At 46.8% G+C, this 72,089-nt stretch overlaps 3 protein-coding genes across 3 annotated transcripts in view; 1 reads left to right on the top strand and 2 right to left on the bottom strand.

Moving 5' to 3' along the window:
- The window catches only part of LOC142290675 (L-aminoadipate-semialdehyde dehydrogenase-phosphopantetheinyl transferase-like), a 26,237-nt gene extending 4,329 nt beyond the window's left edge, over positions 1–21,908 (top strand). The window contains exons 2-6 of the mRNA XM_075334662.1: positions 5,142–5,367; positions 10,738–10,859; positions 12,297–12,455; positions 19,699–19,776; positions 21,092–21,908. Of these exons, the coding sequence (XP_075190777.1) occupies positions 5,142–5,367; positions 10,738–10,859; positions 12,297–12,455; positions 19,699–19,776; positions 21,092–21,247 (741 nt within the window). The 3' untranslated portion in view covers positions 21,248–21,908. The remainder of the gene's footprint in view (positions 1–5,141; positions 5,368–10,737; positions 10,860–12,296; positions 12,456–19,698; positions 19,777–21,091) is intronic.
- Positions 21,909–47,658: 25,750 nt separating this feature from the next.
- On the bottom strand, positions 47,659–52,149 carry LOC142290674 (uncharacterized). Its single transcript, XM_075334661.1, has 8 exons — positions 52,025–52,149; positions 51,580–51,711; positions 51,128–51,259; positions 50,690–50,821; positions 50,234–50,365; positions 49,790–49,912; positions 49,146–49,269; positions 47,659–47,998 (listed from the first exon to the last, which is right to left on the bottom strand). The coding sequence occupies exons 1-7, from the start codon at positions 52,122–52,124 to the stop codon at positions 49,151–49,153; spliced, it is 870 nt and encodes a 289-aa protein (XP_075190776.1). The 5' UTR covers positions 52,125–52,149; the 3' UTR covers positions 47,659–47,998; positions 49,146–49,150.
- Positions 52,150–52,404: 255 nt separating this feature from the next.
- Positions 52,405–59,919, bottom strand: LOC142290002 (uncharacterized). Its single transcript, XM_075333953.1, has 8 exons — positions 59,814–59,919; positions 55,516–55,732; positions 54,290–54,354; positions 53,803–53,931; positions 53,358–53,489; positions 52,906–53,037; positions 52,481–52,612; positions 52,405–52,418 (listed from the first exon to the last, which is right to left on the bottom strand). The coding sequence occupies exons 1-8, from the start codon at positions 59,917–59,919 to the stop codon at positions 52,405–52,407; spliced, it is 927 nt and encodes a 308-aa protein (XP_075190068.1).
- Between the last annotated feature and the right edge of the window lie 12,170 nt (positions 59,920–72,089).

Here is a 72,089-nt window from a genome sequence, read left to right as displayed (position 1 = left end):
CGGCAAGGCAGGAGAGACCGTGATAGCTACAATATCGGGCACCAAAATGGTAAAAGCACATTTAAAGGTATACATTGCAGTGAAGGGCCATATAAGAAGGCACAGATTGAGATTTATTTCTCTTACCTAAAGTGCGAGTGCAGGGTAGCGAGAATCTCGGTGTGCCTGGGGTGCCAGTCAGCCCACGTACTATCCCCTTAGTAGATGAATTCCCTAGAGAGCGCCCAGGATCTCCATCCGACGCGCGTTTCGCGAATAAACGTAGCTTTTTCAAGGTGGGGAGCCTAAGTGGTGAGCTCAGAGTCAGGGGTCCCTTTAAAAAGCCCTCCTATAATGACTTTATATGAGACAGGTGTGCGGGTCAGACCTGCTGAGGCCGGAAATGACGTATTTAGTGCATTGTAAAGGAGTTCAGTGCGGTGGTCAGGGACAAGTTTCCCTGGTAACCGCCGCACCGGAAGTCCTAATAAAGATCGGAAAATCCGGCCACCAACCCCGGAAATGGCCGGTTTTGGGTACATAATATAAATCAAAGACATGGCGATTGTAGTAGTTAAAGGGAGATATATCCCCCTAGTATCCGCTGCACCGGAAGTCGTCATTCATTAAGAGGTCGCAGCCTCTTCTATATTCCCGGTGCAATTATGTCAAGTGACAGCAGACTCAGCCAATAGCCACGAGAACGCTCCCTCGACATTTTCGGAAAGTTCATAATAGTAATCCCTCTGGCTTAAAGGTACGGGGAATCGATGTTGTACGCGGCGGGTCCCATGGTGGTGACCTAAAGAAGCGGCTCGCCCAGGTTGAGGCCAGGTGGATTACTATTTTGGACACCTTAGTCCCTAAGGGACTCAACGAAAACATTAGTTTCGTGTCCTTTCTATAGCATGTGTTTCGACTCATCCTCGTGTCTCCTCTTCGAGTTATTCCTCTTTTTATATTATATGTTGTTTTATTTTTCATTATTTTATTGCATCCCTCTCTGTTATTACTACCGTGAGTGAGTTTTTGGCTCATTGGTGGTGATCCCAGACTAGTGGTCCCCTTCTCTAGAGAGCTAATTTTTTCCTCCTCTTTTATACTAGTTATTTACTGGTGCGGTCTGGTTTTGTGACCTGTGAAACCCTATCCTATGAATTAGATGAAGACATCTGACTTAGCTGTATTGCAGTTTGAAGACCCGGATGAAGATTCCTGTGCTTTTTATGGAACATATATTGACTTTTATTTGTATGTATGTATGTATATATGTGTTATACTATATGTGCTTTACATAGTGATCTTACATCCTGGTGCTTCTAGTTATGGGTACATCCCCTACTGCCCATTTGAGGGCCTCCCCTTTCATTATGCCCCGGGTTCCCCAAGTGGCTTTATCTCCGGTATCTTGGTCATGAAACTATTACTTGACTGTTGCATGATAGTATGGCGGCCTGTGATGTGACGTTCTGGCCTTGTGCTTCTGCGTGAGACTGTGCGGCTAGGTGCTCTTGCTCTGTTTCCGGGGTTACGCGTCCCCTGGATCAGGCAGGAGCGCCGGCTTCAGAGTACACGTAGGATGGGGGCGTGTAGTTATGCACGCCCCTTTCCCAGCCTGGCCCTGAGTGGCGGGGTGTGGTTAGGGGGGTTGATGCATCCCCTGGACCACGTGGGGCTCTCAGGCTTGTTTGTCTATCACAATGCACAGACGTCACACCTTACCTTGGCGGCCATTGGCAGAGACATCCGCCACTCGACATAACTGCACTGATCACATAGGATAGGCTAAGGTCTTAGAATGAATGACGACTTCCGGTGCAATGTATTATGGTACATAGACATCACGCCACATTCTCGTGGCTATTAGCTGAGTCTGCTGTCACTTGACATAATTGCACCGGGAATATAGAAGAGGCTGCGACCTCTTAATGAATGACGACTTCCGGTGGCAGCGGATACTAGGGGGATATATCTCCCTTTAACTACTACAATCGCCATGTCTTTGATTTATATTATGTACCCAAAACCGGCCATTTCCGGGGTTGGTGGCCGGATTTTCCGATCTTTATTAGGACTTCCGGTGCGGCGGTTACCAGGGAAACTTGTCCCTGACCACCGCACTGAACTCCTTTACAATGCACTAAATACGTAATTTCCGGCCTCAGCAGGTCTGACCGCACACCTGTCTCATATGAGGTCATTATAGGAGGGCTTTTTAAAGGGACCCCTGACTCTGAGGTCACCACTTAGGCTCCCCACCTTGAAAAAGCTACGTTTATCCGCGAAACGCGCGTCGGATGGAGATCCTGGGCGCTCTCTAGGGAATTCATCTACTAAGGGGATAGTACGTGGGCTGACTGGCACCCCAGGCACACCGAGATTCTCGCTACCCTGCACTCGCACTTTAGGTAAGAGAAATCTCAATCTGTGCCTTCTTATATGGCCCTTCACTGCAATGTATACCTTTTTAAATGTGCTTTTACCATTTTGGTGCCCGATATTGTAGCCATCACGGTCTCTCCCTGCCTTGCCGGAGATTCCTTCATGACTCATCTGCACTACGTGTCCCACTAGCCCCTACCCTACATCTCTACGGCTTCTCTTAGTCCTGATAGTATTTTTGGCTAGTTCTTACCTACCTTAAGTCCAATAAATATTGGTCAGACTCCTATGCATTATTATGGACTGTAATAATTTCACATGATTAAGGGACTATTGTAAATGCATCCCTATTGGTTTGGTAGTATACTCTGCTTTTAATCACTCCTTGTTTTGTCTGTCTTAAAGTATGGATTTTGCACTTTACTCTTTTTTTCTCCTGTGTTTTATTAGTACTTTGAGTAGTGCTGACACCCTCCCCGCCTCATACCGGCCGGTTTGGTGTTTATATTTATGGCTCTAAGTTTGAGACATGTGTTGTTAATAAGTGCTAAGCATCTCTGGGAACTCCTTCAAGACTGTTGGAAAACCATTTCCGGTGACTACCTCTTGAAGCTCATCAAGAGAATGCCAAGAGTGTGCAAAGCAGTAATCAAAGCAAAAGGTGGCTACTGTGAAGAACCTAGAATATAAGACATATTTTCAGTTGTTTCACACTTTAAGTATTTCATTCCACATGTGTTAATTCATAGTTTTGATGCCTTCATTGTGAATCTACAATTTTTAAAGTCATGAAAATAAAGAAAACTCTTTGAGAAAAGTGTGTCCAAACGTTTGGTCTGTAGTGTGTGTGTATATGTGTGTATAATATTTAATATATATTATACACACATCTAATAAAGCTGAATGTGTGTGTATGTCCGGGATTGGCATCTGCACCGTCGCAGCTACAGCCACAACATTTTGCACACTCACACTTCTGGACCCCGAGAGCATCATAGGCTATGTTTTGAGGGGAAATTTTAACCCCGCTTTTTACAGTTATTCACCAAAAAACCTGCCTCCATTAAAGCGAATGGAGCTGGGAGCCACAGTGCAGCCAGAACTTCAGAGGAATGCGCAGCCATGCCCTTATATGGAATGTTGGCGTGTCACAATGCAGCCAGGGAAAGAGACAGACACAGACAGGGTAAGAAACAGACATAGACAGGGTAAGAGACAGACACAAAGAGACAGAGACAGGTTAAGAGACAGACAGGTAAAGAGACAGACACAGGGGAAGAGAGGGAAAGAGACAGACAGACAAAGAGAGACAGAGATATATACAGAGGGGGAGACAGACAGAGAATGGGAGAGAAACAGAGAGACAGTTACTGTCCCGGGCAGCGCCGGGTGCTATCTTGTGAGGTGAAATTTTAACCCCGCGCATTCCAATTTACCAATCAATTTTGCCCCTATCTACATAATGGGGAAAAAGTGAAACGAAAAGTGTTGGGGGCAAATTGACAGCTGCCAGATGTGAACAAGAGGGACTTAAAGAATGAGAGCGATGGCGCCAAAGAGTATATACCGTACAGTTACTAAGGTGGGGCCCCGTCATGGGATACTCCCCACACTCGGGGATATGAACACACACACAAAATGCGCCACACACTACCACGTGCTTGAACACATATACCACCCTCAGCACACATCTCACCACAAATACACCAACCTCACCACATAATCGCCCTAAAACACACACAAGTCTGGTATTATCCTTCAAAAATTAAAATTGATTAATAAGCAGCCAAACTACAAGAACAACAAATGTACCACATAGGAAATACGGCAGCTGTCAGTCACATGACCTGTCTATTATGTGTATGTGTGAGCTAATATATACGGTCAGGGGGAGGGCTTTCTGTTGCCTGGAGATTTATCAGGCTGCCAATAGCAACCAATCACAGCTTTGCTTCTATTTTGCTACAGTAAATTAATCTGAGCTCTGATTGGTTAATATAGGCAACAAAGGACATTCTCAGTATAACAAAGCTTGTGTGAGGTCATAGGATGTTAAATCTGTATGGAATGTCTGTGGTGTTGAAATATATGTTGTGAAATGCTTCTATTAGCTTAGTTTTTGCCTTTTAATAATTACATTTATATCTATTTGTTTTGTGGGTTTTTATGTGCAGAATAAATTTTTGTTAATACATTCTGTTTTGTTAACAGCAGTTATTAACCCGGGCGAAGCCGTGTAGTACAGCTAGTGTGTGTGTGTGTGTGTGTGTGTGTGTGTGTGTGTATATGTATGTATGTATATATATATTATATATGTATGTATGTATGTGTGTATATATATATATATATATATATATATATATATATATATATATATATATATATATACACTCTGAATGCCTCAGTATTTCTGAGAACATATAGGTAGAAGATCCGACCCACAGAGAGAGACGTGACTAGTCCAACAGCGCAACATACGGCTAATTCCAGATGATTGACAGGTCCCTCACTATGTGCACATGAGTTCTGTCAGTCACCTACAGGAGTGCTGGGACAAGCCGGCCGGGGCACAGATTCGGCTGGAAGATTTCAAAGAACATATATGTGTGCAGTCATGCGACTGATTCATAACCTAAAGATTCCCGCTCTTAGTGCTGATGTCTCCTGTCCTGTACCCTCGGGCCGGAGCTGATGATTTCTTAGTGTGAAGCTTCCTATCTTCTGCTCACTAACATTACAAGTTCTCGGTACAGAACGCGGTCTCCTTTTCTGTTTTTCAGGCCGGACGTCTTCTGATCAGAAAGTTGATTGCAGAGAAGCTTCAGATCCCCTGGGATAAGATAGTGCTGGACAGGACGGCGAAAGGGAAGCCATTCCTGGTCAGCGGGGCTCCTCCGCACCTCACAAACTTTAGCTTCAATGTCTCCCATCAGGGCCATTACGCCGTTCTGGCTGCGGAGACCGAGCTCCAGGTTGGAGTTGACATCATGAAAACTGACCGACCAGGTACGGATGTGGTTTTCATATCGCGGCTCTGGAAAACACTTTGGGATATGTGATGACTTATAGATTGTGGAGTCCGAGTGATCGGCACAACAGGGAACTGCTATCCCTATTAGGATGGAGGGCAGACGCACGCCCCATTCAGTCTCTGTAGCTTCCAGCGGATGGTCAGCTTCTGCCCTGCGGTCCGTCATAGGGAGAAACAGGCCCCATTCTGGTAACTGACAACCAATGTAGATATGAGATTATTATATACAATCAATTGTGCTCCTCTGCCGTCATCACAATGGGCACAGCTTTGAGGTTGACATTTCACGATTCCACAAGTATCTGCGTATTCTTGTAATGAATCTCTGATGTAACTTTGCAAATCACCGACACTTTGTGGTTTTCATTTCTAATTTTTGTCCTTGAGCGTTCCCCAAAAGAAGAAATCCACTGGAGTAAAGTCAGGAGAACGCGCTGCCAGTCCACGTCTGAGCAAGTGCTTTATCGAAATACTCCCGGACTGGTCTGGAATAATGTGGGGAGGCCCCATCTTGTTGGAAATAAAGGTCATGTGTAGGGATGTGCGAACCCGAACCGTAAAGTTTGGGGTTTGTACTGGACACCGGCTTTTCAGGGCAAGCTTAAATACCCTTGATGAGTGAGATCTGGGTTTTGTGTAGGAATGGCTGAGCCCTGCAATGCCCCGCTCAGGAGTGATGATATTGATGTATCTGTTAGCTCAGCTCCTTCGCAGGTGGATTATTATTATTACAGTGGAACCTCGGTTAACGAGTAACCCAGTTAGCGAGTATTTCGCTATACGAGCAAAGCTTGCTGTAAATTTGTAAGTCAGTTTATGAGCAAGCTTTGCTGAACGAGCAAAATACCGCACACACTTCCGGTTCCGTACATCCACCGCACTCTGACCCGCTCTTGCAGTCCGCACAAACAAACCTGCACACACATTATGCTCACCTTACCTTCCGTTCCCTCGCCGGCCTCATGGTTCTTGTAGTTCGCCGGTACAGGATGTGTATCGGGTAACCATCGCGACGAGGGAGGAACTTTCTCTGGCAGCGGAAGATCCTCCCTCGTCGCGATGCATACCCGATACACATCCTGTACTGGCAAATTGTAAGATCCATGAGGCCGGAGAGGGAACGTAAGGTAAGGTGTGTGTGTGTGTGTGTGTGTGTGTGTGTGTGTGTTGGCACAATAGGGGACCAGGATGGGACATTTAACAAGTTGTGGAATGAATTGTCTGCATTGCAATGATTTCCTATGGGAAATCTTGCTTTGCTGAACAAGTTACTTGGTTTACAAGCACCCTCCCAGAACGGATTATTCTCGTTAACCAAGGTTCCACTGTATTATTATTAGCTGTTCTTATTGTCCGATGTGAAATATTCCTGATTCTATCAGCAGAAATGACTGTAGGTTAATACTGAGGTCTGAATAATGGATTGTGCCAGTGGATATTCCTGCATTAAAGTGTCTTTTGAATTGTGATGTGTTGGGGTTTATTTGCTGTTGCCTTACCTCAGATGACCACTGGGTGGCGCTGTTGCCTTACCTCAGATGACCACTGGGTGGCGCTGTTGCTCCTTCTCTGGAGCTGTTTGATTTATTTTCTGCTGCAAGAGATTTTAGCAAATCGAGAAAGCAAAGCTTCATTAGTGATAATAAAATCTGAGCAGACGAGGGACTCCAACAGGGAAAACTACATGTCATACAATGATATAACACAGTGTATAGGTGTATGAGGCCGTACTTAGAAACGCTGCCACAGTCTAGAGAGAAACGTATTAAAGGGAACCTGTCATCAGATTTGGGTCCTATAAGCTGCGGCCACCACCAATGAGCTCTTCTATACAGCATTCTAACATACTGTATATAAGAGCCCAGGCCGCTGTGTAGAACATAAAAATCACTTTAATACTCCACTTAAGGGGTGGTGCAGTGCAGACTGGTCAGATGGGTGTCTCTGTTCTCCGGTACCGGCACCTCCTCTTTTGACCATCTTTGTCCTCCTTCTGAAGCCTGGGTGCATGACGTGTCCTACGTCATCCACACTCGCCGGCATTGAGGTCCTGCGCAGCACCCTGAGCAGGGCAGATCAAAGTATTGTAGTGCTCCTGCGCGGGATCGGCGAGTGTGTATGATGCAGGACACGTCATGCACCCAGGCGTCAGAAGGAGGACGAAGATGGTCAAAAGAGGAGGCGCCGGCACCGGTGAACGGAGACACTCATATGACCAAACTCCACCGCTTACCGTTTAGGTAAGTATTATAAAGTGTTTATGTGCTACACCGCGGCCCGAGCTCTTATATATAGTATTCTGGAATGCTGTATATAAGAGCCCACTGGTGGTGGCCGCAGCTTATAGGCCCCAAATCTGCTGACAGGTTCCCTTTTAAAAAGCCAATGGGGACTAGTCCAGGAGGCCGGTCCCTGGCTGCTCCTGCCCGTCCCACTATCTTAGATCGTCAGGTCTCTTCCCATTTGTGTGTATAAGTAGAGGAAGAGTTCAGACAGTCTGGGGGAGAGAGCTGAGAAGGTGACGGGGACCGACCTCCCATCGGGTTCCCCAGACTCCCTTCCTTGTCCCGACATTTCAAAATATATTTTCTCAAACAATGCAGCATTTCAGAGCAGGGCGAGGATCACATTAATACAGTAAATTCTGAGCTCTGTTGGAATACCTGAATATAGTATTCCAGACAAAACCCCAACAGATCCTTGATGGAGCCATTAATTTAAAAGGAACCAATGGAATCCACTGTGGGCACCGTGTGGCCTCTGTCCTGGAAGCCACACATCCAAGCCCTCATCACCTCCTGCCGCCTCCAACTCAAAAATATTTCCTTGATTCGTACATTCCTTTCCCAAGAAGCTGCAAAAACCCTAGTGCATGCCCTTACTATCTCCCACCTGGATTATTGCAACCTCCTGCTCTGTGGTCTCCCTTCTAACAGTCTGCCACCCCTACAATCTATCCTAAACTAGGCTGGCCGACTAATCCACCTGTCTCCCCGCTACTCCCCAAAACAAGAACGCCGCGGAGACACCATCACATGTTTCTCAATGCTGGCAGGAAACTAGCCAGGCCTTTCACCAGGAAGGAACAACCACGGGAAGGGCAGCCTCCAGTCAAGGAGACCACCTATGCCAAACATGTTATCCACAGACAGCTGTTTCGGAGTATTTGCCCCTCATAAGTGTGGAGTAGGAAACTGGCTAGTGGGAGCAATGCCTAGTAGAAGACTACATAGGTAAGGATGGTTGACCTTGGGGAGATCCACATCCAACACTGCGAAGACCCCATCACGTGTTTCTCAACGCAGTGATTCTAGAACAAGGCCCCCTGCGAAAATATGCAAAACAAGAAAGCCGTGGAGACACCATCACATGTTTCTCAACGCTGGCAGGAAACTAGCCAGGTCTTTCACCGGGAAAGAACCCCGCTACTCCCCAACATCTCCTCTATGCCAATCCCTTCACTGGCTCCCCATTGCCCAACGACTCTAGTTCAAAACCCTAACCATGACCTACAAAGCCATCCATAACCTGTCTCCTCCATACATCTGTGACCTAGTCTCCCGGTACCTACCTGCACGTAACCTCCGATCCTCACAAGATCTCCTTTACTCCCCTCTCCTCTCCTCTTCCCACCACCGCATGCAAGATTTCTCCCGTGCCTCCCCCATACTCTGGAGCGCTCTACCCCAACATATCAGACTCTCGCCTACCTTGACAAGCTTCAAAAGGAATCTGAACCTAAAACAATAATGCTTCTGCCAGTGTCTGGTCCACGCTGCTCATGGTTCAGGCGGCAGGAGTTTGCGCTACTTCACTCTTTTGGAGACCGTCACATTTTTTGCTTATTGAGCACAGTATGTGAAATCTCTGTAGAGCAACTGACCATTTCTTTTGAGACTTCTCATGCCCGCGACTTTTACCTCTCCCTCCTGACACTGACTAACACAACAGATTTCACATACTGTGCTCCGAAAGCAACAAATGTGGATATCTATAATGAAGTGACCCAGCACAAAACCGAAAAGAGCAGCAGAACTCAAGGATGTTTTTTTTTTGTTTTGTTTTTGTCTAGCAAGTCACAGGTTTTCTTTAAAGGGAATCTGTCACCGATCTTTTGCTGTTTAATCAGCATAATGTGCAGGCAGAGACCCTGATTACTGCGATGTATCACTTATTAGGCTATGTGCTGTAGTTCAATACAATCAGTGTTTTATCAGCAGGAGAGTATTACTGCCTGACTACATTTCTCATGCACACCAGTCTGGCTAATATGTGTAACCCCACCTCCACCACTGATTAGCAGCTTTCTGATAATTCACAGTGTACACATGATGCAAGGCTATCAGGTATTGTTATTCTAGGTGGTTCAGAAGTCTTAAGCGGGCTTTACACTCTACGAGATTCCTACAGTGATCTCGTTGGTGTCACGGATTTTGTGACGCACATCCGGTCGCTGTATCGATCTCGCTGTGTGTGACTCCTAGGAGCGATTTTGGATCGTTGCAAAAACGTCCAAAATCGCTCCTTGTTGACATGGGGGTCCTTTCTCAATTATCGCTGCTGTCGCGTGGGTGAAGTTGTTCCTCGTCCCTGCGGCAGCACACATCGCTACGTGTGACGCCGCAGGAACGAGGAACCTCTCCTTACCTGCCACACGCCAGCAATGAGGAAGGAAGAAGGTGGGCGGGATGTTCGTCCCGCTCATCTCCGCTTTGATTGGGCAGCCGCTTAGTGACGTCGCTGTGACGCCGAGCGAACCGCCCCCTTAGAAAGGAGGGGGTTCGCCGGTCACAGTGACGTCGCCGAGCAGGTAAGTATGTGTGACGCTGCCGTAGCGATAATGTTCTCTACGGCAGCGATCTTCACATATCGCCATAACGATAGGGGCGGGTGCTTTCACGCTCGCCATTGCTAGCATCGGCTAGCGATGTCGCAGTGTGTAAAGCCACCCTTAGCTCTGCTACATCTGCAGCAAGCAGCCCAGTAAGTGATACAACGCTTTAATCGGGATCTTTTACCCTATCAAAAACTTGTAGTAGGATTTTCCTACCCCATCTGAGAGCATCATGATGTGCGGGCGGAGACCTTGATTCCACCGATGTGTGATTTATTGGGCTGCTTGCTGCAGCTTTGATTAAAACTTGTTTTCTGTGCTGCAGATATACTAGTTCTCTGAATACTGAGCTCTCTATAACCCCGCCCACACCACTGATTGGCAGCTTTCTGTGTACATTATGTTTTCCGCTCCCAAGTAGTTGATTACAACAAGGTTACGTTTACTTGTTAAAAGTGAGACCTATAATATTTAGTCACCACCATTTATATTTATGTTTGCCATCTTTCAGGCAGCGGCTCCACAGAAGAGTTCTTTCGTATCATGCACCGCCAGTTCACGGAAAGAGAGTGGCGCTCCATCAACAGTATGGGAAGTGATTGGGCGCAGCTCGACATGTTCTACCGCCACTGGGTAAATCATGGCTGCACAATATACAAAATGCCAAAGTGATCGGCGGTGCTCCACTGTAGCGGTGGTGCATGGGGGGGGGTAAATAGTGCAAGATCGGAGAAGTCCCCGCACTCACGGAAGGTGAATCCTTACAGCTCACTCACATCAGCCTATAAATCCGATAATAAAAGATATTGCACGCGGACCAATGTCATTCACTGAGGCAGATCAGATCTGTGGTTATTTTTTACATTTTACAACTGATTAATAGGACACCGGTCATGGAGTTCCCCTCTAAATTCCAATTATTTATGTATTGTCATCAATATATTATCACTGTACATTAGTTATAGTCAGGGGCGCACAGGCTGCAGATTTCCTAGAGGTCAAGGATTAGAATACAAAAGATGCTGACTAATAAAATGTCTTCACACTCAGCAGCATACGGCGTGTGTGTATGTGTATATGTGTATGTATATATATGTGTGTGTGTGTGTGTATATATATATATATATATAACTAGCTGTAGTACCCGGGATAGTAACTGTCTCTCTCCCAGTCTCTGTCAGTGTGTCGCTGTCTGTCTGTCTCTTTGTCTGTCTGTGTCTATGTCTCTGTCTGACTATTTCTAGCTCTGTCTGTATTTGTATCAGTTTATCTGTCTCCATCTCTGTGTCTGTCTCTATGTGTCTGTCTGTCTTGGTCTGTCTCTTTGCCCGGGCTGTCTTTTTCTGTCTCTCTATCCATCTCTCCACTGACATCCTATGACCTCATGCATAAGCTTCAACTAACAGTTTATTTTGATCTATAGCAACCACTGACAGTTGCTATTAATAACCTATAGCTCCCACCTCCATTCAGTTTAATGGCGGCAGGATTTTAGAGACTTAACTGTAAAGCACGAGGTTAAATTTTCTGTCAAAACATAGTCTACGACACTCCCTGGCTCACATGGGGCGTCTGTGCAAAATTTCGTGATTGTAAATGCGACGGTGCGGATTCCTTTAGCGGACGTACGTACATACATACACTGAGCTATATATATTAGATAGATATACATACATATACATGAGTGCAGGGAATGTAAAGAACTGGTCCCCTCCTGTACAGACCTGTAACGCAAATACAGACAGTTATAATGTCTGGATCCAGTGAGGTCTAACCCCCTTAAATGCCGCAGTCTGTGGGATCAGTGCAGCTAGAGGGGAAATCGGGCAATCACAGCTGTAGATCCTTATCGGGAGTAATAAAATAATAAAATAAGATAAGTAAGATATCAGTCTGCTTTTTATATTTTGCTGATACAACTACATGCATTATTCATCTCTGGAAAATGTATAAGGCTGAATGCACATAATGGAGGGATCCTGATCTGATTAGGACTATGGTGAATAATACATAGATCTCTACGGTTATACCACAGTCAGTCATGGCTTATGTGGGTGTTTGTGATTTCAGGCACTGAAGGAAAGCTTTATAAAAGCCATCGGGGTCGGCCTCGGCTTTAACCTGCAAAGAATTGAATTTGAGGTGTCGCCCGTCCATATGGAGCCGGGAAAGGTTTATACAGAGACCAAGATGTGGCTCGATGATGAGGATGAAAACTGGGTCTTCGAGGTAAGAGTACATTGTGTCAGAATTACCGTATTTTTTTCTTTTATAAAACGCACCCCAAATATAGAGAAAAAAAGGTAAAAAGTAAAGATATGGGGTCCGTCTTATAATCCGGTAGTGTCTCCCAGGGGGGAAATGGCAGTGATGGTGAAGCGGGGTCACAGGAGGCAGGCGCAGTTGTGTAGTAGGGCAATGCTGCAGGTGGTGCGGCAGGTGTCCCGGATGTTCGCTGCGGGGGCTGTGAGACAGGAACATCCAGAAACTGTCAGCAGCGCGGGCTTCACAGAAATGGCGCCTGGAATTGGCCCGTGTGCAGATTGAGCTATTGGCTCAATGAAGAGCTAAGATCTCATATGCGCACGCACCATGTTCGGGCACCAGTTTCCTTTAAGTCCACTGCTGGGAGATCATTGGGCCTGAGGCAGCGCATGTGCAGATGAGATCTGAGCTGAGAGCACAATCTGTGCACACACCAACTCCGGGCGCCAATATTTGAAGCCCGCATCGTCAACATTTTCAGGATGGCCCCTGCTTCACAGCCGGCAGCATCGCCCCTGCCTCCTGTGACCCCTCTCCACCACCCACCTGGTGAGCTACAGTCAGCTTATAAGACGCACCCCTCCCAAATTTTTATATTTATGGTATATATTTTATATCATATTATAATCTGAAAAATATGGTATTTTTAATGTAGGGTTGATATGTAGCCTTGAAAAATGAGATTTATAGCTTTGATTATACAGGCGCTTCCTACCCGCAGTGTGCTTGTGAATTAGCTGTATGGCACATTAGTGACATAATTAGTTTCCTGCAACCTTTCTACTAATAAAGCGCAAAACCGCTAACATTTATTTAGAAAAATATAGTGAAAGGGTAATTGTGATGTGACTCATGCCGCCTGAACACCGGGCTGCAAGAATAAGACCCCGGCTGCATTATTGCCGCTGTATAGGTATCACTGTAACACTGCATCAGTTCAGGAAACCATATACATAGATTTGCCGGCCGGGTATTGTGCCCCTGAAGACGAATCCTCACCAGGGGGTGTCACGTGTCACTCACCTGCCTCTATCACCGCACCCTGATGAGGTCTCGTATCAAGAAAAGAGGCAACTGTGTCAGAAGTGGGGACTATGGTAGCAGCCATTGAAGAAGTGGATGGTGAGGGCAGAAGAGTGGTGGCAGCTCCTGAAGCCGCGGTCACTTCTCCATCATCCCCCTGTAACAAGACGTCATCAGGTGACAGCAGATAAGTGACCGCAGCGCTGCCCCCTGATGAGATCCTGTTCCAGGGGGCGATGGACGCTGTACAGAAGTGTCAGCGGGGTCATCCTCCTGTGACCTCATGTCTGTAATATAGGAAATGGCTGTATAGGGAGCATTGTAGGGAATTGTATTATAAATCATATTGCAAAGTGGTTATTGATTACAGATAGATATTTATAAAGGACATTACAGGTATCGGACCCTTCCTTTTATGATCTGGAGAATCCATAAGTCCGGACCTCTAATGACAAGTTGTGACTGATTTATATGACAGACAATATAATTGTATTTCTCTATCGTTTCATTGGGGGACACAAGACCATGGGTTATGCTGCTGTCACTAGGAGGCTGACACTAAGTAGACAGAAAAAGTTAGCTCCTCCCCAGCAGTATACACCCTGAGCCGGAGGCGGACTCAAATCAGTTTTTGCTTAGTGTCGTAGGAGGCTGATGTGGGCCGGCTGGGCCCCCTTCAGCCACTTGATTTTTTGCGTATTTTTTTCTTTTTTCTCGGCGACGCTCGTCGCTCTCATCCCTGTTGTACTTCTCTTTCTACAGGTATCGTTATTTTCTTCACTCATCCTTTCGCAGCCCATGTGGGTACCACTCCCCAGGGTCGCAGAGGCTTGAGACGTCGGGCCCTCTCCCCCGTCCAATTCCATGGTACCACTCCCGGGTTGGCACGCGGGGCAGAACCTTCCTGGGCACCCCCTATTCACCCTGCGGTATCACCCCAAAGGGTGCAAGGGGCTCGGCATTAGGGACTGGACCTCCGCAGCGCCTCTGGATTTTATGATGGGGCCCGCAGCGCTGCTACATTACAGAGGGGCTCCCTCCCCCCACCGGCGTCCACCTCCCTGCCTTCCTCATTCTTCTCCCTAGGGCCCGCAGCCTTTCCTCCGGTGTGCGGAGCACACAGACACATGTGCAGAGCTCCACGCCTGCACACTGGACAGATGCGACGCCGCCGATCAGGTAGGACACCCTCTCCTACCTTCTCCTCCTCGGGCGGATGCAAAATTTAGGCCCCGGTCCGGGCCTAGTCACCGGGCGTCTCGGCCACGTCCCCATCGGGCGGCGGAGTCCACCGGCACACACGCAGAGCTCTGCCGGTACCCGGACATCGCTGCTGCGCCGCCGCTTCCGCAGGTAGGACCGCCGGTCTCTACCTTCCCCTGCGCTGGCTGCTTCAAAATTTAGGCCCCGGCTTCGGCCCTGTCCCCGGCGTCCCAGGCCCGCCTCCCGCCGCAGCGCTATTGGCCGCCGGCCGCTCCGTCTCCGCCCTCTGCTCAGCCCCAGGCATCACAGTGGGGGCGGTGGACGTTTTTTCCCGCTCTCCTCGGCCCGCCTCCAGCCTCCTCAGCGTCCATTTTCAAAAGAAAGGCAAAAAAAAAAAAAAAAAAAGAGGGATTATGGCAGACTCCTAGTCTGCGGGTTGCTGAGGCTGCAGCAACCCTTATTCAGGGAAAAATAGACCCAAGACAGCCACAATCATTTACCGACAGTGGGTTTTTTATCAGGGGTTGAGTTTTTTACATTATTCTAGTATATGTAGATATATATTAACCCTTTCAGGTACTTTTTCGGGCACTGGTTTGCATCAGAGATACACATCTCAATAGGGTTATTATATAGAGTTCTCAGAGCTTGAGATATTAGTTATTTTGGACCGGTAAGCTCAAGTTGCGGTTCCCTTAATTGTGAATTCCCCCAAATAATGTCAGATTAGTGTTGACAGCTACCGCAGCCCCTGGCACCGCACGCCCCTGTATCCCGCCCCTGCCGGCTGGTTAGCGCCCTGTCTCAGGCCATAGATTCCCTCGCTGACGTCCCTCGGGTTGGTGCGCATGCGCTGCGTCCCCGGCAGACGCTCTGTCATACCATCCACAGGACTGGCGCGATTCCCTCGGGGAGGTGAGTCCCGTACCAGGGACCTTTTCCTCTGCTCGAAGCGGACCCGCCAGGTCTCGTCTTCTGCGGCCCCCCCCCAGGTTTCACCTTAATCCCCAGGTCCAGACTGCCTTTCCTCCGGTAGCCTTTCGACCTCTCAGGTGATGGCCCAGGCGTTCCACCTCTGCTGGACTCCGAGCAGGACCAGGATGTTTGGCGCATGACGAATAGCATGGTAGGTATGGTGAGTCAAGCCGTAAAGGTACGGACAGCCCTCTTCTCTCCGTGCACGCAGGTCTCTGTTAGGACATTCGGGGCAGACCCTTGATGTATTCAGGGGACATCCAGAGTTCGCCGAGTTACTGCGTGATCACAGACAACAACCAGACACGACATTTACCAGCGGTAAGTCTTGTCATTGTCATCATCCCTTCTCCAAAGGGCTCCGGAGAGAATGGGCGCGCTCTACACTGGAGTCGCTGAGTGACCACAGTCTACAACCAGACACGACGTTTACCAGCGGTAAGTCGTGTTATTGTCATTATCCCTTCTCTAAAGGGCTCCGGAGAGAATGGGCTTGCTACCCTGGAACGACGAATGTGGCGGGCCCCTGCGGTTTTCAGTGGACATCCAGTTCGCCGTGTGACTGCGTGATGCGTGATCACGGACAATACCCGGACACGAAGTTTACCAGCGGTAGGTCCCTTTATTTGTCATTACCCCTTCTCCAAAGGGCTCCGAAAGGAAGGGGCATGCTACCCTGTAGTTGACCCGCCAGTGTTCCGCCTGGCTTCTCGTCCCTATCGTGACGCCCCTCATGGACTCCGCGGACACCCTCGGCAGCGGACTACATTCCTTCTCTGCCGACCCAGAACTGGTTGTCATCTTCGGTGAATACCTTCTCATCACAGCCCTGGCATCTGCCAGCTGCACGGCCTGAGCCTCTAGCAGCAGTGTGACCACCCGTCTGACTCAGGATCGGGAATGTGGAGGCGACATCTAAGGAGTCGCTGACTTCCCTTCAGCCCTTAGGTGAAAGTCCCTTCGGAGATAGGCTAGTCCAGTTGATCCCCTAGACTACATGAGGGAAGAGTGCATCTCTCCCCTAGGCTACGTGAGGGAAGAGTACATCTTTTCCAGCATCGGCCCAGACGCATCAGGATCGTCGCCTCACCGCTCGGTTCCAGGCCTTTCGCGCCGCAACCGTCAGGGCGCCTCTATCCCTCCACCAGTCCCTCCGCCTTGCGTTGCAGTGGACCATTCCAGTTTAAGAACGCTTGCAGGGATCATGGCGGCTCCCCCTGCCCATCCTACACTACAGAGCTGCTAGGTTCACTCCGCCCAGAAACGAACTGGTGGTCCAGAGTTCTCCCTTCAAGGACCCTCGTCTTGAGGTTTAGACAGTCATCGTCACTTTTTCGCTACTAGGGTAGCTGAGCTACCGGAAGGAGTCCTCTCAGACCCCGGCCCGGTGGATCATCCCTTTAGGCACGGTATTCGAGACCGTCCAAGGGAAGTTACTCCTCACACAGGAGTAGTTTTTCTCCCTGCACCGAGTCCCGCGTACCCTTTGCCATCCGCGCCCGGTTCCATCGGGTTTGGTATGCGAGTCCTCGGCAGTTGGTGGCGGTGATAGCGGTGGTACACTTTACCAGGTTTCATCTTTGGCCTTCCAGCAGACCCCACTGAAGAACGGAGACAGGGCTCTCCTTGCTACGGACCTCAGGTTCCGTCTACGTTGGTGACCCGCCAATCCCTTCCTAGTGGACCAGTCTTCGCAACCGTCCCTTGGGAAGGTCCCCTCTCCTTCTCCTCTGGAGGATAGTATCAACCGTCACCAGTCTCCTATGCTAGGGTACGCTATTCCACCATCCCACAGCACGGTCCTGAGGGACACCCCTAGAGTGTTGTCTTCACTTCAACATTCCGGAAATCAGAGCCATCCGATTAACCCGGTTACGATTTCTTCACTGGGACGGGGTTGCCCAGTCAGGTTCCAGTCGGACCATGCCACAGCGGTGGCGTGCATCATCCACCAGGGAGGCACAGGAAGTGTCATAGCAAGGGAAGAGGTCAAGAAGATCTTGCTCTGGGCCGGGTCCCTTCACTCTCTAATCCCGGCAGTGCACATCCCTTGTTTGGACGGCCGATTTTCTCGACAGGAAAGGCCTCGCTTTAGGCAAATGGTTCCTCAACAGGCAAGTCACCAGCCAGATCTCCGGCGAAGGAAGACCTCCAGTCGTGGTCCTATTGGCCTCCCGATCCAGCTTTCAAGTCAACGGTGCAGCGAGGGTGCCCCCTTCTCTGGACTAGGTGTCGACGCCCTCGCACGGTCGTGAAGCCAGTTCAGGCTCTCGTGCATCTTCCCACGGCTTCCATGATCTCGAGGGTTCTCAAGATGGACCGAGGCAGAAGATGGCTCTGGAGTGGCCCAGGCGAGCATAGTTCACAAAACTCACTCAACTCCTCGCAGATGCCCCGTGGCGCCTTCCAGGCCGTCCAGTTCTTCCGTGTTGGGGCCCTCCCTTCCACCAGGACTCAGAAGTCCTAAGTTTGACGGCCTTACTAGTAGATCCCGGGTACTAGATCACACAGGCCGGTTGGCAAGAAGGATGCAGGCAATGATGAAGGCCGGGAAACCGGTTTCCTCGAAGGTTTATTACCACACGTGAAGAGCTCCTCCGGTGGTGTGAGGAGCACATCTTCTCTGCTCCTCTCTCTCTCTCTCTCTCCCTTCACTGCTGCCATGCTTGCAGTCAGATCCGGATGCTGCTCTTCGCGCCTCCCTCTAAGGGCCACGTGTCGTCTCGGTCATTTCGGTTTCAGAGACCTCTCACTTCTCGTCCCACGATCAAGTTTTTCACTCAGAGAAGCGTCCATCTGGCTCGGCGGCAGCGCCGTCCACTAGAAATGTGGGACCTTAATCTAGCGATGGGTTCGCTTCAAGGCACCCGGTTTGGACTTTTCCGAGTTCTTCCTGCTCCCACCTGTTTTGAAAGGTGGGCTCCTCGTGGCCGTCTGTCATCAGGGCGGACAGCCCTCTCTTGTCGTTTTTTTTCCCCCCTTTTTCCGGGTCCTCCAGCAAGACAAGGGGGGTGCTCCGACCACAACCCTCCTTTTTTTCTGTCCAAGGCAGCTCACCGTTCTTTCCAAATAAGGAGATTGGGTTTCGGGTTCGGTCCTAGTCTCTTCTCTCAGCCTGAAAGGGGCCTAGTTCGTTCCTGAGCTGGTACGAGCCCTCAGTCGTTTTTGGCTTCAGTACCGCACTTTTCGGTTTACACCGACAGTCAGTTCATCCTTCCACCCGGTTCCAGGAGGCGCATGCCGGCGCCCAGGGCCAAGATTGCCACATGGATCCATTCCGCCATATGTGAAGCCTATCGTATGAAGGACTGTCCTCCGCCGCATTCTACCGTCCAAGGGGACCCTCTTGGATGATTGGACTTCGGACGTCGACCGACCATGTCCGCCGGGCCGCCACTTGGTCTTGGCGTAAGGTTTGCGGGCGGCAGTAGCACACCTGTAACAGGGTAGGTGTTTGTAGGTCTGGGTCAAGCCCGACAGGAGGAAGCGGTTTCCTGCCTATCTCCGGTGATGGTTCTCTTCCCACCCAGGGACTGCTTTTGGACGTCCCATGGTCCTGTGTCCCCCAATGAAACGATAGAGAAAGAAGGATTTTTGTGTACTCACCGTAAAATCTCTTTCTCTGAGTCTTCATTGGGGGACACAGCACCCACCCTGCTTGTGTTTTTTGTTACATATTACCTGACTGTTGCCTCAGTGACCATATTCCCAGGCCACTGGTCGCACGACTAATTGGTTATAGTTTTTACCTTGTCTTATCTAGGGTTGTTTGGTTCTCCTCCTACTGCTTGTGCACTAAACTGATTTGAGTCCGCCTCCGGCTCAGGGTGTATACTGCTGGGGAGGAGCTAACTTTTTCTGTCTACTTAGTGGCAGCCTCCTAGTGACAGCAGCATAACCCATGGTCCTGTGTCCCCCAATGAAGACTCAGAGAAAGAGATTTTACGGTGAGTACACAAAAATCCTTCTTTGAGCTTCAGGGGTTTTTTTTTTTCATGTTTTGCAGGAAACGCTCCTGGATGAAAAGCATCATGTGGCTGTAGCTTTGGGGGGAAAAGATACAAATAAACTCCCCAAATCACAGGTGCAGTAATAACCTTTACCCCTATAATTTTATTGTCCCAAGACAACACAGTACATAATTTCAGTAGACTTTCTACTACGTGGCTTCCAAATGTTTAGCCTGGAGCCCCCTATAACAGCAGTAACAGCAGTCTGAATGTATAGTCTGGAGCCCCCCTATAACAGCAGTCTGAATGTATAGTCTGGAGCCCCCCTATAACAGCAGTCTGAATGTATAGTCTGGAGCTCCCCTATAACAGCAGTCTGAATGTATAGTCTGGAGCCCCCCTAAAACAGCAGTTGAATGTATAGTCTGGAGCCCCCCTAAAACAGCAGTCTGGATTTGTAGCCTGGAGCCCCCTATAACAGCAGTCTGAATGTATAGTCTGGAGCCCCCCTATAACAGCAGTCTGAATGTATAGTCTGGAGCCCCCCTATAACAGTAGTCTGAATGTATAGTCTGGAGCCCCCCTATAACAGCAGTCTGGATTTGTAGCCTGGAGCCCCCTATAACAGCAGTCTAGATCCCCCCTATAACAGCAGTCTGGATGTGTAGTCTGGAGCCCCCCTATAACAGCAGTCTGAATGTATAGTCTGGAGCCCCCCTAAAACAGCAGTCTGGATTTGTAGCCTGGAGCCCCCTATAACAGCAGTCTAGAGCCCCCCTATAACAGCAGTCTGGATGTGTAGTCTGGAGCCACCCTATAACAGCAGTCTGAATGTATAGTCTGGAGCCCCCCTATAACAGCAGTCTGAATGTATAGTCTGGAGCCCCCTATAACAGCAGTCTGAATGTATAGTCTGGAGCCCTCTACAACAGCAGTCTGGATGTGTAGTCTGGAGCCCCCTTATAACAGTGGTCTGGAGTGTGGTCTGGATTTACTTTCTATTTCCATTGCCTGTGACGTTGTAGCTCGTATCTTACACTTACCTGTCTCGGGCCGTACACCGGTGAGGACAGTAATTGGCATCTGGCGTCACGTGTGGTATATGGGCTGTGACATCTGCAGTCAGTGTAACCAGGAGGTGAGGGGCATTATGGACGTGGGCTGGGACTGCAGGGAGGATAAGTGCGAGCACGCGTTCATTGATCCCCATGTATTGCTCTCTGCAGCTTTATTATCTTGGACTGTTGCTTTACTAACTTTATAGAAGTGAAACTCTGTATTGAGGTCTAATCCCAGCAGAGGTGATGATGGATTTACTCCCTGTGGCAGATTTTACTGTATTTGGTTCTTCTAGTGAATTTCTGCTCGGTCCGCCATTCTCTACACAAGTCTCCAGCCTGCAGATGACAATCCTGTATATATCATTGAATGTCTCTGTTTAATCTGCAGGAGGGAACATTATTCACCGTTCTCACCTATGAAGATCTCATGGCATCTGCTCTTCCATTTGCTCCAGAGGACCCGGATTATTGGGATAACTTTAATTCCAAACAGGAATTTCCCCGTCGACAGAACTCTACAGCCAAAGCGGAAACGGTCACCTGAGCCCACACCAGACCCGAGACTAAGGATTAGCCAAACATTGCTAGAAGAGCTCACAAGTGCTACGGGTCTACATATCACTAGCCAGGAACACCACCGACGTGTCTGCATCCAGCACAGGAGATCTGGCGCAGGGGAAATGTATTTTGAACACTGCCCTCCTCCCAACAGGATAATGTTATAGGTTAATAAGGTTGAAAAAAGACAAATGTCCATGAAGTGTTGAGGGGAGACACTAGAGGTCTCAAGGTCTGACTGCTCTTTCAGATTATAATGTCATGTGTGCACGCGGGAAGAAATAACAGACATACATCAGTTATGAGCTTCCTTCCATGACGGACGCCAAAGGAATTCTGCCCGTTTATTGTTCACAAAACGTTTATAGTTCTAGATAAGAAAAGGGTGTAGACAATATATAGTCCAATCAAGTATCGCAGGTCGGGCTCGGGGCGTGTAGCAATTTGCATCATCTCTACTGGATTGGTTGTTACAAACTTTGGGTGGTTTCAATCTCCCTATCACCTTAGGCGTTGTCCACGATGCAGGTGCCATCTTTGAGTTACATGTGCTGGCATTTTGTATTAAGGAAAGTCACTGAATATATTTATACAGTGTGTCCACCGCCATTAACTTGAGAACGGAGGCAGCTATCGGCATAGAAGTGGTGTCTAGGTATAGTAAAGTAGCCATGCGCTACGTAATGAAACCACCTATAGCGCCACCTGGTGGAAAACAACAGAGTTAGCATTTTTATCTCGAAAACGGAACGAGATAGAGAAAAAAAAGCGAATTACAAAATTGTAGGGCATCAGCAATTCAATATGAATCGACACCTTGCATACAGAAATGCTATGATATGAAACCCATGATATCCCCCCCCCATTGAATGCTGGTCATGATTTAACCTTGATGCTCAAAGTGGCCACCGTCAGCTGCAATGCACATCTGGACTCTGCACAGCATACTGTATGTTGCTGCATGTTGTGCAATATGGTAGGTGACACGTTTGCACAAGCATCTGTGATACGTCGTCGTAGGTCCTGCAGTGTTGGTGGAGGGGTCGCATACACCTGCTGTTTGATGTGACCTCACAGAAAGAAGTCCAATGGGGTCAGGTCAGGTGAGCGTGGAGGCCACGCCACGCAGCCACCATACCCAATGACTTGTAGGAAGGTCTCCATGAGGTATCGCTTTACGTACACAGCCTTGTGAGTTTTACACGTTCTTATCATAGCATTTCTGTATACAAGGTGTCAGGTGTCGATTCGTGTTGAATTGATGATGCCCTACAATTTTTTTAATTCACTTTTTTTCCTCTATCTCGTTCCGTTTTCGAGATAAAAATGCTAACTCTGTTGTTTTCCACCAGGTGGCGTTATAGGTGGTTTCATTGCGTAACGCATGGCTACTTTACTATATCTAGTCACCACTTCTATGCCTATAGCTGCTGCCGTTCTTAAGTTAATGGCGGTGGATGGGATATGGTGGACACACTGTATATGTGTTAGTAGAAAACAAAAGCATTCATAAATATGTTGTATGTTAGGCTACGTCAACTAAACTACGTATCTTGGTCTGTGAAATGGCTGAATTAAGTATTTCAGGTTATTCAATTCTTACCCCCAACAGAAGTGGGAAAGTTACATACACAACCATGATGCATGATCCATTCAACCCCAATATCTAGCAATTCATCTGTCTTGTATCCCCCACTGACTCTGACATTAAAGCCGTTCCGCTATTTGCATTTTTTTTTTAAACGTCAGTGCTTCCGGCCATCATAACAGCTGCGTTTTCTCAAGTAAAGCTGGGTAGGTAATTGTAGCACCCCAAGGGACAAGGGGTTAATCTTACTCGTCGCCGGGCCGATGAGGGACAGGTCTGTCACGGGTGGCCCCTGTTCGGTTCCGTAGCTCCGAGGTGTACAATAAAGTGAAGGTGATGGAGGATGGGATGGATGGATGGGGGTAGTAGTAGGAGGTGAAAGTTTGTCGTGACGCCACCTGGGGTATGGGGGCAGGGATTTAGCTGCCACTGCTGTCGCTGTCTTCCGGGGCTGATGGTAATAGCAGCTGAGATGTTTCTGCTCCCCACAGGTGGAGCGAGCCTCGTGGAGCATAATGAGGGTAGTAGTCCACGGGAGCGTCGAAGCGCGGGGTGCCGTAAAAGATAGGGACGACACAGGGGGCTGCTGTTAAAAGTTGTTTTTACTCACAGTTTGTAAGATGCCCGGAGGTGCTGCTCGCCACCGCGATGCGCTCCAGCCAGTCTTGGGTAAATCAGAGGCAACCATCGGTGTCTGTGGAGTGTGAAACCTCCCTTGCTTGTGCTTGGTTGTGGATCCCCGTGGCTTGAAGCAGCTTGGGGACTCCGGTGTCTCTTAACTGTCCCGTTCTGTATGCAGGTGGCACGGATCCGCCGTGACCTTGAGCCCGACCCTATATGTCACTGAGTGGGAAAATGGGTGGTAGTCAATGCAACTTGAGATCCCCATCCCCTGCAGATTCTGATGGCGTAACGTGGAGTATATGCCACCCAAGGGCTTTGCACCCTGTCAGCGCTGGGACTGTGGGAACGATTAGGCTCTACCTCCAGCTACCATGTTCTCCTCTGTCTCACGATCTCTACCGGTTGTCTCTCGCCCTTTGGCAGTCTGCCCGATTCGAGGTAGAAGAGCTCTGAAGCAGTTCTTCTAGTGACCGTGTTGTTCCGAGTCTCAGACTATTCTCAAGTCAAAAATGTTTGTGTTCCTACTCCCTCAGTGCAGCCCCCACCTTTCTGATGACTCATTATTGGTTGTCCCAGCAACCAGGAATTTCCCAGGCTGTCTGGCTTGCTGTGTTGTGTAACTAGCAGACTCACTGACTGGATGTTGTGTAAGTGAAAAACTCCAGTGGTTAACTCCTTCATCAATAGGGATAAGTACTGCACCTTAAATGAGATGCAGTACCCTCTGGCGACTGGAGCCTTAGGGATGCCACATAAAGACAGCGATATGCAGAGCTGCGGCTTTATTCTCAGGATCAGTAATGGACCTTCTAGTCTGAGGCCACTGAGCGGAATGCCTTGCTAACCTACTCATACCTGCCGGTCTTCACAGCTTCCACTTGTGATTTCCAGACCCAGTGCTACAGCATTGTTGTGTGACGCACTCGTGACATTGTACCCGGCCTACTAATCACAAGACACATCAGTGATGCCGGCTGGTGGGAGAACATTTGCAGGGCTTTCACCCGGCAGCCATAGATTACTAACGTGGCCACTGGATCAGGGTCCTGAAAATTCATCCTCTCTTTTCTAGTGTTAATTGAAACTCTCTTGATACATTGCGGATACATCCCCTCTGAAGACCGATGTGTCTCCATAGTAACAGACTGCAAATAAATCTCTTTGTAGTCTGATCCTGTAGTTGTGTGCTTTTCTTTGTCCTTACTAATATACGTTTTGCTAGTTAGGCAAAATTAAGGGGACCGACGCAAGTAAGTATTTTCTTTGTTACAAGGTGTTTCTATTATGTATACCCCTTTTCACAAGTAAAGCGTCATGGAATACATGACTCTAAAATAATAATCTAGAAGCCCATTGTACTAGATTTTCAATAACACCTTGTGTCCATTGTTCTGCAGGGGGCAACACTTGTATAGCAACTCAGACAAACACATTGCTAAAGTTAGGATGGGATAAATGGTCCATTCCAAACAATGGCTTGGTTTTTTGATAAGAGGAATGGCCATCTATGTAGGGTTTTTCACATATGTGCACAGATATTACGTGGAGATTTCTCTCCCCAGTGGGTGAGCTCTGTCATATCGTTACACAGGTTGAAAAAAAGACCTCGGTCCATCTAGTTCAACCTTCCTTCACGATTTATACATTTTGTCACTAAAGCACTTATAACCAACAATGTTGTGTACTGAGGAAATCATCCAGCCCTGATATAAAAGCTGTTATAGTGTCTGCCATTACTGCCTCTTGTGGTAGGGCATTCCACAGTCTGACTGCTCTAACTGTAAAGAACCCTTTCCTATTTAGCTGCCGGAATCGCTTTTCTTCTACTCACTCGCAGTGAGTGCCCCTCGTCCTTAGTGTTGTCTTTGGAAGGAATAAGTCATGTGCCAGTTCTTTATATTGACCACACTTGTATTTATACATATAAATGAGATCTCCTTCTAAGACTCAGCAGTCATGCGCACTATGAAGTCGGGTGTACGAGTCCTGGCTTCAAACCCATGACGTGCGCATGACCGAATGTCTGGGATTGTGCGCACTGAGCTGAAATCCAGGACTCTGACGTGATGCAGCAGAGAGGTGAGTGAGATCCTCCTCTGACGCTGTGCGTTCATTAGCATGTTAGTACACCCCTGTGGGCGTGCTTACATTCTAAGCCCGAAACAAGAAAGCCAGCACATAATTCTAAACTGTACTTATTAATAAAATCAGAGATTTTTGGCAAAAAATGTGCAATCTTCTTTGTCGCTCCATTGGGAGACCCAGACAATTGGGTGTATAGCTTCTTCCTCCGGAGGCCACACAAAGTATTACACTCAAAAGTGTAACCCCTCCCCTCTGCCTATACACCCTCCCGTGCCTCACGGGCTCCTCAGTTTTATGCTTTGTGTGGAAGGAGGCACACATCCACTCACACATCTCCATTTTAGTCAGCAGCAGCTGCTGATTGTATCGGTTGGAAGAAAAGAGGGCCCCCACGGGGCCCCCGGCATGCTCCCTTCTCACCCCACTAAGTCGGCGGTGCTGTTAAGGTTGAGGTACCCATTGCGGGTACGACGGCCGGAGCCTCATGCCGTGTTTCCTTCTCCATCCCTGCGGGCTCTGGTAGAAGTGGGATCCGAAGCGGTCATCCAGGTTCTGGGACCGTGCTCCCTCCGCAGCCCCTGAGGCAATCTGCTGGACAGGAGCTTATCTATCCTCAGGGACAGGGCCCTGCAACCACGAGGTACTCTGTGTCCCCATGGGGACTGTGTATGGAACGCCGCATCTGACTGCTGAATTGTGAAGACCGGGGACTACCGCGCCGACCGCGCCTGCTTGTCGGCCGCGGTATTAAATTTAGTCCCCGGCTTCATCGCGGCCTAGTGGCAAAACTCCCGCCCCCGGGCCTGTCTATCAGAGATAGGGGCGGGACAGCCGACCTGACGTCGGATGTGAGGGCCGGGGCATCCTGTATGCTCACTCCCCCCTCACTGATCACTGTGGGGACCCCAGATTCCCGCACTTTTCATAACGCCGTCCATGGCTTCACTCCTCCCCTGAGAGCTCCGGTAGCCATCTTTAGGACATTCTGCCGGTGGAGAATCACAGAGAACAGCTCTGCAGCTCTGGGAGACCAGGCAGGGAATCTGGAGCACACACACCCCGCTTGTAGCGGTCGGTAAGCCTGCACCGGTCACTCGGTGTTGGTCCCCTTGGGTGCCGGTATAGATACGTATATATATATACTTATTCTGTTCGGCCGGGCTGTATACCCTTTTTCTATATACCCTCAGTGATCACGCTCCTAGGACACAACAGCATGTCGGCCACAAGGAGCAAGGGCACTAAAGCACAGGGCTTTTTTGCGACATGTACCTCTTGTAGGGCCATGCTACCTGCGGGTTCCACCTACCCTCACTGTGAGCAATGCTCGATCCCTGTTACGCTTGCTCAGCCGGAGCCTCGGTCACTAGTGGGCCCCTCGGCTCAGGCAGACCCCCCTGCTTCCACTGTCCAGGTGGCAGCGACAGAGTTTGCAGTTTTTGCTGAAAAGCTCTCTGAGTCACTCTCACTATCCATGGCTCAGTCTATGGACAAATGGTCTGCCAAGTTGCTGGAAGCCCTGCAGTCCAGACCGGTCCTTACACAGGCCCCGGACCCTGATAGATCGGCGCCTCCAGGTCCCTCTCGGTACACCCCGGCCGGGGTGGACCCTAGGTCTCACGTGGAGGACTCCTCCACGGACCACAGTCCCAGACCAGCTAAGCGGGCTCGCTTGGAATCTTCCCTGACTTCCTCACGCTGCTCGGGTTCCCAGCTTGAGGACTCTCTGGAGGACGAGGCGGAGGGTGCAGCTCAGGGCTCGGACCCTGATGTTGCTCTCAATCTTGATACACCTGAAGGGGACGCCTTAGTAAATGATCTTATCTCGTCCATCAATCAGGTGTTGGATCTATCTCCCCCGCCTCCACCTATAGAGGAGTCGGCCTCTCAGCAGGAGAAACACCAGTTTAGGTTTCCCACACGTACACGGAGTGCATTTTTTGATCACTCTAACTTCAGAGATGCTGTCCAGAAGCCCAGAGCGGTTCCGGACAAGTGCTTTACTAAGCGCCTTACTGACACACGTTACCCCTTCCCCGCTGACGTAGTTAAGGGTTGGGCTCAATGTCCTAAGGTGGATCCCCCAGTCTCCAGATTGGCGGCTAGATCTGTAGTTTCGGTTGCAGATGGCTCATCACTAAAAGATGCCACTGACAGGCAGATAGAACTCCTGGTGAAATCCATCTATGAGGCCACGGGAGCGTCTTTTGCCCCGGCTTTTGCAGCCGTGTGGGCACTTCAAGCTATCTCAGCTTGTCTGGCTGAGATTAATGCGGTCACACGTACGTCTGCCCCGCAGGTTGCATCTTTAACCTCTCAGGCGTCGGCGTTTTCTTCCTACGCCATGAACGCAGTCCTAGACTCTGCTAGCCGTACAGCGGTGGCATCCGCTAATTCGGTTGCAGTCCGCAGGGCCATGTGGCTGCGCAAATGGAAAGCAGACTCGGCTTCCAAGAGGTTCTTAACCGGTTTGCCGTTTTCTGGCGAGAGATTGTTTGGCGAACGTTTGGATGAGATTATTAAGGAATCCAAGGGAAAGGACTCCTCCTTACCCCAGTCCAAACCTAAGAGACCTCAGCAACGAAAAATTCAATCGAGGTTTCGGTCCTTTCGTCCCTTCGCCAAGCCACAGTCCTCTTCGTCCAATAGACAGGACAAAGGCCAGAGGAACTATGCGTGGCGATCTAAGTCACGCCCCCAAAAGACCGCCGGAGGCACTGCTTCCAAGGCGGCCTCCTCATGACTCACGGCATCCCCGAACCGCATCCTCGGTCGGTGGCAGGCTCTCCCGCTTTCGCGACGTCTGGTGGCCACATGTTCAAGACCGATGGGTGAGAGACATTCTGTCTCACGGTTACAGGATAGAGTTCAGCTCTCGTCCTCCGACTCGTTTCTTCAGAACCTCCCCGCCCCCCGCGCGAGCAGACGCACTTTTTCAAGCAGTGGACGCTCTGAAAAAAGAAGGAGTCATGACCCCCGTTCCCACTCAGGAACAGGGTCGCGGTTTTTACTCCAACTTATTCGTGGTGCCAAAGAAAGACGGATCATTCCGTCCCGTTCTGGACCTCAAATTGCTCAACAAACACGTGAGCACCAGACGATTCCGGATGGAATCTCTCCGCTCGGTCATCGCCTCGATGTCACAAGGAGACTTCCTCGCATCGATCGACATCAAGGATGCCTATCTCCATGTGCCGATCGCACCAGAACATCAACGCTTTTTGCGTTTTGCCATCGGGGACGAACACCTTCAGTTCGTGGCATTGCCCTTCGGCCTTGCGACAGCCCCACGGGTTTTCACCAAAGTCATGGCATCCGTTGTGGCGGTCCTGCATTCTCAGGGGCACTCGGTGATTCCCTACTTAGACGATCTCCTAGTCAGGGCACCTTCTCGGGCGGCGTGTCAACACAGCCTTTCCGTCGCTCTGGAGACCCTCCAGCAGTTCGGGTGGCTCATCAACTTCCCAAAATCCAAGTTGACACCGACCCAATCTCTGACCTATCTAGGGATGGAGTTTCATACACAGTCAGCGGTAGTCAAGCTTCCACTAGACAAACAGCTGTCACTGCAGGCAGGGGTGCAGTCTCTGATTCAGACTCAGTCGCACCCCTTGAGACGCCTCATGCACTTCCTGGGGAAGATGGTGGCAGCGATGGAAGCAGTGCCCTTCGCGCAATTCCATCTGCGCCCGCTCCAGTGGGACATTCTCCACAAATGGGACAGGAGGTCGAGCTCTCTCGACAGGAACGTCTCTCTTTCTCTTGCAACAAATACGTCTCTTCAGTGGTGGCTTCTTCCCACTTCTCTATCACAGGGAAAATCCTTCCTGCCCCCAACCTGGGCTGTGGTCACCACGGACGCGAGCCTGTCAGGGTGGGGAGCGGTGTTCCTCCATCACAGGGCTCAGGGAACCTGGACTCCGATAGAGTCTTCCCTGCAGATCAATGTCCTGGAGATAAGGGCAGTGTATCTGGCCCTATTGGCTTTCCAGCAGTTGCTGGAGGGCAGGCAGATCCGTATCCAGTCGGACAACGCCACTGCCGTCGCATACATCAACCACCAAGGCGGCACGCGGAGTCGTCAAGCCTTCCAGGAAGTCCAGCGAATTCTGCAGTGGGTGGAAGCCACAGCATCCACCATCTCCGCAGTTCACATACCGGGCGTAGAAAACTGGGAGGCAGATTTTCTCAGTCGTCAGGGCATGGATGCGGGGGAATGGTCCCTGCACCCAGAAGTGTTTCGAGAGATCTGTCGCCGCTGGGGAACGCTGGACGTCGATCTCATGGCGTCACGGCACAACAACAAGGTCCCGGCCTTCATGGCACGATCTCAAGATCACAGAGCTCTGGCGGCGGACGCATTAGTTCAGGATTGGTCGCAGTTTCAACTGCCTTATGTATTTCCTCCTCTGGCAATGCTGCCCAGAGTACTACGCAAGATCAGGTCCAACTGCCGTCGCGCCATTCTCGTCGCTCCAGACTGGCCGAGACGGTCATGGTACCCGGATCTGTGGCATCTCACGGTGGGTCAGCCGTGGGCGCTGCCAGACCGCCCAGACTTGCTGTCGCAAGGGCCGTTTTTCCATCTGAATTCTACGGCCCTCAACCTGACTGTGTGGCCATTGAGTCCTGGCTCCTAGCGTCTTCAGGGTTGTCTCAGGATGTCATTGCCACTATGAGACAGGCCAGGAAACCGACGTCCGCCAAGATCTATCACAGGACTTGGCGGATTTTCTTGTCCTGGTGTTCTGATAAAGGTTTTACTCCCTGGCCTTTTGCCTTACCCACTTTTCTTTCCTTCCTTCAATCCGGAATGGATAAGGGGTTGTCACTTAGTTCTCTCAAAGGGCAAGTATCGGCACACTCAATATTCTTTCAAAAGCGCCTGGCCAAGCTTCCGCAGGTCCGCACGTTCCTGCAGGGAGTTTGCCACATAGTCCCACCTTACAAGCGTCCGCTGGAACCCTGGGACCTTAACAGGGTGCTAACGGCTCTTCAGAAACCGCCTTTTGAGCCGCTGCGGGATGTCTCCTTATCGCGTCTTTCGCAGAAAGTGGCATTTCTAGTAGCAGTTACTTCACTCCGTAGAGTGTCGGAGCTTGCAGCACTGTCATGCAAAGCCCCCTTCTTGGTTTTTCACCAGGATAAGGTGGTGCTCCGTCCTGTTCCGGAATTTCTCCCTAAGGTGGTATCGCCTTTTCATCTCAATCAGGATATCACCTTACCTTCATTTTGCCCTAATCCAATTCACCGCTTTGAAAAGGATTTGCACTCATTAGATCTAGTGAGAGCACTCCGTTTCTACGTGTCTTGCACAGCGCCCCTGCGCCATTCAGATGCGCTTTTTGTCCTTGTGGCTGGTCAGCGTAAGGGTTCGCAAGCTTCCAGGTCAACCTTGGCTCGGTGGATTAAGGAACCGATTCTTGAAGCTTACCGTTCTTCGGGGCTTTCGATTCCTTCGGGGCTGAAAGCCCATTCTACCAGAGCCGTGGGGGCGTCCTGGGCATTGCGGCACCAGGCAACGGCTCTACAAGTGTGTCAGGCAGCTACGTGGTCTAGTTTGCACACTTTCACAAAGCACTATCAAGTGCATGCCTATGCTTCGGCAGATGCCAGTCTAGGTAGGCAAGTCCTTCAGGCGGCGGTGGCCCACCTGTAAGAGGGAGTCGTGTCGGCTCTTGTTATCGAGGTATTCTTTTACCCACCCAGGGACTGCTTTTGGACGTCCCAATTGTCTGGGTCTCCCAATGGAGCGACAAAGAAGAAGGGAATTTTGTTTACTTACCGTAAATTCCTTTTCTTCTAGCTCCTATTGGGAGACCCAGCACCCGCCCCTGTTCCCTTCGGGCTAGTTGTTCTTTTGTGTACACATGTTGTTCATGTTCAATTGTTTCATGGTTTTCAGTTCTCCGAACATCCTTCGGATTGAATTTACCTTAAACCAATTTATAAGTTTCCTCCTTCCTGCTTTTGCACCAAAACTGAGGAGCCCGTGAGGCACGGGAGGGTGTATAGGCAGAGGGGAGGGGTTACACTTTTGAGTGTAATACTTTGTGTGGCCTCCGGAGGCAGAAGCTATACACCCAATTGTCTGGGTCTCCCAATAGGAGCTAGAAGAAAAGGAATTTACGGTAAGTAAACAAAATTCCCTTCTTTTGAGCTACCCCGCCACGTCACAGTAAATCTCATGGGGCAGTCCTACTTCAAAATAATTTATTTAAAAGGTGCCATACGGCTTCACACATTTAAACAAGTAGAACTGTTTAAAGCAGCACTTACCTGAAGCTTTGCAATCCCGTACCCATGACTAAGTCATGGCTGTGGACGGGACAGGCCCAGGCAAGTGCTGCTTGACTTAGTCATCCAGTCCTGTCCGCAGGCTATTTGAGTGTGAACAGTCACCACTTGCCAAAATCAGACAGAATAACCACATAAGGGTGCACGGCTAAGTAAACCACAAACCAAAAAAATCTGAAACAAGAAATTGGTCGGTGGCTGACCCCCACCTTGCTGTGTACCCCAATTTGGGTTGTATTCCACCTGTCTTGATTTTGGAAATTGGTGGCTGTTCACATTCAGCCATCAAGCCCTGTCCACAGGCTATTTACTTCATGCAGCATTTGCTTGGGCCTGTCCCAACCACAGCCATGATTCAGTCATGGGTACGGGATTGAAAAGCACCAAGTGCTGCTAAGAACAGTTCTACTTTTCATATGTGAGGCCGTATGGCACATTTTATATAAAAATATTTTAGAGTAGGACTGCCTTAATGAGATTTGCCGTGACGTGGCGGGGTAGCTCAAGAAATTGCAATTGTTTTGCCAAAAGTCTCAAATTTTAATAAGTACAGTTTGGAATTTTTAGTGCTTGCTATCTTGTTTTTTCCTTACATTCTAAGGGGACGACTAGCCAGGGGAAATCAAGCCCTTGCGACTAGTCGTTGGCCTCATCATATGATAAAAGATCTTTAGAAATACTCTTTCTAAAGATTTCTTTATCTATACTACTAGATCCAGGAGCAGTTAAGCAGGTATTAGCAATATGCACCCAGAACTGCTCGTGGTTCTGGGTGCATATTGGACCTGACAGGTTCCCTTCAAAGGTAAACAACAGCAACCACAGGTGATCAAAATAGCAATCATTACAGCCATAGACGTCAGGAGTGCGGCAATTAAGCCTTGCTAACCAAAGTATGTTATACTTCCAGGAGGAGCAGTGTTATGGAGGAAAGTACAGCAAAAAGAAAGTTCCAAACCACTCACACTCCCCCTTTGTCTGCCAGCAACATATCCAAAGCCCCCCAATTCTGCCATGCCATTAAGGATGTTGGCCCCATTTCTTCCGCAGTGCCTTTTACTGCATCTCATGTATAATTAACAAATCTTTGTTGGTTATAATAACTGTAATTTATCCAATCTACATTTTTTTAACTTTGTTTTATTAACAGTAAAATCATGTGGTACAGATTAAATCACTTATTGTTACAAAAATGATTTCCAAGAAAATTTGCCAGTAACATGAACAATGTATATGATCATAAGAGTTCCATTGCACTATCTGTACATCTATCTACATTACTACTATATACTTCAGCCCTGCACCAGTCAGTGCATAGCACACAGTCAATTTTATTCAATACAATATGATCTGAAGTCTCTAAACCTGAAAAATAAAAGTTATCAACAATACCTATCAAAACTGTATAACTAGGCCACTGGAATGTATTTCATCATCAAGTACCGAGTAGGAATCCGTTATTTTAACATTAGTTAACCTTAGGCTTCTTTAATTGTGGCGGGAAAGGAGTTCCACAGATCCCAAACTCTACTGAATTTTTCCGGTCGTCCTCTGTTGAAGTATACCACCCACTCATACGGTATTATCGAGTTAACCAACTTAATCCATGCCCGTACATTTGGAGTTAAGCTCCCCATCCATCTCAAAGCTATTAATTTCCTAGCCATGAACAGTGTCTCCCTTAGAAGTATTTTTATATAGTGATCTTTTACCCCCCTCCATTACTCCAAATAGGCATAACATAGGTTCGCATGGAACAGGCATCAACACCATTGATGATAACAGGAAAGTCAATTCCTGCCAGTATGAGGATATAATCAGACAGTCCCACACGATATGTAGAAAGTTTACATCTGTACAATGACCATTGCGGGCACTCTGACGATCAGCGCCGACCCATACTAAATAAGCGGGTAGGTGTTAAATATGCCTGATGTATGAAATAACACTGTATCAATCTATTGTTGACGTATGGAGATACCATAATTGGAGACTCCAGGGCCTCCTCCCACTCCTCTCCCTGTAGAGAGGGAACCAGAAGTCTCCATTTATACTGAGCCGGCAAAGGCACTGAATCCACTTTTACCGATAGCAGGTGAGTATAGATGGTCGATATCATGCCCCTAGGCCCCTGTGATTTCAATATACCTATCAGAGAATGATGATATCATATCCCCTGCCACTTGCCTTCGCAGGTGAGATTGAATCGTTGTGCGGAGTTGCAAATACCTAAAGAATTTTGAGCGTGGAACATAATTGGATTGTACCTGTCCAAAAGATTTAAAGACAGCAGTGCCTGAAACAAAAAGATTCCCCAGCTCAAGGACCGTCTGAGCAATCCAGAACTGCGCTGACAAGTGATCTTTTAGGGTAGGGAAATAACTATTACCCCATAGCAGAAGCTCTGCCACCGTCCCCTCAAAATGCACTACCTTCTTGGCCTGTCGCCATACTGACCGTGCCAACCTTAGGATAGGCAACAGCTTCGGGAGACCTGATTCCGACTCTAAAAAGCCCAACAGACAGTCTGCCCCTACCGCACGTGCCAAATGATCCTCCGAGTTAGGCAACTGACAGTCCGGCATCCATGAACCCAGCATCTTGAGTTGTCCCGCCAGGTAGTATAAAAAGAACTCCGGCAAGGCCATCCCTCCTAGTGATTTAGACCTCTGTAGGATAGACATCCGGAGTTTGGGCCTAGCTTTCCCTCAAATAAAGGATGAGGTACGTGAATTATGTGTTGAAAAGAAGGATCTGGGCACCAACACCGCGCTGTGGTGCAAAGCATAGCTAAGTTTAGGGAGCAATATCATTTTAATTAAATTTATTTGGCCAGCCACCAAGAGTGGTAACTTTCCCCATAAATTATATTTAAGTTTTACATAATCTAAAAGTGGAAATATATTCATTTTAAGATCCAGTGTGTGGTCCTTCTGGATATGTATGCCTAAGTATTTGAAGCTGGATACAACAGGCAGGAACGACACATTGTCCGTCAGAACCCCTGACCCATGTGGTAACGGCATTAAGGCTGATTTATCCTAATTGATATAGAGGCTGTAGAATTCCCCCAATTTATAGTATCAATGACGACTGGCAAAGTCACACGCGCCTTATCAATGAAGATAACTATATCATCCGCCTATAGGCCTAAAGTGTCCGTATGATTATCAATAGTGATCCCCATGATAGATGAATGAGTGAATCCGAATTCCCAAGGCCTCGATTACTAACGCAAATAGGGCAGGGGACAAAGGGCACCCCTGTCGCGTACCCCGTCCCATGAAAAAGGTGCAGATGTCACGTTATTAACTATGATTCTATCTGTAGGGGATCTATATAGCATGTGAATCCAATTGCTGAACTTAGGGACGAAAGCAAACCTCTGAAGACAAGCTGCCAAGAAAGGCCATTCCACCGAGTCAAATGCCTTAGCTGTGTCCAACAAAGCCAGGCCCACTCGTTATCCGGTACCATCGCACTGTACTGCACTACGGACTGGACCCGTCTAATATTTATAGAGGTATTTTTCCCAGGCATAAAGCCTGTCTGATCTGGGTGTACTATATCCAGTATAACCGAATTTAGCCTGGATGCCAATATTTTGGTAAAGATCTTATAATCAACATTAACTAATGATATGGGTCTATAGGAACCACAATCTAAAGGCTCCTATCCTTCCTTCCTCAAGACAATAATATGCGCCTCATAAAATGAGGTAGGCAACGAGCCACCACTAGAGAAGTGCAAAAAAACATCCAGAAGGACCGTGGTCAAGGCTTCACAGTACTTTCCATAGAATTCCACAGTAAAGCCATCTGGGCCTGGAGCCTTCCCTCTTGCCAACTCTGATATGGCCGTAGTTATCTCTTCTATTGTAATATCTGCGTCCAAGAATTCACGCTGTGCCTGGCTCAATGTGGGGAACTCTAAATCTGCAAGATAGTCTAAGCAGTCCTGGGTTCCATGGATGCTTCTGGATCTGTAGAGTGCTTTATAGAAGGTGCTGAAACATTGTGAAATATCTGCTGGGGACGTGACAATCATTCCGTCAGCTTCTCATATACCCAATACTGTATTGGCAGCATTATGCTGTCTAACCATATATGCTAGCAGGTTACTTGACTGGTTCCCCTGTTAAGGTGAACTCTTAACCAGAGATCACTAGTTGCCTACTGCCTGGTCTAATTGGTGTGGGTCGAGTGCATGCTTGAAAAATGAGATCAGACACAGTCGGATATTCATCTTTCCTCGACAGAAGTCAGCCCATGCTCTGCTTTATTACAACTGAGCTTGCTCTGATATAACCTTGCAAAGGGGCATGTCCAGATGTGTTCATTGGTCAGTGGGTCGAACAATGTGTTAGTCCATGAGCTGATTGGTAGGCGTCATTGTAGGCGGGTCTATGACATCATTGGATGGATCCATGGTGATGGTGATGACGTCCCTCCCATCTGGTGGATCCATGCTGGATGGTCTGGTCTGTAATGTCATCTGATCTTTGGGTTGATCTTCTCTTATATGGTATCTTCTTACACCTGGACATTCCTTGCATTCCAAGCAAGGTGTGGAGAAACAGGCAATGACAGCCACCTTTATATCTGTGTCATGTATATGATCTGAAACCTGAATTATGTAAGGCAAATCGACATATTTCCCACAATGCTCTATGTCCAGAGGTTAATTAAGTATTTAATTTTATGGCTCTCCTCAACAGTCCCCCCTAAATACTTTATTAACCTTCTGACCCTACCGTGGTCCTCTAACACATCAGCTCTAATGCTTTAACTGCAACCTTTTTTTTTTTCATTTTTCCTATCTGCTATACAAGCAATACTAAGCTTTTGCCCCCGCTGGTACAGACTGCTGATCAGAGAGTTGATCACATCCCGCACACACAGTTCACAGAGGTATAGGTAACTAAAACAGACTATTTAATGCTGAAGAGCTTACTCAGAATTTGAGATTAATCGATTAGAAAGAGTAAGGCAATTGTAAGAATAAGCTTCTTACCGTTATGCTGCAGCTTTTTGCATTACTGTTTCTGAAAGGCTGATTCTCAGTCAATATCCGAGTGCTGTCCGCGTTTTCGAGACTTTTCTTCCCGAATACACCTGATTGTATCACAACACTAATGGATCTCTTCTTGTCTCGGGTCTATAATCTACCACCAGGAGGTCTTTAACAAGATTTCCCTTACACATGGATCCGATTACCTTCAGTAACACAGAGTAGCACTTTTACGGCTTCAAATACCAACAAATAAAACAATACCAGTTACCTGCAAGTGTATGTTATCCTTAAAAAGTCACTTAAACCCTTAAAATAATTAATTGGTTCAGGTCAGATAATGTTTTTCCCACCATGAGCCCTTATTTGTGTGATGTTCCTGTACCCATTGTTCCCTTATGGTTATTTCCCATGTATCATCCCCAATCTAGAAATTCTCCATAAAGTTCTATGTGAGATAATCCAGCACTATGTGTGTTGTGACCCTCATTCTGCTGGTATGATGGACTCTTTACAGTGGTTGTTGTCTCCAGATGGGTTTTCCCTCAAGCTTCATGGAAGTTGCTGTGGTTGGGATAAGCTGGATCGGTCCACCTGATTCTGACTCAGGGATCATTCTGACTTGTCTTTTTAGGATCACCCAGTCTCCTGGCTGGAGACCACGTGCTCCTGACACTGATTTAGGATCTGGAATTGGAGGATACACATGTTTAACACACTATATAGGCAGTTGTATACGGCTCATACATCACTGGTCAGGATATCACACTGTATCTGCAGTATGTGTGAGAAATATAATCACGTTCTAGGTACTAAATCAAAAATACCTTATATAAAGATCTAATTATTAAAGGAAAACAAACATTTGTTACATGATTTGCAGCGTTCACTATTATCTTGTGGATCGTTACATGTTTATGTTATAATCATTAAAATTCCAAACAACATCCACCCATGTGACTATAGACACAATTAAATATTCCAATAAAGGAGGGGCAGGGATTGGGGCAATAGCCCTAAACTCTCCCTACCTCGCAGCGGAGGTCGGCACCCTATAAGGCGAATTGGCGCCCCCGCTCCCCGACGGCTCACCCTCCCTATCCCTACACTGCTAAGCTAATACGTGCCGCTAATGTCAGTGAGGGAATATAGAAACCGTGAGATACAGGGGATAAAGAGGCGTCAATATGCAATTATATATATCCAATTCATTCCCAAAAATGAAATATTCACACTCTGTATTTTACATAGCTGTTTGGTAGCTTAAATCAATATGATACAGCAAATTCAAGGACCAAACCCTAAAATAAATTAAATATCTCACATGTATAACATGTACCCACTGTATAAATATAATAATAAGGCCAGGTAAAGTCATGAGGAGATCTTGTCTGATCACAGACTCTCCACTGACCAATTCACACTCAGGCTAATAAAATAAACGCATATTTATCAGACACTTAGCATGAAAGAAGCGCAACGCATTTCTCCCCTCTTCACAGTGGCAGATGGGTTCATCAGGGGCATCGCCAGGTACTGTAAGATCTCTATAATGACCTGTGCTATAGAATATGTACTTTTACCGCTTTTTAGGAACTCCATCTTTACATACCACCAGCATCATGAGTTTTTCAGCAGTAATGTTTCCACACTGGATATGTTTCAGAGCAGACCTGAAAAGAAATTCACACAACACGCACAAAACTCATATAAACCTACTCATGGTAGATGTATATGACTAATCTGCAATCACCGGAGCAGTAGAGCGGATGAGGGGGTGTTGCTACGAGGTCTTTACAGTTTTTTTTCTACCTTAATAGGCACACGTCTTACAAGACTGGAGGTGTCTGGCCACCTGGGTACTGAGCAGTGGTGCCACCCATATCTTGTCCATCCCAACACCTTTGTCACATGGGTTACCTGGGCCATTATTGAGTAGATTGCTCACGGCAGAGAAAGCTTACCGCCCTTTATCCACAGACCTTCCTCAGTCACTGGCTCCCTGCGCCTCACACTCCGTTCCTTGCTGAATCGCTTGTTCCTGTAAGGATTTAAGAACACAAGGAGTGACCAATGTCACGGACGACGTGACAGGAGCCACCGAGGTACTGGTCTGCATTGGACTCTCAACTCTAGGCCCATTCACTGCTTCTTTGTTGTGCACCTGTGCGAGCATCTCCTCCGGCTGCTGCCTATATCCACATTTTGACTATCTTACCCCCCTCCGCTCTACGAACCACAGTGATCGCAAATCTTCATCTCATTCTCCTATTCCAATGAGAGAGGAGTGGTTTGATTTTTAATACCTTATGTTGCGTAACCTCAGCATATCCAGTGCAGAATCAACCAGCATCTTGGTATCTGGATCCATCTACAGAAAAACTCAAAATCTGCATTAGCAATGGGCTTATCTGAAACATGTTCAAAACCTGACAATTGTTACATCAGAGCAATCATGAGATATATGTCTGTCTGCTGTATCCTCCTTACAGATAAAAATATAAAGAACACTTAATAGAAAAACTCAATCGATGAACAAATTAAAACCTTAAATAATACGTGATTTTCCACATCATCTTCCCCCCCTTTTTGAATCTATTATCCAAAACATAATTAGATTCAAAAAGTGTGTGGCCCCGGAGCTCTACATTTAGGCATGAAAGTCACATTGTGTAGATTGTACCTAATCGGGAACACCAGAAATATTGTTTTTATCTGTAACGTAATAATGGAAAACCCTTTCAATGGCTTTTATAACCTTTGCTTGGACCACAGAAATCTGCATTGCAATCATTCTTTCTATAAAAAGAAAGCAGATTATTCAATACATTAAATATAAAACACAGAATTCCATAAATAATTCACATTCCTTAAAACAAATTATTGTAATTATTAATAAATGATTATTATGATTATTATTATTAATAACTATAATAATAACGTAGCACAACCTCTGGATATTGGACGTGTGGGCGTTCATTTTTGAAACATTGAGATTATCAGCATCTCTGTGATACTGTCCTATAACTTGAAGGGATAAAAGAATCTAGAACAAATAAACTGGCCATGTGGGAAAACAAAATGTTGATTTGCCATAGAAAAATTATCTAACAGACTTCTATGCTTGAAAAGCTATCAATGAATGTAAACATGTCCACAGTTAACTTTTATTTCTTTGGGATAAAATTAGTAAAATAAAACTATTGTCAATGACCTTTTTCCAATATAATTTGCAATGAATTAAATGCAGGAAGCCCCCCCCCTTTTTTTTTTCTCTTGGGCTGCTCTCACAATAGATCGAAGGTGAGATGAAAAGCCTGCCCTACAGGTTTTTTTTTTTTTTTTTTTTCCTAAAAGTTGCTACCGTACTTCCCCCAAAAGCCAAAAGCACACTGTTCATTTTCCCTGGACACGAAGGATTGTTGGATTTTCTTATTATTATTTATTTATTTTCCTTTCTGCAAGACATGGATATCCCATGGATATATTTATCTATTTATTTTTTTTTAAAACATTCAACTCTCAGGATTATTCGCCACATTCGTAATTGGAATATGTATTATTTATCATGACATCTGCCGCAAAGGTACGTTTATTTTAAGGTTTTTCTCTTATTCTTTTATTGCATATTAATTAATAAGATATTGCTCCTTGTGACTGTCCTGACTCAATCCAACCTGCACACTGGATCTATATTAAGTGTCTTCCACAACCACCCAATCATACAATATTCCATCTTTTAGTGCTATAAACATTTACTAACACTTCATAGGTTATTCAGTGAGAGCAGTTTTGTCAGCTCCACTGAAAGGCTCCATACAGATTTACTAACAAAATGGCCACTGCCAGAATAGCACATGGCTTCTTTGTGTAAGGGCGGTTGAACCACATGAGAGGGGGAAGGGAGAAACTGATTTTACTTCTGCTAAACTTACAAGTTTAACCAATTATCCTTCCTGCCTATATTCCATACTCTATACATATACACACAGATTTACATATCCACAGTCCTGGTCCAACTACAGTTAAAAACACTAATTTTTCTGTCTAAGTATGTAGTACTCCATTCAGCCATGTGCTTCATCCACTATTTTAAAATCTGTAGGAACATGTGGCAGAGAAAAGGGAAAACTGACCTCACATCTGCTCAAACTCTGTCTCCCCATTTTCTATAGTCTGTACTTATACATATATATATTTATACACACACACACATATGTCCTAGATCTAAGTCTAATTATAGATAAAAACACTTATTTTTCGGTCTAAGTATATAGTACTCCATCCAATCCATTGCTCGAACATTTACAGAGCACATGGTCTTCTTCACACAAACCCCTGACTCACTTTTCTTTCTTTGTCTCAATCATGCTGTAGCCATGTGCTTCGTCCACCATTTTAAAATCTTACCTAAAATGTCTGCCTCCATGACTAGCACATGGTTTATCACAGGATTGCGGCCTAGAGTCCCCACATCCCAACAAAGTCCACTCTCATCCGGATCTTTCCGGCACAACTAGACACCGCTTCACCAATTTCTCCATCTTTCTCTCAAGATAAACAACACCAACAAAACCAACAAACAAACACAGGAGTAGATGACTCACAACTGACACACAACTTGAACACTAAGTAAAGTTTTGTTAAGTCTGCAGCAGGCGCCTCGTCACAGTGTCCCTGCCCAGTTTCTACATGGTCCGTAATTCATAAAGACACCAATGGTGTCACCCCTGGCTACAAGGTGCCCGTACCAGCCGATTCACGTCCAGCGCTTTTTCTAGACCCCAAGACACCTCATACCAATTATATCACCCAATCTTGCGCTAAGCCCCAATGGTATCCGTACCAGCCATTTCACGTCCAGCATTAGGCCCCAAGACTACCACGTACCAGCCACAATGCGCAACTTAGACGCTATGCCCCAATGGTATCCGTACCAGCCATTCCACGCTAAACTGCGCTAGGCCCCAAGATTACCACGTACCAGCAGTCCCACGTATTTCCTTACAGAGCCATAAACTGTACCACAGGCGACAACCGTATACTATACCACAGACAAAATCCTTTACCATATCAACAAATTTGAGAGCCCGTGAAAAACACGTGCCTAACCTGACCAATTAAAACCTGCGCTATATCTCTAGGTCTTGTACCAAACCGTATTAACTACTTAAGTCTCCACTAGAACCACAAACCATATCACAGGCGACAACTAACAGAACTCACAAACCCACATGCTTAATTTCCCCTCTTCACAAATACACACAACAGACAGCAGGCAACTGAATACGTGACGGTTCTTCCGAGATTAATATGGCCAATAGCAGTGAGACCCGTCTGCCCGTCAACAGATACCCCAACAAACCGGACACAGTCAGGCAATCAGTGCCACACACCCCACCGAGACCACGGGAAGACTACAGATTATGAAAAATCAGCAGACCTACCGTACTCTCGTTCGGAAGTGATCAGTTTCCTGGGGTGTCCAGCACGTCATGCCATTCCAGTTGCCGGTTCATCAGGATTTCAGGTGTCTCCGTCTATTGGCCCCACGTTGGGCGCCAATAATGTTAAGGTGAACTCTTAACCAGAGATCACTAGTTGCCTACTGCCTGGTCTAATTGGTGTGGGTCGAGTGCATGCTTGAAAAATGAGATCAGACACAGTCGGATATTCATCTTTCCTCGACAGAAGTCAGCCCATGCTCTGCTTTATTACAACTGAGCTTGCTCTGATATAACCTTGCAAAGGGGCATGTCCGGATGTGTGCATTGGTCAGTGGGTCGAACAATGTGTTAGTCCATGAGCTGATTGGTAGGCGTCATTGTAGGCGGGTCTATGACATCATTGGATGGATCCATGGTGATGGTGATGACGTCCCTCCCATCTGGTGGATCCATGCTGGATGGTCTGGTCTGTAATGTCATCTGATCTTTGGGTTGATCTTCTCTTATATGGTATCTTCTTACACCTGGACATTCCTTGCATTCCAAGCAAGGTGTGGAGAAACAGGCAATGACAGCCACCTTTATATCTGTGTCATGTATATGATCTGAAACCTGAATTATGTAAGGCAAATCGACATATTTCCCACAATGCTCTATGTCCAGAGGTTAATTAAGTATTTCATTTTATGGCTCTCCTCAACACCCCAACTCAAAATATGATTGTAGAGTGAAAAACAATTTATCTCTGGACTTAGTTTCTGAGAGCTGCACGTACGACCTATAAGAGTGTAACCATGCCATCCTATTTCCCCCTGTCGGGTTAGAGATGTAACTCGCCTCCAGGGTCCTAAGTTGTCCCTCGATTTCCTCGTCTTCCTGTTTAGTCAGTCAATTTATATGTGTTATGGTGGAGGACAAGCACCCTCTGAGATGGGCCTTAAGGGCATCCCAGACCAGATTATCTTGGGGCTTAGGGTGGGCCGCTAAGAACTCCTCCAGTTGAAGCAGGGTTCTATTGCTTTAATCAATTAATTTGAGCCAAAATGGATTTAGTCGCCAAGAAGGTCTATTAATAATCTGGCCAAATTTAAGAGTTAGGGTCACTGGACAATGGTCTGAGATACCCCTTACCCCATGTACCACGGTGTCTACCCAGGGTACCACATTACCCAACCCAAAAATATAATCCAGACGGGACAAGGTGCGTTTCGTGGATGAATAGCAGGTGAACTCCCGCGTATTAGGATGTCGTAGCCTCCAGAGGTCCCCTCCCTCCATGCACTGTGGCAAATTAGTCGAGGTCGCAGGTCACCCCCTCCCATCCAGCCTAAACCTTTCCAATTCTTCGTCGACCACTAAATTGAAGTCCCCCATACATAGGATATACGCGTCTGGGTAATTTAGGGCAAAGCTCAGAGCTTGTTTAAGAACAGAAGTGCGAGCAGGTGGATGGTTATAAATACATAATAAGACATAGTCCCTGGAGTCTATAGATGCAAACACAAATACAGACCTCCCTTCTGGGTCCCTTCTAACAACTTTGGTCTCCCTCCGGACAGATCTATATACCATGAGGGACACACCCTTGGAATAACTGGTGTGAAATGTATTTGCCATTGTACCCATGGTTTCTTCACAAACTTGGCCGTGTCCCTTGTATGGTGAGTTTCCACCAATGTCACCAGCTGAGCCCCACAGCGCCTAGTTTGAGAGAAGACCTTAATCCATTTTTTAGGTGAACTAAGACCCCGGACATTCCAAGTTGTGAAAATTAGTTCTGACCCCATGTTGTACATCTTGCCTGGAAATTATCAGGATCCTCGATATATGTATATGCGCCTTGTACATTGTATGTACTGTATTATTCCTCCCCCAGCATCCAGCGTCCTTTCCAGATCTCTCTCGGTTATATTCTATGCTGCAATAAAACATAGTTAGCACTCCAGTAGCATTATGTTCAACTCTATAAACAATCAGGGTTAATAACCCTATAACTGTCAACCAAAAAACCCAGCAACAAACTCCAGAATTTCTTTACGGAATCCTATTAAGCATCCCAATTACCAACGGGGATCACAGAGTCACTGATCACAGTGTCCTAGTATAGATGGTGTGGGAGCGCAAGAGCCAGGGCTCCCATTTTATCGTCATCAGTCCCCAGCATATTTCTCTATCCCTGGAGATATATAAAAGTTCCAGATATCTTGAGGGAAATGACAACGAGGAGGAGTCACATTGATTGGGAAGACAAAACAGCCCGCCACTGAGGGCGCAATCTCGGCGCACCCGTTACCCCAACCCGGGGTGGAGCCGGGGCCCGTCCTCTGCCTCTGAGGGAGTGGAGAAGAACAGCGAGGATCCCTCATAGACTATGCAGAGCCGTGCAGGATACAGCATGGAGTACACGATGTTCCTATCTCTGAGCTTCCTTTTCACCTCCATAAAATGAGCTCTTTGTTTCTGGAGGTCTACAGAAAAGTCCAGAAAGATTGAGAGAGTGGCGTTGTTGAATTTCAGTGGGCCCTACTGCCTAGCCAGACTAAGAGCAGTGTGCCGGTCCCTGCAATTGAGAAGTCGTGCCAGGAATGGCCGCGGTGGTGCACCCGGAGGTAAGGGTCTGGTCGGGACCCTATGCGCCCTCTCCACTTCATATGTGGGTGAGAACTCATCTCCAAGATTAGATTTGAGCCACTCCTTCAAGAATCTATCTGGATGTTGCCCCTCAGATTTTTCGGGCAGTCAAATTATTCTAATGTTGTTTTAGCGCATGCGGTTCTCTAAGTCATCTGCTTTCTGGCGCCACAAATTTATAGATCTAGCCCCCAGCCGCCTTCGTCAGTTGAGTGGTCAGTAGTGTCATGTTATCCTCTAGCTCAGATATCCTTGTCTCGACCTCGGCAGTGCGCGCCTTCAGGGTCTGCAGATCCTGGTGCAACAGACCAACTTCTGAATATACCTCCTTTATCTTCCCCATAAGAGAAGTTTTACATGTAGATATCGCCTGTAGTAGTTGTTCATAAACTTGCCTTAAGGTGAAATCATTATGCATTATTAAGCAGTGATGATGACGGCCCCCAATCCAGACCCCTTTATCAGATGTGACAAGTAGTGAATAGCCGGTCTGCTTTTCAGAGGGGTGAGGGGGAGAGGAGACTACTTAGAAGTGCAGGACTCCTGAACAGCCTTTGTGTCTGGGGAGGAACCGTGGGTCTCGTTTTTCAGGGCACACACCTCAGATCGCCAAGCACAGATGGGGTTAATGTCCCTTCACCGCCGCCGGTCCGTATGAAGCTGCCGCGTGCTGACTGCCAGCCACGCGGCCTGTGTCTGATATGCCCTCCAGTACTCACTGCGCCTCTGATCTTAAGTCCACCCGCTGCCTCCTCGTGGAGCCGCCGACCTCTTCTGCCTGAGCCTCTCACACCTCTCGAGGAAGCCGATCTCCAGTCGCCTGTGTCACGCAGCACAACACATGCTGCAAAGCTGGCAGCGTGTCTGCAAGATGGCCGCCGCGTCTCCCTCTCCAGATCCACTAAGCACCATCGCTGCCGCCAGGAGCCAAGGGAAAGCTCCGGTGGAACCACAGACCTCCAAAATGATGCCCCCCTTCAGATAGGTAAATAGATATAAAACAAGCGCACTATGAGAAGCACCCGTGGAATCCTTTTAGCGTTTAAAAAATTAGAATTGCTCACCTTTGTTGGTCAGATAGGGACAGTTTGCTGGGGAATAGGGACTGATTGCTCGGCGTATATGCAGGATTGTGATCCGGATCGCGGGAGCTCCAACCTGCGTCCGTTCTGCTTGGCTTCATAGCAACGCCCCAATCTACATTTTTATTTACAGTCGCCCACCACATCAGGAAAGACTCTTAAAGGCTGCAGCAATTAGATTTTTTGCGTTGAATTCATTAGGAACCTGTCTTGGAACTCCTGTGTCATCAATATAAATCCATAGGTCAAAGGTTCCACAAGGCAGTGTGTCGCGCCAGCCGCAGTGATCGATCACGTTTTCCAATGTGACCACGCACGGTGACCTCTAATGTAGCAGAGCCGGGATCATTAGGGGACGTCGTGGTGTGAATTATATTGGACCTGCAGGGGTGTTTTGGGGGGGTTAATAATTTGGAAAAATAGGGTGTTTCTGTTTTGTTTTTTGTTTTTTTAAATAAATAATTTTTCTTTGTTTTTTGTGTTCATTTTTTTTACTTACACAATTAGTAATGGGGGGGGTCTCATAGACCCAATTACTAACCTCAGACTTGATGACAGATGTGATTTTTTGACAAATCATAGCTGTCATTAACCCTTTATAGTACCACGATTGCCACCACTTCAGGGCAATTGGGATGAGCCAGGTAGGAGCCAGGATTGGCGCATATAATGTATACACCAATTCTGGGGTAGCTGCAAGCTGCTATTTTTGAGCTGGAGAGGGTCCAATAACCTTGGGCCTCCCCAGTCTGAGAATTCCAGCACCCAGCTGTCTGCTTTACCTTGGCTGTTTTTTTTGTTTTTTTTTATTATTATTTATTTAAATAATTTAAAATAAGCTGCATGGGGTCCCTCATATTTTGATACACAGCCAAGATAATGCACACAGCTGGGGGGTTGCAGCATCCAGCAGGTATCAAAATACGGGGGACCCTACACCATTTTTTCCAATTATTTGTTTTTGCACTCCACTTCGGGGACCCAGACAACTAGTGTGAGGGCAACCAATCACAGAAGCCAGCATGCAGGCAGACAGTCTGACTACAACCAATTACAGATGATGTCACAGAGGGTGGATGGGGGAAGCAGTGAATATGCATGAGATTTAATGAGCAGACCTGTAAGCAGTCTGACAGATGCGAGGAGACTTGGTAAATATAATTGTCTTGCTTAAATCATCATATTGCTTCCTTTTTTTTATTCTTATCCAGGTGGCTGAAACCGAACAATGACACGGACTTCCGTGAGAAGCCCATGTTCGGGGTCCTTGCATTGACACTAGATGTCCTGTACAAAACCCAAACTTCGTTAGTGATGGGCGAACTCGAACTGTAAACACATCAACATTGTGTACATTACTCTCTACGTGGACTGAGGTCTCCAGGGGTGGGGTGCACAAGTACAGTAGCCTCTTATAACCCCACAGAGATTTTACAGAAATTAGCGGTGGATGCTACAGAGTGAAAAGCGTAAATTTGCCATTTTAGTGCCCAATACATTGCACCAATTTTGTTCTTCTAATAAATCACAAGAAACCACCGACACAAACACTAAGTAAACGGTATAAGGCACAATAATAATAATATTTATTCAGCGCTACTAATTCTACAGCGCTATATAATTTAGAGTCCCTATCAGTATGTCTTTGGAGTGTGGGAGGAAACCGGAGTACCCGGAGGAAACCCACGCAAACACGGGGAGAACATACAGACTCCTTGCAGATGTTGTCCTTGGTGGGATTTGGACCCCAGCCCTGCAAGACTGCAGTGCTAACCACTGAGCCACCGTGCTGCCCAAGGCATGATTGGAAAACTATTCAATTATTCCAATCTAGGCCAATAAATGGGATAACAATATACACAGTATGACTATGTACAGAATATGGATATGGGATATGGAAGCCGGCCATAATGGTGAAAAATCTTCCAGTGATGAAAGCCTCGATGACCGGACGATGAACTGATGTTTTCAGCCTTATAGGAAGAAGAGAAAAAAAACAAATTAATAAAAACTGGTCACATGATGTTTATGTGATAGAGAGGGACAGATAGAAGAGTGTAAACATGTAAAACCTCCCCATGTACCTCCGTATAGCGTCATAGGCATCGGAAGGTGCAGTATCGGCCCATAGCAGTCTATGGACAACATTTTATGGATTTCTATAACATACACTGGAGCTGAGCAAAAACATTCCCAGAAAACTGGTTTAGCGGCCACATGTGTGGTCCATTGCCACCCGATCAGAGCCCCATGAAATTCCTCCCACTTCTTGGCATCCCCGCTGCATTGTTTTAATAGAAGGCCTGAGAGAAAGTCATCTTTACTGGCAGGAAGGAGGAGGTTTGCTCAGCAAGTTTATCAAAAACATTCATTACTATAATTGAGAAAAAAGGAACGTTTTGGTTATTTTATGCCGTCGTCTTCATTTAATGTTCCTTCTTTCCTAATAGAACATGACGTAGTTATTAAAAAGCTAAATACCAGTATTGTCACAAGAGATGAACAAGCATATTTACAGAACCCTGGTCAAGTACAACATGGTAATAGTTTCTGGCTGCCGGACCACGGCCCTATGAACCTGCCCTACCTACCAGAATCCTGGCTCCTCTCTGGATTAATGGACCTGGCACAATATCATCATTGCTGAACAATGAAGGCAAGACATGGTGCCCGTCATCTAATGAAAGAGGGCGCTGGGATGGTGGTAGCTAGGAGGAGGTTCACAGGGCTATGGTGGGGGCCACAGATTACCAACATGGTTACTGACTCTTTTTGATCATCTCTAATCCTCACAGACCTACTACTCCACTGCCTTATAATTCCACCCCTGAGGAGACACTACAGGATAGGGTTACACGCAGTATGGACACTAAATTGGTAGCAAATAACATAAGGTTTAATTAAACAGGGAGAGAGAGTGAGAGTAAAAGAAAGAAGAGAGAAGAGAAATCCCAAACTTTACTACTGTAAGAAGGATAAGTGATGTGTGGTCTATGAATACATTATTACACTTTACCTCCCCCGGCCCTACATCGCTCTCACTATTGAGGCAACTGCCCCTGATTAGAATGGGTTGGGATGGATTGGGAATATCATGAAAGAAGAACCTGGAGAACTTACTGTCATTACTGGCTGGGATGGTAAAATCCACAAGAGCAGGTCTTGGTCCCTTTGTGGATTCCTTCTTTTACAGCCCAGCGTAGATGCATTTCATTCGTTGCATGATCTTGTTTGCTTTTGTGTTCTGCAAAAAAAACAGAGAAGAATGTATCAGGGCCTGACTTCTCTTTTACTTAGTTGACCTGGCACCATGTCATTGTTGCTGAACAAGGAAGGCAAGTCATTGTGCCAGGCTAACACAGGGAATGGTGCGGTGGCCAAATAATAACCGACATGGCCACTAAATCTTTTTAATCATCTCTAATCCTCACAGATCACCTACTCCACTGCCTTATTATGCCACCCCTGAGGAGACACTACAGAATGGGGTGTGATGTAGTGTGGCCACTAAAGTAGAGACAAATAACATAGGGGTTCATTAAACAGGGAGCGAGGGAGTGAGAAAAAGAGAAGAAAGGAGAGGAAGAGATCCCAGACTTTCCTACTGCACGAAGGATAAGTGATGTGTGTTCTATGAATACATTATTACACTTTGCCGCCACCGGCCCTACATGTCTTTCTCTATTGACGCAACTGCCCCTGATTAGAATGGATTGGGGGTTTGCTACTTTGAATCTCATAAAATAAGAATCTGGAGAACTTACTGTCACTGGAGCTGGTTCGGTATAAACCACTAGAGTAGGTCTTGGTCCATTTGTGGCTTTGTTCTTTTACAGCCAAGGATTGATGTTCTGCATTGGTTGCATCATCTTCTTTGCTCTTGGCTCCTGAAAAACAAACAGAGGAGAATGTATCAGGGCATTTGTGACTTTTTTTTTTTGCCTTTAGAAAATATATGAATATGTTGAATGCTGTTACATGAGCAGAACATTGAATTTTTTGGCTATTTAGGTGTCTCCTATCCAGGTTTACGAAGATGAGTTTTAGCTGTGCACATAAAGATTAGTCCAGCGGTGTGACACGGGACTTTGGAAAAAGTTGAAAACAGTAAAAATTCCTTAACCAGTTGATGGGGGGAGGTGACAGGATAGAGCGGGAAAAAGTTGTAGACAGAAGTGTTCATGGGGATATAACACTGGAGGACTTACCGTAAGCAGAGAGATCTGCGCTGATATCAATGGAGGGAGATGGACAGGTCACAGTGTCTTCAGTGCTGTCTACATCTCCAACTTGTTTTAATGGCTCCATATTGATAATCATATGGTCTCTGCTGGTATCCTCTGAAAAAGAAACATAGGGCACATTGTATCAGGGCATTTTAGACAAGTATTTTTTAGCCTTTAGAAATGTATATAAATATGATGCATGAGGCACTTGAGCAAACGTGTACATTTTGGCTATTTTTCTTTTACTTTTATAAACAGGTTGGAAAAAGTAACTGTTTTACCTCTGCAAATAAGCCAAATTTATAGACAGAAACTTTTTTAAAAAAAGAGTTAGAAAAAGTGACAATTCGAAAACACCAGTATTGCCGTGATAGGACTACAGGAAAGAGGAGAAAAAGATAACAGTGTACATGGGATATAAAATACTGGAGGACTTACTGTCAGCAGAGAGATCTGCGCTTATATCAATGGCGGCAGGCGGACAGGTCGCGGTGTCTTCAGCGCTGTCTACATCTCCAGCCGGTTCGAATGACTTAATATCAATAACAATAGGGTCTCTTCTGATATCCTCTGTAACAGAAACATAGGGGAGATTGTATCAGGGCATTTAAGAAACATTTTTTTAGCCTTTAGAAATATGTATATAAATACTAAATATTTTTGAGTTTTAGTCGCCCTATCCAGTATTAGAATGAGGATGGAAACAATAGCTGGATTACCCGTGCAAATAAGTTTTAAGCCAAATTTATCAACTAGAAGTTTTTAAAAAGTTGGAAAAAGTGAAAATTCCAAAACACCAGTATTTCTGTGATAGGACTACAGGAAAGGGGAGAGAAAGATAAGTGTTCATGGGGTATAAAATACTGGAGGACTTACTGTCAGTAGGGAGATCTGCACTGATATCAATGGTGGCAGACGGACAAGTCGCGGTGTCTTCAGCGATGTCTACGTCTCCAGCCGGTTCTGATGGCTCCATCTTGATAACAGTATGGTCTTTGCTGGTATCCTCTGTAACAGAAACATAGTTGTAGAAGGGCATTTTAGACAATTTTTTTTAGCCTTTAGAAATATATATAAATATATTGCATGCTATACTTGAGCAAACATGTAGATTTTGGCTATTTTTCTGGCCCTGTCCACTTTTAGAAACAGGTTGCAAAAAGTGGCTGTTTTACCTCTGCAAATAAGCCACATTTATAGACAGAAACATTTTTAAAAAGTTTGAAAAAGGGAAAATTCTAAAACACCAGTATTATTGTGATAGGACTACAGGAAAGAGGAGAGAAAGATAACAGTGTTCATGGGATATAAAATACTGGAGGACTTACCATCAGCAAAGAGATCTGCGCTTATATCAATGGCGGCAGGCGGACAGGTCGCCGTGTCTTCAGCGCTGTCTACGTCTCCAGCCGGTTCTAATGACTTCATATCAATAACAACATCGTCTGTGCTGTTATCCTCTGTAACAGAAACAAAGGAGAGATTGTATCAGGGCATTTAAGAAATATTGTTTTTAGTCTTTAGAAATATGTATATAAATACTAATATTTTTGAGTTTTAACGATTTAGTCGCCCTATCCAGTATTAGAATGAGGATGGAAACAATAGCTGGATTACCCGTGCAAATAAGTTTTAAGCCAAATTTATCAACTAGAAGTTTTTAAAAAGTTGGAAAAAGTGATAATTACAGAACACCAGTATTGTGATAGGACTACAGGAAAGAGGAGAAAAAGACAGAAATGTACATGGGGTATAAAATACTGGAGGACTTACTGTCAGCAGAGAGATCTGAGCTGATATCAATGGCGGCAGGCGGACAGGTCGCGGTGTCTTCAGCGCTGTCTACGTCTCCAGCCGGTTCTGATGGCTCCATCTTGATAACAGGATGGTCTTTACTGGTATCCTCTGTAACAGAAACATAGATGTATAAGGGCATTTTAGACAATTTTTTTTAGCCTTTAGAAAGATATATATATAAATATATTGCATGCTATACTTGAGCAAACGTGTAAATTTTGGCTATTTTTCTGGCCCTATCCACTTTTAGAAACAGGTTGCAAAAAGTGGCTGTTTTACCTCTGCAAATAAGCCAAATTTATAGACAGAAACCTTTTTAAAAAGTTTGAAAAAGGGAAAATTCTAAAACACCAGTATTATTGTGATAGGACTACAGGAAAGAGGGGAGAAAGATAACAGTGTATATGGGATATAAAATACTGGAGGACTTACCATCAGCAAAGAGATCTGCGCTGATATCAATGGCGGCAGACGGACAGGTCGCGGTGTCTTCACCGCTGTCTACGTCTCCAGCCGGTTCTAGAGGCTCCATATCAATAACAATAGGGTCTCTTCTGGTATCTTCTGTAACATAAACATAGAAGAGATTGTATCAGGACATTTAACATTTTTTACTCTTTATAAATATGTATATAAATATTTTTGAGTTTTAGTCGCCCTATCCAGTATTAGAATGAGGATGGAAACAATAGCTGCTTTACCCGTGCAAATAAGTTTTAAGCCAAATTTATCAACTAGAAGTTTTTAAAAAGTTGGAAAAAGTGAAAATTCTAAAACACCAGTATTTCTGTGATAGGACTACAGGAAAGAGGAGAGAAAGAGAAGTGTGCGTGGGGATAAAAGACTGGAGGACTTACTGTCAGTAGGGAGAGCTGCACTGATATCAATGGTGGCAGACGGACAAGTCGCGGTGTCTTCAGCGATGTCTACGTCTCCAGCCGGTTCTGATGGCTCCATCTTGATAACAGTATGGTCTTTGCTGGTATCCTCTGTAACAGAAACATAGTTGTATAAGGGCATTTTAGACAATTTTTTTTAGCCTTTAGAAATATATATAAATATATTGCATGCTATACTTGAGCAAACATGTAGATTTTGGCTATTTTCTGGCCCTGTCCACTTTTAGAAACAGGTTGCAAAAAGTGGCTGTTTTACCTCTGCAAATAAGCCACATTTATAGACAGAAACATTTTTAAAAAGTTTGAAAAAGGGAAAAATTCTAAAACACCAGTATTATTGTGATAGGACTACAGAAAAGAGGAGAGAAAGATAACAGTGTATATGGGATATAAAATACTGGAGGACTTACCATCAGCAAAGAGATCTGCGCTTATATCAATGGCGGCAGGCGGACAGGTCGCCGTGTCTTCAGCGCTGTCTACGTCTCCAGCCGGTTCTAATGACTTCATATCAATAACAACATCGTCTGTGCTGTTATCCTCTGTAACAGATACAAAGGAGAGATTGTATCAGGGCATTTAAGAAATATTGTTTTTAGTCTTTAGAAATATGTATATAAATACTAATATTTTTGAGTTTTAACGATTTAGTCGCCCTATCCAGTATTAGAAAGAGGATGGAAACAATAGCTGGATTACCCGTACAAATAAGTTTTAAGCCAAATTTATCAACTAGAAGTTTTTAAAAAGTTGGAAAAAGTGATAATTACAGAACACCAGTATTTCTGTGATAGGACTACAGGAAAGAAGAGAGAAAGAGAAGTGTGCGTGGGGATAAAAGACTGGAGGACTTACTGTCAGCAGAGAGATCTGTGTTGATATCAATGGCGGCAGGCGGACAGGTCGCGGGGTCTTCAGCGCTGTCTACGTCTCCAGCCGGTTCTAGGGGCTCCATATTGATAACAACATGGCTCCTGCAGTAATCTTTTGTAACAGAAACAAAGGACAGAACATTAGACAAACGGGAGGAGATTTATCAAAACCGGTGCAAAGAAAGAGTGGGAGGAATTTCTAATAATAACCAATCAGATTCCTCCTCTCATTTCCCAGTGACTCTATGAAGTCTCTAAGCCTAATCCTGATTGGTCGCTCGTCTGCTCCACTTTTTCTTTCCTCCGGTCTCAGATCACCTCCACAGTGTGTAATAGAAGTGAATGGAGGCTGCTCAGCCGTCCTCTACACATTGTATTGTTTTATGGCGGCTTCTTATACAATTTAATACATTTTTTGCCAACAGTGAAAAGTGTTTTATACAATATGTAGTTTTTCCTCTTATACTTACCACATTTTGTGTCTGTTCTCTGATCTTCATTGGTGTCCGGATCAGATTGTGTCTTCTTAGACTTTCTAGATTATTGTAAAGAGAGAATAATATTTCAGATTAATATATAAAAATAAATGACTTTCCAGTCTCCTGAAGTCTTTATCAGTAACTATACTTCCAAGTAACTTTATAGAATAAGTTGTGATTTCTACATGAGGGGGGGGGACACATTTCTGGCCATTACATGGACTTGTATTGCTGTGTTACATTTCTCTGCAGCTTCATCTATTAATTTGCAGTGTAAACTGGAGGGAGCCGCTGCTATAATTTCTCCCATGTTCTGCACAGCACACAGAGAGGGATTCCTGCTCTTCACTCCTCACTTTCCCCATAGACTGAAGCAGCAGCAGCACGAAGGACATGATACAAGGAGGACAGCAATACTGAGGCGTGTGGATGTGACTCCAGCCCTGAATCAAAATAAAGGCTTGTTCTTGGCTTTTCTGTGTCTCCCTGGAGGAGTAACCTGACCCCTCACTGTAATGTCAGCTCCTCTTGTCTTGAGGAAACCGAGTTAAGATGTTTTTTTTTAGAGTGAATGATGAGTTCAGGAGGCAGAGGAGGGGGAGAAGTGTCTTATAAGTGGAGACAGAAGGCTGGAGTCTCCGATATGTTCTACATTTTCCTACATTCGCCTGTATTATTGATTTATTCAAAATTTGTTGGCAGTACAGTTCTGTTTTAAGAGAGACATCAGGTTTAGGAAAACTACTTTTCTATAGTGAGGTAATAATGAGGGGGTGCCACTTCCCATCCTCAGCTCTTCGCTATATGACAAGCAGTAACACAGGGCATCTCTCTCTGGAGGTCCAGTCCTGTATTATACAGACAAGACACTGGTGTGAATGGACGCTGTGTGATGATTAATTTCTCCAGTGGTGGCGCTGCAGGGAAGGGGTCAGTTGCTTCCAGGACTCTACAAATACTGGGCGTCCATCCAGACATACTTTTTGCAAATATTGGTTGTCTAAAGTAGAGCTCCCCTCTAATCCTACTTTATGGAAAATGACTCTACTACTCTATGAGCAATATGGACTCCCCAAACACCAAGAACCATTATTCTCTATAACAATGCAGAGATAGAAATAGAGCAATGAATAGACTGTGCTGTGATTGCTGAGTATATGTAGGAACGTACAGTAAGTCATCTTTTGATAATACAGAAAATTATTATATACACTTACCTGTATCTGATGCAGAAATGGTAAATAAGAATCACCAGGAGGGATAAAACGCCGACAGATGCAGCCACAGGAATCACAATGGTACTGTATTCAGGGCCTTTCTCATCGAGGCCTTTATAGCTGGGTCCTTTAGCATCGAGGTCTTCAACCTCAGCGTTTGTATCAGTGGGTCTCGTATATTGGACGCCTTTTCCTGGGATCTTTGTAATATCAGGTTCTAGATTCAAGGACAGAGAGACAAAATATTTTGTTAGTATCACTTTAGTGTATTAAACTTGTACACTTCTCCTACACTGGTATTCTACAATTACTGGAGTTGGTGTGGCGATAGACACTGATATCTCATTATCAATACTACAATGGGGGGAGAACGTAAAGAATTGCCAATTTGGAAGCTGCCATATGGCACTACAATGCTGAAGGGCTACAAACTATTATGTGGACACTTTTCTCTACTTTGACCTCATTACTTAAATGAAACTTGTTGGAAGTATTTGAGACAGACGGGGAAAGAGACAGACAGAGACAGACGGGGAAAGAGACAGAGACAGATGGGGGAAAGAGACAGATGGGGAAAGAGACTTAAGGGGAAAGAGACAGGCGGACAGACAGGGACAGAGACAAGCAGACAGGGAAAGAGACACACAAAGATAGATGGGGAAAGAGACAGACCTTGATAGAGACAGATGGGGAAAGAGACAGAGAAATATAGATAGACAAGGAAAGAGACAGGCAGGCAGGGAAAGAGATAGACAGGAAAAGACACAGACAAAGAGATGGACAAAGACAGACAGGGAAAGAGTTAGGAAAAGAGACGGGGAGACAGACGGGGAAAGAGACAGACCTAGAAGTAGACAAATGGTAAAAGAAAAAGAGAGATAGAGACAGACAAAGAAAGACAGACAGAGACAAGCAGACAGGGAAAGAGACAGACCTTGAAAGAGACAGAACTGGAAAGAGACAGACGGGGAAAGAGACAGACGGGGAAAGAGACAGACTTTGAAAGAGACAGACTTTGAAAGAGACAGACTTTGAAAGAGACAGACTTTGAAAGAGACAGACTTTGAAAGAGACAGACTTTGAAAGAGACAGACTTTGAAAGAGACAGACTTTGAAAGAGACAGACTTTGAAAGAGACAGACTTCGAAAGAGACAGACCTTGAAAGAGACAGACCTTGAAAGAGACAGACCTTGAAAGAGACAGACCTTGAAAGAGACAGACGGGGAAAGAGACAGATCTGGAAAGAAACAGACCTGGAAAGAGACCGATGAGGAAAGAGACAGACAGAGAGACAGACAAAAACAGACAAGGAAAGAGACAGACCAGGAAAGAGACAGATCTTGAAAGAGACAGACCTTGAAAGAGAGAGACCTGGAAAGAGACAGGTAGGGAAAGAGACAGATGGGGAAAGAGACAGACCTGGAAAGAGACAGATGGGGAAAGAGACAGACAGAGAAAGAGACAGACCTGGAAGGAGACATACCTGGAAAGAGACAGACGGGGAAAAAGACAAAGAGAGACAGGAAAGAGACAGATGGGGAAAGAGACAGACGGGGAAAGAGACACACCTGGAAAGAGACACACTTGGAAAGAGACACACCTGGAAAGAGACAGACGGGGCAAGAGACAAATGGGAAAAGAGACAAATGGGGAAAGAGACAGACACAGAGATAGAGAGTGACACGGAAATAGAGAGAGACAGACAGACACAGAGATAGAAAGAGACTGATACAAAGACAGACGGAGACATAGACACAGAAAGACAAGGAGAGAGACAGACAGACAGTGACACAGAAAGAGAGAAGCCTGGCTCAACTGTGGTTGGTACTCAGAAGTAAAAAATAAGTCCAAATTAAAATCAAAATACTTCGGCACTCGTTATAAGAAAAAATGAAACTTCAGTCTGTCCAAAATTGTGATTTTATTTATGCAGAAAAGTAAAGACAGCATCCAGACATTTCATCATTTTTTGCCTTTATCAATGCACCATTGTCAAAAGATTTCCAAGAAAAATCAGCTGATATAATGGACGGTTTTTGGGAGAAGATCAGATACTCCCAGATTATGTATATATAATGTGTACTTGGTAAGCCCAAAATGGAGTATGGAATCAGGTAGAGTATAAGGCCCAATTGAAATTCACGGTTGTTATTATTATGGTTATTGATCATACCCCCTCTATCTGGCACCTATTCCTCAAGAACCCACTTGTGCATATTTCTGCTATTACTCTTGTGCATTAGAGAATCTGTTACTGTCTGCTCTTGCTTAGTGTCACATAAGGAATTCTTGTGGTCCAGAACCTTTATATAGTGCCATACTGGGGTCCATAACATACATCAGGATTTCCCAGGAATATTATGGTCCTTGTCGGAAACGATGTGCCTTACTGTGGTATATTCATTCCCTTAAACATTCATCAGACAATATGGCTACTCTGGAACCGTGAATTACAATTGGGCCTTATAGTCTACCTGATTCCATACTCCATTTTGGGCTTACCAAGTACACATTATATATACATAATCTGGGAGTATCTGAGGACGCAATGGTTCGTCTTTCTTGATATGGAATACTTATACCTGTAACGGCATCAATTCTAGTATTTTGAGCCAGCATTTTCATTAGGCTTTGATCTTCTCCCAAAAACCGTCCATTACATCATCTGATTTTTCTTGGAAATCTTTTGACAGTGGTGCATAGATAAAGGCAAAAAATGCCAAAACGTCTGGATGCTGTCTTTACTTTTCTGCATAAATAAAATCACAATTTTGGACAGACAGAGACAAAGAGACAGAGACTGGGAGAGAGACAGAGAACAGTTACTATCCCGGGTACTTCAGCTAGTATTCATATAAAATCTGCCGATCTGATAAAATAATCTTACAAGCAAATCTCCAAATAACCATGTAAACCATGATTGCAGCTAAGCGCTAAAGTCAGATCACTCTACTGCAAACACAAACTCTATAACATGAGTATAAGGACAAGAGGAAGAGGAGTTCATATGTGTTATAGCATAGCTATTATATAAAGCTGAGTGTATGTATGTATGTATGTGTATATGTATGTATGTTCGCTAAAGGAATTTGCACCACCGCATGTACAATCACAAAATTTTAAACAGACACTCCATTTGACTCAGGAAATGTTGTAGACTATGTCGTGAGGGGAAATTTTAACCCCGCACTTTAATGGAGGCAGGTTTTTTGGCAAATAACTGTAAAGTCAATGGAGCTAGGAGCCACAGTGCAGCCAGAACTTCAGAAGAATGTGCAGCCACGCCATTAAATGGAATGTTGGCGTGTCACAATGCAGCCAGGGAAAGAGACAGAGACATACAGACAGACAAAAAGACATGGAAAGAGACAGGCAGAGACAGACAGGGAAAGAGACAGTCAGTGAAAGAGACAGACAAACAAAAATATAGACACAGAGAAGAGACAGACACAGACAAGAGACAGACAGGGAAAGAGACAGACAGGGAAAGAGATAGAGACAGACACAGACCGTGACTGGGAGAGAAACAGAGAGACCGTTACTATCCTGGGTGCTACAGCTAGTTCTATATAAATAGGAAAGGTGATAACACAAATAAAAGTAACAGCTTAAAAACATGCAGAAGGAACACTAAAACAGGCATGCTACATAATAATACAGAGGCAAGAAAATAGTAGGTACAACATGGAAATCACAGTATATATTGCTAAAAGAGGTGTCATGTGTAGAGTTGGCTCCTAAAGTGGGGGATAGAGATGAATGTATATACAGAGGGACAATTGTCTCCCATAAAGGTAATCTCCAAAATATCTCCGCCTATAGTTAAATGCCAAATGCATAAAGGAATCAGCACACACAGAAAGTATCCCTAAATAGGGCCATGTACCTACCAAAAAACTGCTGAGGGCATATATAAGCTGCCAAAAAACGGTGTCCTAAGCCAGAAGTGTTCCCTCCAGGTGGGTTGGGGGATCCCTTCTGGCTTAGGACACATATATTTGGCAGCTTATATATTCCCTCAGCACTTTTCTGGTAGGTACATGGCCCTATTTAGGGATACTTTCTTTTTGACAACTCTTTTAGCAATATATACTGTGATTTCCATGTTGTACCTTCTATTTTCTTGTATTATTATGTAGCATGCCTGTTTTATGTTCCTTCTGCATGTTTTTAAGCTGTTACTTTTATGTGTTATCACCTTTCCTATATAAATAAAATATGCTATAACACATATAACCTCCTTTTACTCCTGTCCTTATATTGTAATCAAATAATGTGTAGATTCTGATGTTCTTACCTCCAGACATGATGTCTTCCGATCCTGAGTGAAATCTCTTCCGAGTAGGTACACTATTTACTGTTGCCAGTAGGAAACTGAGAATTATGACTTGCAAAATCCTCATGGTGAGCCTAGAGGTGGGTAGCTTCATGTACAACGACGATCAGCCTCTCTAGACAAAGCTCTCAACTGCCGCGTCGTTCCATATAACCACAGAGGCAATTATGACATCATAGAAACATTAGAACAAGATGACATCACAGATGTGGTCTAAGACCGGGAGAGCGGATGGAATGCAGTGACATCACTGATCATGTGATCTCCCTCTGGCCTTGTCAGCCATATTTACATGGAACATCATCAGTGACTTAGACACGTGATTAATGAAAACAACATTCATTGTCCATAGGACTTCAAGCAAAACCCCATTCCTTACAAGTTGGGACTCTGCAGGACCCCATTCTCAGGATCACTATAGAGAGGGGATTCTTTGCGGTTTTAAGAAAACCCCTTTAAACACATAAAACTGCTATTAAAGGTTCCTGTCATAATAAGTCGCTCCTTTGTTTTTTTCAATACGGGCACACTTATGGAGGAATTCATCATTCCCCTACACCATTGTTCAGTGTCAGACTGGGGAACATTGCGCCTATTAGAGCATTTGAGTCTGATGGCCCATCTTATATCTATATGTGCCGCCCCCATGCCAGCAGCCGGGCCGCTGCTGCTCGGATCCGCGGTGGCTCGAGGGGTCTCCGGACCCGGGGGTCGCGCGGCCACTCGATGAAAGGGGGACTATATACAGGAGGGGGGGGGGGGTTGGAAAGTTCGTGACGCCACCCACAGTGCATGGTAATGTGAGGGATCACCACTGCGGTTGGGGAGCCCGGTGACGATGGTGTGGCAGCCTGATGTTTTAACCCCTCTGTGGGTAGGGGGTTTGTGTCCCGGGGCCCGTCGGATGGTTGGTGAATTGCTGCCGCTGGGGTAGGAACAGGAGTAGCTCAATGTACTCACTCAGTCCAGGAATAACCACACCGACAGCTTGTAAACCAGAATTCTGAGCACCACTGCAGCTTGTAGGGAGCACGCTGGGGTCCGTGCCCTTGGTGTTGCTGTTAGCCTGTGGCCCTGTCCTTGGCACCTCTGTCTCTGTTGGACCCGTGGGTATAAAACTCTTCAGGTCCCGCTCACCCGTATGGCTAACGGAGTGAGCTTGCTCTCAGGATTCACGCGTAGGATTTCTTTGGACTGTGTTGGGAAAGTCCTATCCCATCGGTGTGCTAGTGTCGCGGGCGGCGGGGCGCTGCGCTCGCTAATGCTCGGGTCCGGCGCTGCTGCTGCTTGCTGGCTCGAGCGGTGGGCCGGATCCGGGGACTCGAGCGGCGCTCCTCGCCCGTGAGTGAAAAGGGTGGTTGGTTTGGGGGATTTAGTCCGTGACGCCACCCACGGGTCGTGGTGAAGATGGGCACCACCACTGCTGGTGACGGGGATCCCGGGAGCGATGGTAGGGAGCAGCTGGGATGTTGTTTTCCCCCTCCGTGGGTAGGGGTTGGTGGTCCCGGGGCCCGGTGGTGTGACGGGCAGGCAGGGCTGGTGAGGTGCAGGGTTGCAGGGACAGCACGGCGCGGTGCCGGATGGCACTGGTGTACTCACTCAGACAGAAAGTCACAAAGTCTCCGGTAAACCAAACGGCTGGATGGACGGGTCCCGCAGCCGGCTGCAGTGTCTCTCCCCGGACAGGTGATGGCGGCTGTCTTTCCCTGCACCTTTATGTAGTGTTTTGACTACGATGGGTTCCCAGCAGTAGTCCGCTCCCCGGTGTATGGATACCGGAGGAGCCCGTTTGCCCGCAGGCGCTGGCCCTTGGGTCTCTAGCCTTTGGCGGTGGCTGTATACCCTCACGGTGCGGACGGTTGCCTTCTAACGGGTCTTTGGCTGTTAGGAAACCCCTGGGGTTCCTGTCACACTCGGATTTGACTGTTGATGGCGACTCCAAGCCTAGTCAGGGTCCGATGGCCCTGCCTGTGTGTGCTGGCTTCACTCCGCTCCCCGGTCGGTATCGGCGGGCCACCGCCCGACCCCGGTCCTACGGTTCCGCGTCGATCCACCTCTCCTGCAGACGGCCACCACCGTCTGCCAACCTTACTGTCAGTGCCTGGGCCACACACCCAGACACTTGCAGTTCTCGCCACTTCAACCTCCTGAACTCCACTCTCTCCACTCCTAAACTCAACACTGTTCCTGCCTCCAGGACTGTGAACTCCTCAGTGGGTGGGGTCAACCACCTGGCTCCACCCCACCTGGTGTTGACATCAGACCCTGGAGGAAGGCAACAAGGATTTTGTGTTTGGCTAATGTTACTGTCTAGTGGGGGGTGGGGGTGTGTGTGTGTTACCTGTAACGACCTGGCTAGTCCAGGGTGCCACACTAGTACCCCGATTTTGGAGCGGGTTGGGGATGACACTTGAAGTCTTTACCCCCATCGGGTAAATTACCGGAACGCGTGAAGCTACTTTCCGGCCTAGGGTCCACGTACCACGTCGTGCCCTGGCCCCTGCCCGGTGATAGCTCAAGGCTGCCAGCCGCCCTCCTCATCAGTCTGGGCCCCTTGATACTGTCCCTGCGACCGGGGTTCCAGCTCCTACCAGGCCCAGACCAACGTCTGCCACCTAGTACACAGGAGCTTTCCTCTGTGGCCTCTCCTCACGAGAACCACCACTACACTTCCTTTCTTTTCACTCTCCAATGCTCAACTCTCTAAGCTCAACTGTCACTTTCCTCACTTTCCCCTCACCAACCCACCATGTGGGCGGCTCTATTCCCTTCAGGCCCCCCAATGGTGTGTCTGGTAGATTAAAGTCGAAGTGTTCCTAGGATTTTGATTGGCCAAGCTGTTAGCAACACCAAAGGACCAGGATCCGTAACCAAGGAGAGTGGATACTATGCAGAAGGACAGATTGCACAATAACCTGTGACGACCTGATAGGCCAGGGCCAGGGGTGGGATTCAGCCGGTTCTGGAGAACCGGTTGTTAAAATAGCAGCCAGTTCCCAGAACCGGCAAGAAACAGCTCCAGCGATCCGGTTCCCTGCATTCATTTGTGTTAGTGCCTCTTTAAGACACTAGCACAAATGAATGCCCGCCCCTCCGCGCCGCATTTCCGGGTTCAGTGGAGCCTGTCTGCTCCCTGACCCGGCGTGCAGAGACACGCTGACGCTGCAGAAGTGACGGCAGTGTTTGGAGGTAGCTCCTCCCACTGCCATCTGTCAGCGTCAGTGTGTCGCCCTGGACAAGCCAGGGGCCACAGGTAACAACACCACCACACCCCACACTCCCTGTAGGCACATCAAAGTCAAAACACAAAATCCTTGTTGCCTTCTCCAGGGGCTGTTGTCCACACCAGGGGGTGGAGCCAGGTGGTTGGTCTCCACCCACCAAGGAGTTCACAGTCCTGGAGGAGGGAAAACAGGCAGTCTAGTTTGGAGGAGGAAGTGGAAGGAGGTGAAGTAGAGAGATAGAGTTTGGAGGAGGAAGTAGAAGGAGGAAAGTAGTAGAGAGGAGAAAAGTGAGAGCTAAGAGCCTGAAGTTGGTCCGGGTGTGTGGCCCGGACAGGACAGCAAGGTTGGCAGGCGGTGGTGACCGTCTGCAGTGGAGGCCGATTGGAGTTTGCCGTAAGGACCGTGGACGGGTGGTGACCTCCACGGTCCTTACGGCACAGCGCTGCCCCTGCGACCCTGCACCTCATCAGGCCCCGCAACCCGCCTGACATCCACTCCTACCCCCTCACCGGGCCCCGGGACAACCAACCCCCTACCCACGGAGGGGAGAAATAACAACAAAGCTGCTCTCTGTCACCGCTCCCGGGATCCCCGTCCAGAGCAGCGGTGGTGTCCACACAATCACCACAACCGTGGGTGGCGTCACGGACAATATCCCCAAAACCAAACCACCCCTTTTCACTCACGGGCTAGGAGCGCCGCTCGAGTCCCCGGGATCCGGCCCATCGCTCGAGCCACCGAGCAGCAGCAGCCGCAGAGCAGCGGCAGCCGGACCCGAGCAGTGGGAGAGCGCAGCGTCCCCTCCTCCGCCCGCGACATCAGCTTGCGCCATGCAGAGTGCCGCGGAGGATGGAAGACGGAGAAGCTGCTGGTGCTTGGAGCAGGTAAGCACTCAGAGCCGAAGATACAGGGGAGCAGGGAGAGGAGCCGCATTAAGATGGGAACTATATGGGGAGAGGGGCCATATGGGACAGGATCTGCAAGGGAGAAGGAGCATATGGGATGGGATCTGCAGGGGAGAAGGAGCATATGGGATCTGCAGGGGAGAAGGAGCATATGGGATGGGATCTGCAGGGGAAAAGGAGCAGATGGGATGGGATCTGCAGGGGAGAAGGAGCATATGGGATGAGATCTGCAGGGGAAAAGAGGCCATAATGGGATGGGATCTGCAGGGGAAAGAGGCCATGATGGGATGGGATCTGTAAGGGAAAGGAGCCACATGGGATGAGATCTGTATGGGGAAGGTCGTCGTCCGTTCCAATTTTAGCAGGGCTCCTTTAGTAATAATTTTTAAAAACTGTAGAAAAACCATTTAATACAATAAGACTGACAGTGACTGGAACAACTGGTGCTGGACAGGAGAGTGATGTTATAGGAGGGGAAGAAAATCTTACTTTAAATTACTTGTATTTTTTAGTTGAGGAAAGTGTGTGAAAATGGGTGTGGCTAACAAAATGGGTGTGGTTTTCAAATGGGCGGAGTTTACAGAGAACCTGTTGTTAAAAATTTGAATCCCACCCCTGGCCAGGGCGTCAAATATACAAAGGGGTTTTTGGAAAGGGGAACATTTTCTTCAGGTATTGTATCTTATTGCTATGCACAGTGTTAGAATTTGACTCTGCTTGTCTGTTTGATGGGTTATTGTGTGATCATTCATTTGTGATTTCTATACTTGTCCCTTATTGTCCAGCTAATCTTCCTGCTTGTCTGATGGTAAAATGGTAAAACACTGAGATGAGAGGAGAAGAGAGAAAAGTAAAGTCGACATATGACAAGTTTGGAAATCGCATATGAGGGATTACACGACGGAGTAATCAAAACAGCAAACATAATCCTAACCGTGAGAATACTCCCAAAAATAGTATGGAAGGTACCCAAAAACGCCCTGCACATACAGCGGGGTACCCAACAGTGAATTCTCCCAAAGAAGCTCTGTATGATGATTCTAAAGTGACCTCAGCAAAGTTTGATGTCACAGCAACAAGGTGTGATGTCCCAACAGCTCCTCTGTGCACAGTATGAAGTCCCCAACAGCCCTCTATTTACATTATGTCCCCACAGCTCATTATATACAAAATAATAGCTACACAGCCCCAAATACACAGTATGATCGCCCCCGCAACTTCCTTTACATAATATGATGGCCCCCACAGCTCCCTATATGCACAGTTTAATGGCCTCACGCCTACCAATCTGCCTTACGGTGTCTCTACAGCTCCATCTGCACAGTATGATGGCTCTCACAGCTCCCCATGCACAGTATAATGGCCAGAAAAACACCCTATATACAAGATGATGGCCTTCATGGCTCCCTTTACACATTATAATTTCTCAAGAGCCACTTTATAAGCAGTATGATGGCTCCCACAGCTCCCTATATACAGTATGATGACCACCACAGCTCCCTATGTACAGAATACTGGCACCCACAGCTCCCTATATATACTATGATGACCCCACAGGTCCCCATGCACAGTATAATGGCACCCACAGCTCTCTATACACATTATGATGTCCCCAAAGTAAATCTGTAAGCAGTATGATAGCTCTCACAGTATGTTGATGCCAAAAGTCCTTATATACAGTATGACAGTCCCCCACATCTACCTAAATGATGTATGATGGCCCCTCAGAATTCCCCATATACATCAAGAGACTCTACAGTCCTCCAATATACAGTATGAGGCATCAACAGCCCCCTATAGAAAGTATGATGCCCCTATATACAATAGGATTATTCCACATGCTCTTCAATACATTGTATAATGCCCCCCAGCTCCCTTTATATAGTGTAGTTGCACCACAGCTCCCCTCTATACAGTTTAATAAACCCACAGCTCCCTATATAAACTATAATATCCCTACAGCTCCTTATATACAGAATGTGACCTCAACAGCTATGCACAGTATGATGACTATCACAGCTCCCTATGCACAGTATGATGGTAACAGCCCACTATATACAGTATGATGGCCCCCACAGCCCCCTATATACAGTATAATGGCAGCACAACTCCTTATACATGGTGTGGGACCTCAACAGGTTCCTATAGACAGTATAAAGCCCTCAGCTCTCCTATATGTAGTATAATAGCCCACACATCATCCTACAGTGCTTTGCGAACATATTCGGCTCCCTTGAATTTTACAACGTTTTCCCACATTTCTGGCTTCAAACATAAAGATAAAAATTGTAATGTTCTGGTGAAGAATCAACAACAAGTGGGACACAATTGTGAAGTTGAACGAAATTTATTGCTTATTTTAAACTTTTATAATAAATAATAAACTGAAATACGGGGCGTGCAATATTATTTGGCCCCTTTAAGTTAATACTTTGTAGCGCCACCTTTTGCTGCGATTACAGCTGCAAGTCGCTTGGGGTATGTGTCTATCAGTTTTGCACATCGAGAGACTGAAATTCTTGCCCATTTTTCCTTTGCAAACAGCTGGAGATGAGTAGAATTGAGCGCGGTTCGCGGTTCGAGGTTCTCCAGTTCGCGGCTCGAGTGATTTTGGGGGCTGTTCTAGATCGAACTAGAACTCGAGCTTTTTGCTAAAGCTCGATAGTTCTAATTACGTTCGAGAACGGTTCTAGCAGCAAAAAGACAAGCTAATTCCTAGCTGGCTTTCCGCTGTAATAGTGTAAGTCACTCTGTGACTCACACTATTATGAAATTTCAGTGTATAGTGTGCGGGAACAGCAAATTCAGATCACTGCTGTTTGGATAATGGCGATCGCCATTTTTTTTTTTTTCCTTGTCTTCCTTCCCTAAGCGCGCGCGTGTAGTGGGGCGGGCCAGCATGTCAGCCAATCCCAGACACACACACAGCTAAGTGGACTTTTAGCCAGAGAAGCAACGGCATGTGTGATAGGATGTCCATGTCACATGTCCCTGCATTATAAAACCGGACATTTTCCTCCAGCACGCCATTATCTGCCTTCTGCGTCTTGGTGTCAGTCACCGCTGGCGTAGCTCCTGTCTCCGATACTGCTGTGTACGCTCTATACACAGCGCTATACAGAATAGGGATAGAAGTTTCTATTAGTCCTTGTAAGGGCTAATACCGGCAGGGTCAGAGCCATAGGCGACAGTCAGGTCAGTGAAAACAGATTTTAACAGCTACACAAGATGACAGCGTCTGTGTAGCTAAGGTCAGGGATTTCCTCACTGCATTTCCCCATTAGGAGGGCTAGAAAGGGAGGCTTCCTTTCCTCTACCCAGACCCACAACCCTGCCACTGTACCCTCCTGCCCTTTGCACACTCAAACTCATTGTTACTAAGCCATTATACTAGCAAACACTGAGGAAACTTAGTGGCATCCTAAAAGTGGCTTTTGGACTTCCATTAGTGTCCCACTGGTGCAAACCTATGTGCAGCACCTCTGCATTGCACACTCAAAGCCATTATACTAGCAAACACTGAGTAAACTTAGTGGCATCCTAAAAGTGGCTGTTGGACTTCCATTAGTGTCCCACTGGTGCAAACCTATGTGCAGCACCTCTGCATTGCACACTCAAACTCATTGTTACTAAGCCATTATACTAGCAAACACTGAGGAAATTTAGTGGCATCCTAAAAGTGTCTGTTGGACTTCCATTAGTGTCCCACTGGTGCAAACCTACGTGCAGCACCTTTGCATTGCACACTCAGACTCATTGTTACTAAGCCATTATACTAGCAAACACTGAGTAAACTTAGTGGCATCCTAAAAGTGGCTGTTGGACTTCATTAGTGTCCCACTAGTGCAAAGATATTTGCAGCACCTCTGCATTGTACACTCAAACTCATTGTTACTAAGCCATTATATTAGCAAACACTGCTGCCAGTTTAAGGGCCGTAGTTGCATTGTCAGGGATAGTTATTGTGGTTTATTCTGCTGTTAATAAAGATAGACCACCGCTGCAATCTACACCACCTCTCAATTTTTAAGACCACATTTTAAGTGCACAATCTTCTCGCAATCAAAATGAGTGGCAAAATGACAGATGCTGGTGGAAAGGGGAAGAGGCGTGTTGGAAAAGGAAAAAAAAGGGTTTGTCCGTGGGGAAGGTGGCAAAGCTCCATTAACATCTGCTGAAGATAGACCATCTTCCAGCAAAAGTAAGATGTCTACTACTTACCGTGGACAATCCGATGTGCTCCCTTTTTTACGGACACGAACAACTGGAACAAAGGTAGATGATGGCCAAAAAAGGAAAATGCTTGAATGGATCTCAAGTGGTCCAACATGTGCCCTCTCCGCCACCTCAACTACCGCATCCAAAAAACACCAGTCCTCTGAGTTGTCATCCCAATCAAACTTGCTTTCTTCCAGCTCTGAAGTCTCCATCCGCCCTGCACAGTATGGTGGAACTGAGATGGCTGAGTCTGCAGAGCTGTTCAGTCACACTATAGCCTGGGAATCAGAGGTCTGCTCCCAAGCTACAGTGAGTACAGACCAGGAAATGGTCTGCAGAGATGCCCAGAACCTTTGTGACTCTGATTCAGGCCGTGAGGACCAAGTTTCTGAGCATAAGGTTGACCCTTTTTCACAAACTGTAACACCTGTTGTTATAGACAATGAGGAACATACGGATGACGATGAGACGCAGATACCAGATTGGGATGACAACTTAAATATTCGGTCAGGGCAAGAAGAGGCTCGGTCTGAGGGTGAGGGGAGTGCAAACACAACAATTGATGAGGAAGTTCTAGATCCCACCTACTGTCAACCCACAGTCAGGCCCTTGAGGAGGTCAACAGAGACAGTGGAGGAGGATGCAACTGACGACGAAGTTACCTTGCGCCTTCCTGGACAGAGTCGGAGTACTGGTAGCTTGTCTACAACTGCATCCTCAGCCACCACTGTGCCTCTGAGCACTAGTCTGGGTGGATCAGCAGGTCGCATGCCCTCTAAGCCTTGCCTAGCCTGGTCCTTTTTTGACATAGCAAAAGATCGCCCAAATTATGTGATCTGTAAAATTTGTCGTGATTCTGTTAGTAGAGGGCAAAACCTCAGCAGTTTGACAACTTCTTCCATGAATCCTCACATGAATAAATATCATATGTCCCAGTGGGAAGCTCACCGTGCTGCAATGCGGCCTAGCGGAGCGAACCATCCACCGCCTGCCCCTTCCAGTGCATCCGCGCGCTCTTCATCTTCTAGGACTGTGGGGACAGCTGTCACACCTGGTTTTCCACGCACAACTTCCACCACTGTAACCGCAACAGGCAGTTTGCTTGGTAGGTCGTCAGTTGGTTTGGAAGGGGAAACAAGTGAGTGTGTACAGCTCTCTCAGACATCGATAGCACCAACGTTGGATGAAGGCAACATCATGTCTACGCCTGCACTTTCCTCACAAACCCGCATTTTTCCAGGGACATCCTACTCAACACCGTCTACACACAGCAGCCAGATCTCTGTCCCTCAGATGTGGACAAATAAAAGGCCATTTCCTGCGACCCATGACAAAGCTAAGAGGTTGACTTTATCCCTCTGTAAGCTCTTGGCTACCGAAATGCTGCCTTTCCGCCTGGTGGACACACAGGATTTTAGAGACCTTATGTCTGTCGCTGTGCCCCAGTACCAGATGCCCAGTCGCCACTACTTCTCTAAGAAAGGTGTGCTCGCGCTACACCAGCATGTCGCACACAACATCACCGCTTCCCTGAGAAACTGTGTGTGTGAACGGGTGCATTTCACCACCGATACTTGGACCAGTAAGCATTGACAGGGACGTTACATGTTGCTGACTGGGTACTGGGTAACTATGGTGATAGATGGTGAAGGGTCTGCTGCACAAGTCTTGCCGTCCCCACGACTTTTGTGTCAATCCTATGTCTGTCCAAGTTCCGCCACTGCTTCTGCCTCCTCCACCTCATCTGGGTCCTCCACCTCCACCCCAAGCCTGCCTGGTCAGGCCACCAGCGTTCTCACTGCGCAGAAGGAATCACGCACCCCTCATTACTATGCTGGCAGCAGAGCGCAATGGCATCAGGCGGTCTTTAGCTTGACATGTCTTGGAAATAGGAGTCACACAGCGGCTGAGTTGTGGGCAGCTCTGGAGACTGAGTTTAATAAATGGTTGTCTCCACTCAACCTGCAGCCAGGTAAGGCCGTGTGCGACCATGCTGCAAACCTGGGTGCGGCCCTTCGCCTGGGCAAGGTGACACACGTGCTGTGGCTCACGTGTTGAACCTTGTTGTCCAGCAATTTTTAACACACTATCCCGGCCTAGATGGCCTTCTGACCAGGGCACGAAAACTGTCTGCTCACTTCCGCCGTTCAACCGCCGCAGCTGAGCGACTTGCATCGCTCCAGAAGTCTTTTGGCCTGCCGGTTCATCACCTGAAATGCGATGTGCCGACACGCTGGAATTCGACTCTCCACATGTTACAGCGACTGTGGCAGCACCGCCGAGCCCTGGTGCAATACGTCATGACGTATAGCCTGGGCCAACGAGATGCAGAGGTGGGGCAGATCATCCTGATGGAGTGGTCTCAGATCAAGGGCCTATGCACCCTTCTGCACAGTTTCGACATGGCGACGAATATGTTTAGCGCTGACAATGCCATTATCAGCATGACAATTCCAGTCATTTACATGCTGGAGCACACGCTAAACACTATTCGGAGTCAGGGGGTGGGACAACAGGAAGAGGAGGGACTACAGGAGGATTCATATGCGCAAGACACAACATCACCAAGGTCCAGACGTTCATCATCACCAACGCGGCAGGCATGGGACCATGGGGGACAGGGATCAACAAGGGCGCATGGTAGCAGGCGAAATGTTGAGGAAGGTGCAGGAGAACATGAAGAAATGGAGGACAAACTGTCCATGGACATGGAAGACTCAGTGGATGAGGGAGACCTTGGTCAAATTTCAGTTGAAAGAGGTTGGGGGGAGATGTCAGAGGAAGAAAGAACGGTTAGCACCTCTATGCCACAAACACAGCGTGGATTTGGTCCGCATGGCTGCGCAAGACACATGAGTGCCTTCTTGCTGCACTACCTCCAACATGACCCTCGTATTGTCAAAATTAGAAGTGATGATGACTACTGGCTTGCCACACTATTAGATCCCCGGTACAAGTCCAAATTTTGTGACATAATCATAGAAAGGGACGCACGTATGCAGGAGTATCAGCAGAAGCTGTTACTCGATCTTAGCTCGGCTTTTCCACCAAACAACCATGCAGGTGCAGGGAGTGAATCTCCCAGTTGTAACTTGACAAACATGGGACGGTCTCGTCATCTTCAACAGTCTACCCGTACCAGTAGGACTGTATCTGGTGCTGGTAACAGCAATTTTATTGAATCTTTTCATAATTTTTTTAGACCCTCCTTTGCAAGGCCACCAGAGACAACAAGTCTGACACATAGTGAACGGCTGGAGAGGATGATACAGGAGTATCTCCAAATGAACATCGATGCCATGACTTTGCAAATGGAGCCTTGCTCATTTTGGGCTTCAAATCTTGAAAAATGGCCAGAGCTCTCCACTTACGCCTTGGAGATTTTGTCGTGTCCAGCTGCCAGCGTTGTCTCTGAACGTGTCTTCAGTGCTGCTGGGTGTGTGCTGGCAGATAAGCCAGTGACAATGTGGACAGACTATTGTTCATCAAAATGAACAAGTCATGGATCCACAAGGAATTTACTACCCCTGTGTCATCCTGGGGAGAGTAAATGCTTGTGGATTTGGAATGTGCTTGATGCAAATCAAAACATCCTGTTTGCAACTAGGGCACAACTGCTGCCACTGAAGCGGTGAGTGTCTGTGTGGCCCAATTTTTTGAAAAAAGGGAGACTCCGCTTGGAGTAACCCTTGCTTACATTGTTTTTAAAAATGATCCGGAGACTTCCGGTTCCTGTCCTGGCTGAGGTGGAAGCTTAGAGGAGAAGCTCCTGCCACCCCTCACAGAAACCGACTAAAAACAGACCCCCCCGGACGAGCCACCAAACAGAGAGCAGCACAGGAGGTTACCTAAAGCAGACAGCTATGGAACGGTACCTCCTGAGAAGTGCT

Source organism: Anomaloglossus baeobatrachus, chromosome 2, assembly GCF_048569485.1.
Source record: "Anomaloglossus baeobatrachus isolate aAnoBae1 chromosome 2, aAnoBae1.hap1, whole genome shotgun sequence".
In the NCBI taxonomy this organism is placed as follows: Eukaryota; Metazoa; Chordata; class Amphibia; order Anura; family Aromobatidae; genus Anomaloglossus; species Anomaloglossus baeobatrachus.
The sequence above is the reverse complement of the archived record's forward strand: the minus strand, read 5'-3'. Positions and strand labels throughout refer to the sequence as shown.

Bases quoted from the DNA above. Each gene is read 5' to 3' on its own strand.
- LOC142290002 (XM_075333953.1), bottom strand. From the start codon at position 59,919: ATGAGGATTTTGCAAGTCATAATTCTCAGTTTCCTACTGGCAACAGTA. The intron at 55,733-59,813 runs GTAAGAACATCA...CCTTGAATCTAG, and splicing joins GGAAGACATCATGTCTGGAG to AACCTGATATTACAAAGATC. The intron at 53,038-53,357 runs GTAAGTCCTCCA...TTTCTGTTACAG, and splicing joins CGCAGATCTCTTTGCTGATG to AGGATACCAGCAAAGACCAT.
- LOC142290674 (XM_075334661.1), bottom strand. From the start codon at position 52,124: ATGGAGCCATCAGAACCGGCTGGAGACGTAGACAGCGCTGAAGACACC. The intron at 51,712-52,024 runs GTAAGTCCTCCA...TTTCTGTTACAG, and splicing joins CTCAGATCTCTCTGCTGACA to AGGATAACAGCACAGACGAT. The intron at 49,270-49,789 runs GTAAGTTCTCCA...TTTTTTTTGCAG, and splicing joins CCGAACCAGCTCCAGTGACA to AACACAAAAGCAAACAAGAT.